The sequence below is a fragment of the Phoenix dactylifera genome, unplaced genomic scaffold (assembly GCF_009389715.1).
Source record: "Phoenix dactylifera cultivar Barhee BC4 unplaced genomic scaffold, palm_55x_up_171113_PBpolish2nd_filt_p 000267F, whole genome shotgun sequence".
NCBI lineage: Eukaryota > Viridiplantae > Streptophyta > Magnoliopsida > Arecales > Arecaceae > Phoenix > Phoenix dactylifera.
In genome coordinates, this window is record NW_024067755.1 from 496940 (window position 1) to 569028 (window position 72089).

The 72089-nt window shown below is 40.3% G+C and overlaps 1 protein-coding gene across 3 annotated transcripts; it reads right to left on the reverse strand.

Moving 5' to 3' along the window:
• Positions 1-30872: 30872 nt before the first annotated feature.
• On the reverse strand, positions 30873-57630 carry LOC103696583. Of its 3 annotated transcripts, none has more exons than XM_039117737.1 (5): positions 57385-57630; positions 56571-56639; positions 33281-33441; positions 32863-33204; positions 30873-32730 (listed from the first exon to the last, which is right to left on the reverse strand). In XM_039117737.1, exons 3-5 carry the CDS (start codon positions 33432-33434, stop codon positions 31271-31273), a joined length of 1956 nt encoding a protein of 651 aa, XP_038973665.1. In that variant the 5' UTR covers positions 33435-33441; positions 56571-56639; positions 57385-57630; the 3' UTR covers positions 30873-31270. The 3 variants fall into 3 exon arrangements, with proteins under 3 accessions (XP_038973665.1, XP_038973664.1, XP_008776476.1); XM_039117736.1 differs by having other exon boundaries at positions 56571-56642; XM_008778254.3 differs by lacking the exon at positions 56571-56639 and having other exon boundaries at positions 57385-57629.
• Positions 57631-72089: the final 14459 nt, after the last annotated feature.

A 72089-nucleotide genomic window follows, 5' to 3' on the forward strand; every position in this document is an offset into this window, starting at 1 on the left:
TCCTCTTTCTCTACCTGTTTCCAGGACGGTCCGAAGTGTGCTCTTATCATTTGGTATCAGAGCCCGGTTCCTGAAATCAGGTGTTATCTATCCTTTGTGTGTTTATCTTGTTTAATTCAAAAAAAAAAAGGTGTTCCGCTGTTGTTTATCTCTATATCCTTGGTGACATCTTCCTTTAATCGGTTTGTGTCATCGTCCTTGTTCCTTTCTGTTCTGCTATTTCAAAAAAAAAAAAAAAAAGAGAAGGAAGAAGAAGAAAAAAAGAAAGAAAGAAAAAAAATTCGGGGCAGATTTTGCTTCTAATTTCCTTGTGGGTTCTTTAACGCTTCCATTGAATTGTTCTCAATTCAAACCTTCCTTGAACCCTTTGTTGGTTCCAATTAAATTGTTCCTTGCGAGTTCTTGTTCCCTAAGGTTATCATCGACTCCTTATTGTTTCCTGTTGTGTAGAAACATCCAAAGGGTTCTTATTTAAGAGCTCATAAGGTGAAGCTAAGTGGTAAAAGGCAAGAGGGTGAGATCATCATCAAGAAAAAGCCATAAAAGAGTGTCCACCAGAGAGAGGAGTGTGTGAGGACCTATTCTGTTTATACTAATCTTTTGATTGCAGCATACAAAGATGAGTAGTGAAGGTAGTAAACAACCAGATGTTGATATGAAGTTATGGATGAAAGCCATTGCTGATCAACTTACTAAGCTTGGTGCACGAATGAATGATTTGGAATCACCAAGCAGACTCAAACCTTTGAGGGGGCGGATGTTTGAAGAAGAAGAAGAAGAGGAGTATTCGGATGGAAGAAGTAATGGAAGGAGGCAAAGAGATGAATCAAGAAAAGACAGTCATTTGGGAAGTATTAAGATGACAATCCCTGCATTCCAAGGTAAAAATGATCCTGAATTATATTTAGAGTGGGAGAGAAAGGTTGAACATGTGTTTGAATGTCATAATTATTCCGAGGAGAAGAGGGTTAAACTAGCCATTGTTGAGTTCCATGATTATGCTAGTATTTGGTGGGATCAAATGGTGACTAGTAGACGTAGAAATGGGGAGAGGCCTATTGGTACATGGGATGAGATGAAGGCTGTCATGAGAAAAAGGTTTGTACCCAGCCACTACTATAGAGATTTGCACAGGAAATTGCAAAGTCTAACTCAAGGCTCCATGAGTGTGGAAGATTACTATAAGGAGATGGAAAGAGCCATGATTAGAGCCAATGTTGAAGAAGACCGAGAGGCAACTATGGCTAGATTCATTGGAGGTTTAATGAAGGAGATAGCTGATGTGGTAGAATTGCAACATTATATAGAGATGGAGGATTTGCTGCACAAAGCTATTCTAGTGGAAAGGCAATTGAAAGCTAAGAGTACTTCCAAATTTACTACTAGTTCCTCATGGAAATCGAATTGGCAAAATAACAAATCTGTGTCAAAGCCAAAAGAAGATGCAAAGGCCAAAAATTCGATTGCTGCACCTAAAGGTAAAATGGAAACTAATTCATCCTCTAGATCTCGTGATATCAAATGTTTCAGGTGTCAAGGAGTTGGACATATTGCTTCTCAATGTCCAAATAAAAGAGCCATGATACTGCTGGATAATGGAGACATAGAGAGTGTGAGCTCAAGTGATGATGACATACCACCATTGGAGGATTGTAGTGATGTTGAAGTTGCTGAACCTGTTGTTGGAGATGTGCTTGTTACTAGGCGTGCTCTCAACATGCAACCTAAGGCAGGTGGTAATGAGGAGCAACGTGAGCATATATTTCATACAAGATGCCATATAAACGACAAGGTATGCAGCTTAATCATTGATAGTGGGAGTTGCACTAATGTTGCTAGCACCTTGTTGGTTGAAAAATTGAGTTTGCCCACATTAAAGCACCCTAATCCATATAGACTTCAGTGGCTGAATGATTGTGGAGACATAAGGGTGACTAAGCAAGTGATGATTTCAGTTTCCATCGGTAAATACAAGGATGAAGTTCTTTGTGATGTGGCACCTATGCATGCTGGACATCTACTTCTTGGGCGTCCGTGGCAATTTGATAGAAGGGTTATTCATGATGGGTACAAAAATAGATACACTCTTGTTATGAACAATCACACTATTGTTTTAACACCTCTCCAACCAACCGAGGCCTATGCTGATCAAATCAGAATTACAAGAGAGTGTAAGTTGAGAGAGGAGCAATTGAGCATTCAAGAAAAAGAGAGGAAAGATAAGAAAAATGAGAGTGAGCAGACGAAAGAAAAGAATAAATCAAAATCCAAAGAAGAGAAAAAAAAGAGAGTGAGTGCATTTGCAAGCAAAAGAGAGGTTGAGAGTGCCTTGTTAGCAAAAGAGCAGCTACTTGTGCTCATACACAAGGATGTTTATTTCACTAACGAACTCAATTCTTCTTTGCCTAGTATGGTTGCTTCTTTGTTACAGGAATTTGGTGATATTTTTCCAGAAGAAATTCCCCATGGATTACCTCCTACAAGAGGTATTGAGCATCAGATTGACTTAATTCCAGGTTCTTCAATCCCAAATAGACCAGCCTACAGAACAAGTCCAGAGGAAGCAAAGGAAATTCAAAGGCAAGTAGATGAGTTGCTGCAAAAAGGATTTGTGAGGGAGAGTCTTAGCCCGTGTTCTGCTCCTGTGATCTTGGTTCCGAAGAAAGATGGGACGTGGCGCATGTGTACGGACTGCCGAGCCATAAATAAAATCACTGTAAAGTATCGATATCCTATCCCTAGATTGGATGATATGCTTGATGAATTGCATGGTTCGTGTGTGTTTTCTAAAATAGATTTGAAGAGTGGATACTATCAAATTCGCATGAAAGAAGGTGATGAATGGAAAACAGCTTTTAAAACAAAATATGGTTTATATGAGTGGATGGTGATGCCATTTGGCTTATCTAATGCACCCAGCACCTTCTTGAGATTAATGAACCATGTTTTGCGTTCTTTCATTGGGAAATTTGTTGTAGTGTATTTTGATGATATTTTGATTTATAGCAAAACCTTAGATGAACATGTTAACCATTTGCATGTTGTTCTTAATGTTTTGAGAGAAAACAAATTATATGCTAATCTTAAAAAGTGTTCATTCTGCCATGAATCTGTTGTATTTTTGGGTTTTGTTGTAAGCTCGAAAGGAATAAGTGTGGATGAGGAGAAGGTAAGGGCAATTAGAGAATGGCCTACACCTAAGAATGCAAATGAGGTAAGAAGTTTTCATGGTTTAGCAAGTTTTTATAGAAGGTTTGTAAAGAACTTTAGTTCTATTGCTGCACATTTGAATGAACTTGTTAAAAAGAATGTTGTGTTTAAGTGGAATGAAGTGCATGAGGAAGCTTTTTAATTCATTAAAAGAAAAATTGACCAATGCACCTTTGCTTTGTTTGCCTAATTTTGATAAAGCTTTTGAAATTGAATGTGATGCATCTGGTGTTGGCATAGGGGCCGTACTAATGCAGGACTCTAAACCAATTACTTACTTTAGTGAAAAGCTTAATGGGGCATCATTGAATTATTCCACGTATGACAAAGAGTTGTACGCTTTGGTGAGAGCTTTGCAAACTTGGCAACACTACTTGTGGTCAAGGGAATTCATAATTCATTCTGACCATCAAAGCTTGAAGTTTCTAAGATCTCAAGGTAAGCTTCAAAAAAGAAATGCCAAGTGGTTGGAATTCATTGAGATGTTTCCTTATGTAATCAAGTACAAGAATGGTAAGGAAAACAAAGTGGCTGACGCATTGTCCAAAAGGTATGCATTGCTTACTTCTTTGCAAACTAAATTACTTGGTTTTGAGTTTATAAAGGACTTATATGCTAATGATTCTGACTTTGGCCAAGTATGGGATTCTTGTTCTAAACATGCTTTTGGGGACTATTATAGGCATGATGGTTTCTTGTTTAAGAAAAATAAGTTGTGTGTGCCTGTTTGTTCCTTGCGTGAAATGCTAGTTAGAGAAAGTCATGGTGGTGGATTGATGGGACATTTTGGGATAAAAAGGACCTTAGAAATATTGCATGAGCATTTTTATTGGTCTAACATGAAGCATGATGTGCAATCGGTCTGTGATAAGTGCATAGCATGTAAACAAGCTAAATCTAAAGTCATGCCCCATGGCTTCTATACACCTTTGCCTGTGTCTAATCAACCCTGGACTGATATTTCAATGGATTTCGTGTTAGGATTACCTCGATCTCAAGGTGGCAAAGATAGTATATTTGTCGTTGTTGATAGGTTTAGTAAAATGGCACATTTCATTGCATGCTCTAAAACCAATGATGCAACACATATTGCTGATCTGCTCTTTAAAGAGATAATGCGCTTGCATGGATTGCCTAGAACAATAGTAAGTGATAGGGATGTAAAGTTCCTAAGTCATTTTTGGAAAACTTTGTGGAATAAACTAGGAACAAAACTCTTATTTTCTACTATTGCACATCCTCAAACGGATGGACAAACTGAAGTAGTAAATAGAACACTTACTACCTTGTTGCGTGCTATCATTCAAAAGAATTTGAAAAATTGGGAGAAATGCTTGCCACATGTTGAGTTTGCTTATAATAGAACTGTTCATTCTACTACTTCTTATTCTCCTTTTGAAGTTGTGTATGGCTTTAATCCTTTGACTCCTTTAGACATCTTACCTTTGCCTACTAATGAGTGTACCAATTTGGATGGTAAGAAAAAGGCGGATACTATTAGGGAGTTGCATGCAAAAGTTCGAGCCAACATTGAGAGGAAGAATGAGCAATATGCAAAGCAAGCAAATAAGGGGCGTATTAAAGTTATTTTTGAACCAGGAGATTGGGTTTGGGTTCATATGAGGAAGGAGAGGTTTCCCACTCAAAGAAAATCTAAGCTGCAAACAAGAGGAGATGGACCCTTCCAAGTTCTAGAGAAGATCAATGACAATGCCTACAAGTTGGACTTGCCAAGTGAATATGGTAATGTAAGTGCTACCTTTAATGTGGCTGATCTATCTTTGTTTGATGTAGGTGATGAATCTTATTCGAGGACGAATCCTTTTGAAGAGGGAGGGAATGATAGAGACGCAACCAATGATCGAGACGCAACCAGCCCATCTAAAGATCCTTTGCATGGAATTGAAGGTCCTATGACTAGGGCCAAGACTAAGAGGATGAAACAAGCTTTGGAAAGCCTGATCATAAAAATCAAAGGAAAAGAAGACCAACGTGAGATAGAGGCTGCACCTAATTGGGTCACTTTCATACAATTGGGTGAAGATGCTTTGAGTCCAACCTGAAGACAACACTTTGGAAAGTCCAAATCACATGACAAGAAGCATTCATGGGAAGGCCAACTTTCCTATTGTATTTGGATTTTCGTGCATACTTTTGGGGTGATATTTCAGATGATGTTTTGTATTCCCCAAGTCACATTCAGACTTTCTTGTAGTTCCCAAAGTCACTATAATTACTTTGGGATCTTTTTCCTAAGTTCTCGTTACTTTTCTAGGAGTAGGTGTAACATGCATCTTTTCCAAGCCTTGGTAAATGCAGCCTTGGAAAATGCATGACAAGTAGTGCTATGTAATTTCCTAGGAGTTGCTTCTCTTTGAAGCCATTTCAGCCTTAAAATAGCACCTGATTGTACTTGAGAGGGGGAGAACGCATGAATGAAATTTGAGAGTTTCTCTTATGTGAGAGCTTCACCTTTGTTCTTGGATTAGAACTTGATAGTGTTGGTTCTACCGGCAGGTCGCGGTTAGGGTCACGCTTCTTTTGATAACTTTGGTTCTACCGGCAGGTCGCGGTTAGGGTCAAGTTCCTCTTTCTCTACCTGTTTCCAGGACGGTCCGAAGTGTGCTCTTATCACATATATTGTATTTATGATATATATTTATAATGCCATATTATGATTCAATATACAAAGTATGATCTCAAAGATCATGAAGTTACTAGATGACCGAATGGTGCTCACATGACAGAAGATGGAATTTGGATCACCTTCATGTAACCATGGAGCCTTGTATTTTTTTTTTTTTTGCTTCTTCAAAAAAAAAAGCAGTTCCAACTCTTTAGCTCCGTTGCTTGCGTGTTTTTCTTTAGGAAAGACTTGACCCGAGTTGTGCAAAATTTAGAAACTCTTGCTCATCCAAGCATTCCCGGACGAGACTCCAAGCACCCTCATAAAGAAAGGACTGGATTAGAAAAGGACAACAATTCAAAGCAATTCGTGGTCGGTGGCACATTAGGGAACAGCTCTAGCAAAGCAATTCGTCGTGGGTGGCCTAAGAAGTACAGGGAGCAGGTTCCAGACTCGTCAATTGTTACGCCAGGTGGATGATAGTCCCACCAGGTATATGACAGCCCAAAAATCCAAAAGCACATCTAAAGTGACAGGAAACCTATCAGAGAGTATCCACTGCAAACATATTTAACAACAGAGGTAAAACTAACTAAACCAGATCCCAGAGGAATAAGATGCCTCCGGTGCTGTCGGATTACCCCTGCACGCATTGCGACGATCGCAGCGAAAAGACACGCGCGGGGTTGTTCATCTCATGAACGTTTTAGGGAACGTAGATTTCAAAAATTTTATAGAGTTCTCTAACTTAGATTTATGAAATCTAAATGGAAGATTAAAATTAAAAGATTAGATTAATTTTAGATCTACTACAATTCCTAATTGTATAGAATTTATAAAGATCTAATCTTTACCTTTGAGCGGGTATAACTTCACCGTTGTCTGATGATCGTAGGATTTCTGGTTCTCTTGAAGCCGCACAAGCATCCGGCCTCTACAGGTATCCACACGAGGTACAGATCGTTCCAAGATCTCACCGAGGTGCTAGCTCCCTTGCAAAGATCACCTTTGATGGCTGAATTTCTCTCCTTTAATTAACTCCTTGATTACTTTGAGAGGAAGAAGAAGGAAAACGACGAACGTCGAAGAGGAGGAAGAAGAGGATGGCGGCGGCTCTTCTTCTTCTTCTTTTGCTCATGCCAAGGAGGGAGAAGGGAGAGAGGGTGGCGGCAGCAAGAGGCTTCAATGCTCTCTATGTCCCACGCTAGGCTCTTTAAATAGGCATCTCATGCCTATACAAATAAGGAATAATTTCAGAGATCAATCACTCCTTGATTCATCCCTCCAAAATTTGCAACACCCCTTACTTAATTCTATCACAACCCTTACTTAAAAGAGTTTGAAGAGAATCCAAGGAATGTGCTCATGCTATATGGCAATCTGCGTGAACGAGGAGGAGGAGCATCTGGCTCTCCATGTGGCATGGGATCAAACTAGGAAATGAGGGGCGAACGCCCCTCCTTTCTTCATACGTGTGAGAAGGAGGAGGGGCGGATGCCCCTCCTTCTTTCCTTCTTTGCTCCACACGGCATGCAGGAAGATTCCTTCCTAGTTTTCATGCATTGATTTTCTAATCTAATTAGGAATTGCATGGTCCCACTTGATCAATTGAATTCTAATCCAATTAGAACCCAATGTGTCCTCCAAATTGATTTATATGAATCCTAATCCAATTAGGACTTGAATTGAACTTCATGAATCAAGTTTCTTATCTAATAAAGAGTCTAATTAATTAGGCATTCCCATCCTTATCCAATAATGTTAAGCCTAATTTAATTATGTCCAATTAAATCAATTAAATTGCAATCCAATTGCAATTCTTTCTTCTTTTAACTCACTAACTCTTAGCGGGTTTATCCAATTGATAATCAATTTTAATTGCGATTCTAAATTGCTATCCAACCATCGGAATGATCAAAACCTCTAATGTGTGCGACTCCATAGGTTCTAGTCTAACTGGTAGTGAGATATATTATGATCTCTATCATAATATCATCGAAACTCTTTTTAATTGATTGAAACGATTTCAACTCTACTCTTAGGGTTCACTGATCACCAAGTGAATGCCTTCGAGTCTCACAATCCACTAGTGACACCTAGCAACATATAGTGACAACCCAGCAGAATGGAAGGGATGAACCTCTAGGTGCAATTAGCGTATGATACAGTACCTCTATCGTGGATCCCGACATGGCGAAGTGAGGATCCTAGTATTATTTTGATGCTTACAAAGCCATTGTGGCTATATGGAAGTGCTAATGCCATTAACTCAAATGCATATGTATATAAACACTCAAGGAAGAAAGAAATTATACATACTCGATACGCTCGATACCAACTCGATACATTCATAAAACACCATGAATACAAGATCAAAACAACTCTCAAGAGTAAATTTCGAGATAAGGGTTATAGTAGAGCAAGAGAGAAAACTTAGAAATTGATTATGACAAAGTTTCAAGTTAAGATTACCTTAAAGGGTAATTCTGTAATTTTTACTATCAAGAGAATAAAACCTTATTGTGTCTAGCATCCTATTTTGCTTGGAATATCATATTGTTGTTTCAATGTGCATAACTAACCTTCAAAGTGCAGAAAAACATGGTTAGAGTCGACCCCAATTAGTTTGGAGTCGACCCCGATACATTTGGCACGCCTTGGAACGAAGTGGCATGCCTTTGAAACACTTGGTACAGAGTAGAAGTCGACCCTAAAAGAGATGGAGTCGACCCTGGTACGTTTTGGAAACATTCTGGCACATCCTGGCACATATGGCAAAGATGAACAGTAACTCGGGTTGAGGCCAACCCCAGCTTCAGCCACTGCAAAAACAGCTTTCTGAAATTGACTGAGAGGGCTGACCCCAGAAAAGCTTGAGCCAACCCCAGCCTGATGAACAGTAACTTGAGCAGACCCCAGAAAAGCTTGAGCTGACCCCAGCCTGATGAACAGTAACTTGAGCCGACCTCAAATTTACTCGGGTCGACCCCAGCACGGCTGATAGCATAATGGCTAGTTCTGCAGAAGTACTTTTTGAGCTCCCAACGGCTATAAACGGTTTGTTTCTCCATTCCAACGGTCAGAAAGTTATCTTTGAAGGTTGAAGAAGTATTTAAGAGCCACTATTCATTAAAGGAAGGCATCTTGGTGAGGATCTAAGTGTGCATTCAAGAGAAAATAAAAATTTAAGAGAGTTCAATTTATTGCTTCAAGTTCAAACCCAAAAGAAGTGTATTGAGCAGAATTTAAGTGCCTTCAAGAGCTCAACCAATTCATTGAAAAGTGAAGCAATCTCAACGAAAAAAAGAAAAGCGCCTTCAAAGAGATAACAATTTTTTTCTTCTCGTTAGTGCATATTTGTTATATTTGCTCATTTAGGAGCTTTATACCTTTGATTTCTTATTTATTGTAAGGTTTGTTGGTGAGCCCGTAAAACCAACGGTGTAGGCTTTTGGTAAAGCCCGTAAAACCAACGTAGGTTGTTGGTGAGCCCGTAAAACCAATGTAGGTTGTTGGTGATCCCAAAAAATCAAATTATAGGATTTTTGGATTGTGAGCCCGGTAAAACAATCCAACTGTAATCCGAGGGGTTATAGTGAATTTCCAAGAGGACGCTTGGAGAGCAGATGTAGGTGCCTTGGGATGCACCGAACCACTATACATGCTTGTGTTTGTATTGTGTTCATTTTGTGCCTCTCGCTTACTCTCTTTATTATATTGTGTAGTTGCTCTAGCTTAATTTCTAAAAGTGATTTAATTGTGCTTAACTAGAGCTTAATCTCTCTTGCTTCCACCGCACCTATATAATTCATATAGGCCAAACTATATACTCACTTAAGAATTAATTTGAGGCCATAACATTTAGAAACCCAATCCTTTTGGGTTGTCACCTTGGGCAACACAAAGGTTATGGATAACTCGTCAAACCCCATCGTCTATCTTATGTCGGATTTATTTGACTCAAGTTCGAGATTGGAAAACTCTTTTTCCAGAACTGCCCTAGCCAAGATCTTTCGAATTTAGTCTCATAAATCACATAGGATCACTCCTAATCTATCAAGGTCGATAGATCCCATCTAGATGCAACCCTAATCCGACAATAAAACTATTGTAGCCAATCTGCACCATAAGGACTCTTAAGGCCCATGTTTATGTGCTCGTCAAACTACAGCAACCTCACCATGATTAGCTGAGGCATCGCAGGTCTAAGTACTAGTCATACAACTGCAGCATCAAATAAGTCACTGACGAGTGGATAGACATCTGTTCGTCCGATTTTTGTTTACCTAAAAATATGCTAAACAGATCGTTGCTAGAACCGACAAACAAAGTTTAATTTAATTTTACTTTTATCTTTCCTACTTGAAGAATAGTGGTTGTAAGAGGTCGATCCACAGGGAGGCGATTGGAGTTGCATAAAAATTAAAATGTTCACTCGGATTTGAAATCGATTTTTGAATGATAAAAGAAAAATATTACGTTGGGGATGTGGAATGATTCTCTAGTCTATTAGAGAATGTTTTCTACTTGAAATTAACGGAAAGACAGTTACTTAAATTCGAAAAGCATTTATATATTTAATGAAAAAAAAGCTTGGGCATAAATTAAAATGGATGAACAACAGTGCTAAGAAGATCAAAAGCCTAGAACATAAATTGCATAAAAGAAAATTTAATGTATTGCATCAAAGAAGAACTAAAAGATTGCATTTAAAAAAAAAGAAATTAACTTGAACCCAGAACAAGGATTGCATGAAAAAGAAATGATAGATTTGATAAAAATAAGTTGATTACAAAGGTAGAAATGAAGATTGGTAGCTTGATGCCGCCTTTCTTCTGTAAATAAAATAAAGGAAAGAAATAACAAAAATCAAAAAGAAAACTTCTCCCTTTCTCTCCTATGGTGGAACAACAACATAAAATTATTATTTTCTTTCTTTCTTCTTTCCAAGAACAGAGCATCCCCTGTTCTTGGCCCAACCAAGCTCCCTCCTCCTCGTTTCTTGGTCTCCACCGAGCACACCCCCCCTCCCCTCTCCTCCTTCTCTTTTATAGATCGCGGGGTGCTAAGATTAGGGGAGGAATGCGTGTCATCCGGGATGCTGGGAGGTGGATCCGGATGGAGACGCTGGGAACGTTGATTACGGACGTGGTGGATGATGGGAAATTGCTGGGACTCCGGAAGGAGAATCAATGGGCGCGTGATCCTTGGATGTGGGGCTGGAGTAGCTCCTTGATGGCGAGAAACGGGAAAGACGCCGCGGGTGCTGGGAGGAGCTGATCCGGAATGGAACGGACGTGGGATCCATTGATGAACGCGGGCGTGCAGGAGATTGCTCGCAGACGGGGGCTTGAATGCAGCGTGGGATCCGTTGCTCTCTCCTATTTTCGCACGGGATGGACGCGGTGCTACGGAGGATGGCTTGGATGATGCTGATATGGAAGAGGGATGTGGAATCACGGAAGAGCTTGGGGGATCTAATTGCTGGGATGGATCGCAGAGGAGGGGCTGGCCAGCTGCTGGATCGACGGGATGGAAGAAGAAGGCAGACGCGATCACAGGGGCTTCACGAGCGGCTGGGACGTTGATCACGGGCGCAAGCTTCGTGGACGGCTGCTGGGGTCATGTGCCAGTTTCTGCAATGGAATTGGATTTTGGAAGAAGGTCTGGGACTTTCTTTGCCCTCCTGAGAGGGGAGCTGGGAGACACCAAGTTCCGTCCAATTAGTCGTATAGATAAAAAAATAGTGTGATATGAAATTTGGCTTGTAGACGGACGGACTGAGTTTGTCACGAGTCATCTGTTCTGACTGGAGGTCAAGTGCAAGTCTTTCAAGTCATGGGTCACCCAGCACCTCATAGTTATGATATGGTCAAATTAGATTTGCCCAAAATTATTTCCCAAAAGCACAGAAAAATTGGACCCGAACCCGACTCGGACTCGAACCTGACTCGGACCCGACTCGATCTTCAACTGGGTCGGATCTGGGAAGGGATCCTTCTGAAGTCAAATTTGTACTCAATGTGCATTTTATCTCTAATTTATGATAATCTGTATCAAACCCAAATATAATATTAATCTAGTGAATTTATTATTATCGGTTAGCAATAACACTAATTTTAGTGATATGTAGGTCGCACTTTTGTGCTATCATCACACCCCCCAACTAGCTTATTGCTAGTCTCTAGCAATTAACAAGCAAACGATAAAATGAGGGCACAAAAAGATGTAGTCTAACTTATGACTTTTTCCTTCTTTTTTTTTCTCTTTTTTTTTATAAATTGAAGCTAAATACACAAACTAATATATGTACCCATTTTCGTAGGGAGTCACGATTGCACTTAGCACGTGCAACAAGCCTTTAAACCCCTAGGTTACCCTAGTGGACGAGTGTTGTCTCGTGAGGGTTTGCAGTGAAGTTACCCACAAACTTCATCAGTTAGGGATTTCCAATTTTTAACTCAAAATTTGAACAAGTATTATTGTATGAACTTAGAATTGCAAGGACAATAAAGACTTATTGCTATCATATTTAAGCAGACTCTAACTCAAGTTTCATCACACCCCATCTATCTGCTAACAAGTCAAGAATGTAGTGAGGTACAAGATAATATTATATAAATGAGTGGCTTTCACTTACTTCCAACATGATCACTCCAATTTTCAAGACTTTCTAGAGTTAAATGGTAATGAACACCCCAATTTTTTTTAATTATTATTATTTTTTTATTATCAGACTGAATGCTGAGAAGAATGACTTGTGCAATATCTAGCCTTATTAAGCTTTCTAGCTGACCCATGTAGCGAGTGTTAGGCCAATGACTCCCGATCCAGATGGCTCAGGGCACTAGGTGTAGAGACACCCTAACAGGCTTAATAACTCAAGTTAACTAGGCTTCAAGGCCAAATTAGTCATTCAGAGTTTAATCTCAATCATCCTCACCTTTTTATGCGAACACTCGCTGCTTGCCAGGCAAGAGGCCCAGTTACTCAGTGAGAAGACTTAAAATAAACTCATTATTTTTATTTTATTTTATCTTTTTTTTTATTAGGGTGTTCATCACACATATAACTTTAAATTATCCTGAAGATTAAAAGTATTCATATTAGTTGCAAGTATACATACCCCGCTATTCATGTGCTTACGTGTTGGTGCTAAATCATCTTGTAACATGTTAGCAGAAGATAGGTAGGATGAAAACTCAAACTAGAACTGCTATCATATTCCTTAACTCAAAGCTATTGTCAAAGTAATTCCTAGTTTGTACAGCCAAAAAGATTAGAGTTTGAGTTAAAAATTTGAACTCCTTTTTTTTTAAATTTTAATCTTATTTTTTTGACATAAAAAATCAAAAATATTCTCAATTATTCCTTAACTCAAAGCTATTGTCAAAGCAATTTCTAGTTTGTACAGCCAAAAAGATTAGAGTTTGAGTTAAAAATTTGAAATCTCCTTTTTTTAATTTTTTTTTTAAATTGCATAAAAAAATCAAAAATATTCTCACCCCCATACCTAACTCTAACATTGTCCTCAATGTTAAAGAAGATTTAAAGTAGTAATAAGACAGAGGAGAAGTTACCTTATATAGGTGGGTAAAGTGACAATTGGGGCCAAAAACCCCCAAACCTGCATATTAGTAAATTTTTTTTAAAAAAAATAATTATTTTTTATTTTTTTATATAATATTTATATGTTGGGTTGCCTTCCAATTATGTCTTCAGCCAGACAAAATGTGGATTCATTTTTTTTCAACCATTATCTAAGAAATGGTTTTGGAAGAGTCCGAGGAAGAACAGTTAGCTGATGACGATCTATGTTCATGAGGGGAACAGAATTAGGGAGCGCATGCTCGACCCCTTCATCGGAATAGGCAAGGTAAGCCTCTAAAGGGTCCTTACTATAAGTTTGTAAGAAAGTCTCCTGAACTAGACTTTCAATCATATCAACTTTATTGATTTCTTCATCGCTTGATAGTTGTTTACTTATGTTGAAGACATTAAGCTCGACTTTCATGTTGCCAAAAGATAACTTCAGCATGCCATTTCGACAATTTATCACAGCATTTGCTGTGGCTAAGAAAGGCCTCCCTAAAATTATAGGTGTGTGACTGTCTGGATGTATTGCAGGTTCAGTCTCAAGGATAACAAAGTCCACAGGATTGTAAAACTCATTTACCTTCACTATTACATCCTCTACAATCCCCTTGGGATACTTCACTGTCCTATCTGCTAAGGAAAGGATAATATTTGTGGGCTTTAATTCTTCCAAACCTAACTTTTAGTACACATTGTAGGGAAGTAGGTTTACACTGGCTTCTAAATCTAATGGGGCTCTCTGGATGATCGTCTCTCCTATTTTTATTTCAATGGTGGGGCAACCAGGGTCTTTGAATTTTGGGACAATCTGTTGTTGAATGAGAGATGAAGCTTGTGCAGCCATAACAGCTTGCCTAGGAATACTGGTTTTTCTTTTGACCGTGGTGAGGTCTTTCAAGAATTTTGTATAGGAAGGAATTTATCTTATGGCATCGAGAAAAGGTATATTTATTTGAACAGTTTTAAAGACTTCCATTATTTCATCAAAGTTAGATTGTTTCTTGGAGTCCTGAAGTCTACTGGGAAAGAAAACCTTAGGTTTGTATGTTTCTATGGGTTCTTCCTTTTTGTCTGATTTATCCTGTTCTTGACCCCTCTTCTGAATAGGGTTCTTATCAGATTCATTTTTATTTTCTTTTTCATGTTCAGGAAGTTGGACTTTATTGTCCACTTGTTTGCCAGACCTTAAAGTGGTAATTGCCTGGACTTCATAGGTCGGATTTCTATTAGAATCGATTTGATACTGACCTCTCTGACCTTGATTTTGTTGTCTACTAGGGTTAGGCACTGGTTGACTAGGTAGTTCACCTTTCTTTCTATCCCCTAGAGAGTTTGCTATTTGGCTTAGACTAACCTCAAGTTTTGCAATCGCTTGCGCATAGAATTGGTTAGTCTGGGCTTGGGCTGTATTGGTCTGTTGTTGTTGCTTGATAAAATCTTGTTGTTGTTTCATCATATTAGCCATCATGGTTTCTAATGGTGAAGGTTGCTGTGGGATAGGGGCATTATAAGGAGGTACAGATGGAACCAAAGGTTGGTTCATTTGTGATGGACCTATCCTGGGGTAGTTGTTCTGAAAACTTGGTGGACCACCTTGATGCTGAATAGGTTCGTTCTGCTTGTATGAAAAATTTGGGTGGAACCTATTATCAGGGTGGTAAACTAGGCTGAACGAGTTGGGAGTGGGCTTCTTAAAGGCACTATATGAATTTAGAGCATTTGTTTGCTCGGCCTTTATGGTGGACAGATTAGGGCAGCACTCCACTAGATGCTCCGGACTGTTACACAAGACACACAAACTATATGACTCGTGATCCACTTTCATGACGGGATTTGACTCTTTGTATGAACTCGAACTAGTGGAAATAGTGAAAGCATCAAACTTTTTACTTAAGTTGTTCATTCCAGTCACCAGATTGGACATGACATTTTTGAGTTCTGGATCTGTTTTCATTTCATAATTATCTGATTTTCTAGATCCGAACTCATCTCTATTTACTTCCTCACTATAGCTACTCCAATTTTGGGCATTTTCAGCTAAGTCAACAAGAAATTTATAGGCTTGATCTGGGGTTTGGTTCATGAACCTACCCTTGTGCATGGACTCAATCATGTTTCTATGTGCCGGAGTTAGTCCTTTATAGAAGAAGTGGACCAGATCAGCCTTATCAAGCCCATGGTGCGGGCACTTGATCAAAAGATCATGGAATCTTTTCCAAAGTTGGGAAAATTCCTCCTCAGATTTTCCTCTAAAAGTTCTGATGGCATCCTTAATTTTTTTAGTTTTTATCATGGGATAGAACTTAGCCATGAACTTCCTACATAGTTGTTCCCATGATGTGATGGAATTTGAAGCAAGGGAATACAGCCATGCAGCAGCACGATCCTCTAAAGTCATGCGAAACAACCTTAATTTAATACCCTCTTCATCTAAGTTTTGATTTCTAAATGTTTGACAGATTATCAAAAATTTGTTTAGATGAATGTAGGGTTGTTCACTCTCAAACCCATGAAACTTGGGTAACATATTTATTATTGCAGCCCGAACTCGAATTGGGCTGCATTATTAATTGGTAATACTATGCAAGTAGGGGGACTAGCAGATGCGGGTGCAAACAACTTATTCAAAGTTTTGATATGTTCACCCATTGTAGAGATTGACGGTTGGTTTATAGTTCGCAGGTTGTGATGAAAAGTTCTGTCAATCTCAGGATCAAATGGGGTTAACTTATCCCTTAATGACCTTCTACCATGCATACATTATCAACAATTCATTAGATTTGACTCCTAAAATAAACGAAATCCTAAGAGAAGAGAAAGGCTAAACATAGATGACCACAACCAACACCACACAATAATTTGACCCTATTAGTCTTAGAATTAAGTGAGGTTTAGTAGCTTCTTAAATCTAGTTGCATAGAGATTTATCAGGTTAAAAAAATTCCTGAAATTCTCTCCTAGATTAGACAGCTCCTAATCTCCCTTTCAGATTAAGCTTGAGCTTACCAGTTAAGCGATCCAGTAACCAGTGACCAGGAAAGTCCCGGGATGTGTGGTGGTGCCAGAATGGATACACCGATACCACAATACCCGTAACAGTCTCACTGTTGTAAAACTTTTCTAGACATCACCAATTACTAAATTCTCACTGGAGTGGCTTTCAGCCGCTTCTTTCCAAGAGCCTAATTGAGCTCGAAAACCCTAAGGCCAACGTCTAACTGATTTTAATTTAATTTGGCTTAGGATATGTATGCAAGGTGGTGATTTTTGGGCTAAGGACAGGTAATGACTTCCCGACCTTATCTTTTTAATGGGTTTTGCCCTTAAATTCTTTTATGCAAATGCTTAATACTAAATGCAGCAAATAATCAATAATTTTTTAAAGTTTATGCAATGTCATTAGGTTGTACTGATTAAATGAGCAAACAAATTTTTTTTTTATTTTTTTAAATTTTTTTTTTATTTTTTTATTTTTTTATTTTTTTTAGCAATAACTTGAATGTAAACTAAACACAATCCTTATGCGTCAGTCAATCTCCGGATGCCCGTTGAATAAGCTCTAGAGATTACTCCGTGAGGAGTCACATTAGAGGTATGATAACCTCGGGGGATTGCACCCTATCAATTACTAGCAAAAATAATAATTTTTTAAATTTTTTTAATTTAATTTTTTTTCTTTTTAAACTTCAAATTTCGAATCTCAGAATTCAAATTTTGAATTTAAATATTTTTTGAATTTTTGAATTTTGGAATTTTTTTTAATTTTAATTTATTTTTTTTTGAATTTCAAATTTCAGAATTTAATAACTACGAAATTATTAACTAGAAATTATCAAAATAAGAAAAATTAATTAAAAAAAACTTACTACCGAAGTGCGTTCACTTCGGGCATCCAAAATCCGATTTGATCTTCGTGATCGTTCTTGCTTCTCGATTTGCCTCTCCGGCAACGGCGCCAAAATTCTGTTCGTTTGATTTCTGTTTACCTAAAAATATGCTAAACAAATCGTTGTTAGAACCGACAAACAAAGTTTAATTTAATTTTACTCTTACCTTTCCTACTTGAAGAATAGTGGTTGTAAGAGGTCGATCCACAGGGAGGCGATTGGAGTTGCATAAAAATTAAAACGTTCACTCGGATTTGAAATCGATTTTTGAATGATAAAAGAAAACATTACGTTGGGGATGTGGAATGATTCTCTAGTCTATTAGAGAATATTTTCTACTTGAAATTAACGGAAAGACAGTTACTTAAATTCGAAAAGCATTTATATATTTAATGAAAAAAAAAGCTTGGGCATAAATTAAAATGGATGAACAACAGCGCTAAGAAGATCAAAAGCCTAGAACATAAATTGCATAAAAGAAAATTTAATGTATTGCATCAAAGAAAAAAGAAATTAACTTGAACCCAGAACAAGGATTGCATGAAAAAGAAATGATAGATTTGATAAAAATAAGTTGATTACAAAGGTAGAAATGAAGATTGGTAGCTTGATGCTGCCTTTCTTCTGCAAATAAAATAAAGAAAAGAAATAACAAAAATCAAAAAGAAAACTTCTTCCTTTCTCTCCCACGGTGGAACAACAACATAAAATAATTTTTTTTCTTTCTTCTTTCCAAGAACAGAGCATCCCCTGTTCTTGGCCCAACCGAGCTCCCTCCTCCTCGTTTCTTGGTCTCCACCGAGCACACCCCCCTCCCCTCTCCTCCTTCTCTTTATAGATCGCGGGGTGCTGAGATTAGGGGAGGAATGCGTGTCATCCGGAATGCTGGGAGGTGGATCCGAATGGAGACGCTGGGAACGTTGATTACGGACGCGGTGGATGATGGGAAATTGCTGGGACTCCGGGAGGAGAATCAATGGGCGCGTGATCCTTGGATGTGGGGCTGGAGTAGCTCCTTGATGGCGAGAAACAGGAAAGACGACGCGGGTGCTGGGAGGAGCTGATCCGAAATGGAACGGACGTGGGATCCGTTGATGAACGCGGGCATGCAGGAGATTGCTCGCAGACGGGGGCTTGAATGCAGCGTGGGATCCGTTGCTCTCTCCTGTTTTCGCACGGGATGGACGCGGTGCTGCGGAGGATGGCTTGGATGATGCTGATCTGGAAGAGGGATACAGAATCACGGAAGAGCTTGGGGGATCCGATTGCTGGGATGGATCGCAGAGGAGGGGCTGGCCGGCTGCTGGATTGACGGGATGGAAGAAGAAGGCAGACGCAATCACAAGGGCTTCACGAGCAGCTGGGACGTTGATCACGGACGCAAGCTTCGTGGACGGTTGCTAGGGTCATGTGCCAGTTTCTGCAATGGAATTGGATTTTGGAAGAAGGTCTGGGACTTTCTTTGCCCTTCTAGGAGGGGAGCTGGGAGACACCAAGTTCCGTCCAATTAGTCATATAGATAAAAAAATAGTGTGATATGAAATTTGGCTTATAGACTGACGGACTGAGTTCGTCACGAGTCATCTGTTCTGACTGGAGGTCAAGTGCAAGTCTTTCAAGTCATGGGTCACCCAGCACCTCATAGTTATGATATGGTCAAATTCGTTTTGCCCAAAATTCTTTCCCAAAAGCACAGAAAAATTGGACCCGAACCCGACTCGAACCCGAACCTGACTCGGACCTGACTCGATCTTCAACTGGGTCGGATCTGGGAAGGGATCCTTCTGAATTCAAATTTGTACTCAATGTGCATTTTATCTCTAATTTATAATAATCTGTGTCAAACCCAAATATAATATTAATCTAGTGAATTTATTATTATCGGTTAGCAATAATACTAATTTTAGTGATATGTAGGTCGCACTTTTGTGCTCTCTTCAACATCCAAGTGACTTCTTATTTTGGTCACGCTCAGTACCCTTGTTCTCTAACAAGCACTTGCACAATCATCCCAGTATCCCCACACTATGGACTTAAGACTCGTCCATCAAGAAAGTGATCTGTGCACTAATCTCATTGGATCGATCATCGTCCTTCGTGATGATCCATCGATTAGGAGCTATTCAGAAATTAACTATTAATTACACATGCCTTAAATTCTCAACTCTTGAGAATATGTGTTATTATTTTATTAATCCCTAGGACGGTTCATGGACACATAATAACATGAAGAAGAAAATGCCTAATTTTATTAATTAATAAAAGATCAAATACAAATTTCATGCCTCCAGAATAATTACAATGCATCTACCAAATTGGCTTCTAGGGCATACTCCTAACAATCTTCCACTTGCACTAAAGCCAATTAGACATATATCTAAGCTCCATCTTCTCAAGATGTGCTTCTGGTCTTTTGCTGACTCAGCTGCTTAGTGAATGGGTCCGCCACGTTATCTGTGGAGTCTACTCTCTACACATACTTCTTTTCGAGGTAATCGCATATTAGGTAATATCGTCGCTCTATATGTTTGGACTTCTGGTGAGACCTTGACTCCTTAGCCAGCGCTATGGCCCCATTGTTGTCGCAGTAGAGTGTGATGGCATCCGATGACATCACGCCTAATTCTTCAATAAACTTTTTGTACCAGAACGCTTCCTTTGCAGCTTTAGAGGCGGCAATGTACTCAGCTTCCATGGTAGAATCTGCAATGATTGGTTGTTTGGAACTCTTCAAATTTACCGAACCACCATTGCACAAGAACACATATCCTGATGTAGACTTTCTATCATCAATGTCAGTCATAAAGTCTGAATCTATGTATCCTTCTACCTTTAATTCTGATCCTCCTCCAAACACCAAGAACATATCCTTAGTTCTTCTCAAGTACTTAAGAATATTCTTTACAGCTGTCCAGTGCTATTCGCCTGGATTTGACTGATATCTACTTGTGACACTCACAGCATGTGCTCCCTATAGCCGAAACATAAAGGATCTTGCTCATGCGTTGAATCTCTTCAGATATGTTGGGGCACATCTTCTTGGAGAGATGAATCCCATGCATAAGGGGTAGCAATCCCATTTTAGAGTTCTCCATGCTGAACCTCTTCAGAACTTCCTCTATGTACATTTTTGGATTTTAGCATGGCTATAGGTAAAAAGGTCTTCTGATAGTCAATGCCTTCGTGCTGACTATACCCTTTCACCACTAGCCCTGTCTTATAGGTCTCCACCTTTTCATCCGATCCTATCTTTCTTTTGTAGATCCATTTACATCCAATAGGTACAATACCTTCTAGTGGATCCACTAAGGTCCAGACTTGGTTGGAATATATGGAGTCTATCTCTGACTTCATGGCTTCCAGCCATTTCTCGGAATCGATATCTGATATCGCCTCATTGTAGGTATTGGGATCCTGTACATATTTCTTATCTCCCATGAGGAACATTTCCTCGGTATCCTCTATAAGCATACCTAAGTATCTATCAGGAGGATGGGAGACCCTACTAGATCTACGAGGTGGAGGAGGTACTACGTGTACTGGCTTTGTATGAATAGGTTCTATAGGATCCATGACTCGTTGCTTTTTAGAGACTCTCTCTTCTAGCTCAATTTTCCTCCCACTGTATCTATCAATGATAAACTGTTTTTCCAAGAAGATGGCATGTCGGCTCACAAATATATTGTGATCCTCTGAGACATAAAAATTGTATCCTAATGACTCTTTAGGATATTCTATAAAACGAGCACTTATGGTCCTAGCCTCTAACTTGTCCGCCTGTAGTCGCTTGACGTGGGCCGGACATCCCCAATCTTGAGATGACCAAGACTCGGCTTCTTACCATGTCATATCTCATATGGTGTGGTAGGAACATATTTAAAAGGTTCTATTCAATAAATAAATCATGGATAGTAAGGCATCTCCCCAAAGAAACATAGGTAGATCAGTGAAGCTCATCATGGATCGGACCATATCCAATAGAGTCTGATTCCTCCTCTCTAACACCCCGTTGAGTTGAGGTGTATCCGGAGGCGTCTATTGTGAGACTATGCCATTTTCCTTGAGATAGTTCCGGAATTCTCCACTAAAGTATTCTCCTCCTCGATCTGATCGAAGAGCCTTAAGGGGTTTTCCAGTTTATTTTTCTACTTCATTTCTGAACTCCTTGAACTTTTCAAAAGATTCAGATTTGTGTCTCATAAGATATACATACCTATATCGTGAATAATCATCAGTAAAGGTAATGAAGTACGAATAACGGCCCCTGGCTAGCACATCAAATGGGCCACACACATCAGTGTGTACCAGGGTAAGTATTTCAGTGGTCCTCTCCTTATGTCCTACAAAAGGTAGTCTAGCCATTTTTCTTGAAGACAGGACTCGCAAACTGGATATGACTCGGAAGTCAATAAGCCGAGAAGCCCATCTTTCTCTATTTTGTTCATTCTATCTTCTCCAATATAGTCAAGTCTGAGGTGCCACAATACTTCTGATTTATCTCATCTCTTGATCTTTTGGATCCTATTGCACTCACTACTTGCTCAGACACATTCACAGACACATCAACATGTAAGTGATAGAGTGTCAATCATGAAACCACGTGCAACTAATTTATTTTGAAATAAATAGAACAGTAGTCTTTGTCAAAAGTAAAATATGACCATCCTATGCTAAACATAAAACAGAAATCAAATTCCTGCTAGCAGCAGGAACATAATAACAGTCTTTAAGCAACAAACTAAAACCAGACGATAGTCGCAGAGGATAGGTGCCCACAGCCACAGCAGTAACTCTTGCCCCGTTGCCAACCCGAAGGGTTACTGCACCTTCCGCCAGCCTCCTACTTTTCTTTAGACCCTGCATAGTAGTGCACAAGTGAGTACTAGAACCGGAATCTATAACCCAACTAGAAGTAGAAGAAACCATAAGGTTAGTTTCAATTACGAGCAAGCCTAACATACCTTCTAAAGGTGTGTCTGCCTTTTTGTTCTTCCGGCTTTCGAGGTATGAAGGGCAGTTCCTTTTCCAGTGGCCGTCGACATTGCAGTGGAAACATTTTCTTTTGTCATTAGCCTTTTTCTTTTGAACTTCCTTCTTTGGCTTCTTGTTTTTCTTCTGCTTCTTCGCAGGCTTCTTTTTCTTCTAAGTAGACTTTCTCTTGGAACCAGAAGTTAACTCAACAGTAAGAACAGTGCCCCTTGAACCTTTCAAGGCCCCCTCAGTAGTTACCAACATATTTATTAGTTCTGTCTTAGTGCATTCAATCTTGTTCATATGGTAGTTTACTATAACTGCCCAAATAAATCAGGAAGGGATTGCAGGATCAGATCTTGTTTGCAATTCCTTGTGCATAATCATACCGAGCTTCTCAAGCTCCTCTAGGTCCTTGATCATAGTCAGACCGTGATCATGGACAGACTGCCCCTCGTGCATCTTTGCCTTGAAGAGCCTCTTGGACACTTCAAAGCGTGCTGTGCAGCTCTGCTCACCATACAACTCTTGCAGGTGTGTCAGTATCTTCCTAACAGTCTTCATATTCTCATGCTGGCATTGGAGTTCATTAGTCATGGATGCCATGATATAGGCACTTGATCCTAATGTCATCGTCCGTTCATTTTTCATGCGTCTCACGCTGATCAATCGGTCAGACGTGATAGTAATACTGGAGATATCATTCTCAAGTACATAGCCTAGTTTCTCGTAACTCAGAACGATTTTGAGGTTTCTAAGCCAGTCTTTGTAATTGGTTCCAGTCAGTCGATTGGTTTCAAGGATATGGATCAAAGGGTTCGAAGCTGACATCGTGATCTGTAGAGAGTAAAGATTCTAGTTAGACTTTATACTTGATCTTAATTTGTTCTAGGAACTTTTAAAACAAATGTGCTTGCACTATTTTTTTCGAATTCCTTCATACCCCTCTAATGGAGAAACGAAACCCCTAGTGACTAGAATTTCTAGTCGGTAACTACGGTCTCACCGATTTATATGCTGTCTCACCTAATAGTTATTGATGACATATAAATGGATGAGTGTACAACTCTTGTACAATTCTTCTCAAGCAAATTGCAGTGGTACTTGGTCCTCTAAGTCATGAAGACCTCACCTAACAGTTATTGGCCCCATTTCTTAGTTAAGTCAGACCCACCGTATGACCGCAGAAATAAAGTCGTTATTGGGTCCTCACGTAATAGTTATTGGTGCCCAACCCCACCTTACCCCGCAACATCTAATGTCTAATAGAGAGGTCCAGTTTTTCGATGCCAACTTGCCCACTGTGTCCAACCGAGATAAATCAATACCGGAAAGACCTTAGCAGCTCTACTACGGTGGAAGACCTATGGACTTAATATTGCGTAATCATATCTTAGTGTTTGCAACCTTGAGCTCTTTATAAGAGATAATTAAGCAATTAGCCAGGTAAGCAGGTGGGAGGCTCTCCTTTACTCGGAGAGTAAGGTCCTAATTAAGTAACCACCTTTTAGGCTTGCCTAGACACCAATTAGATCAATTAATCTAATATGACTAGCTTATTTTGGTTCACTCTCGACTGATTGAGGAGGTTTTAATTTAGGTCTCTATCGATCGACTATTCACATCTCATACAAATATATATCTACCCGCATAGACATAAGCATAAAATCTAGGCATAATATCAACAAATAAATATAAACTGGTGATGATCATGGATCCAAGATGGGTCATTTTACAAGCACATGCACATCAATTGGCTAGATTGTCTTCAACTCTTGACTCAATCTTGATCCCTTAGGTCCAATTGTGATCAACTTCTTGATCCATTTTCAATCAACCTTTGATCTCGATCCGCGCATGTTGAGCTTGTTGATGTACGTATCGATCAACCATCGACGTGCAACACACATCACATATTACATCCCATATTGCTTTAAATTTAAATAAAAAAAGAATAAATTACAATCCTTTTTCACGAGACATGCAGGTCTCTAATACATGAATTTAAGATGCACGCAGGCATCTGAAAATTAAAATTACATTCCATCATATAGCATTACAGAACATCGCAGAACATTTCAGCACATTCAAAAAGGTTCATCCATGATCATCACCATACGCATCTCATAGATAAATATTATTTTCAGATCTATAATTTAACTGATTATTTCATCTCATAACTTGCTGATTATGCAAGATATGATTCTAAACATTTGTAATCAGATTATCAAAGCAATAAAATCATTAATCTAAGCATCCAAAAATCAGCATGCAGAAAAATCAGCAAGCTGAAAATTCTGCATGCAGAAAATTTCGGCAAGCATATTCCTTTAAATTTTAGATCTAAAATGCGTTTAATGATTATCTTAATCTTAATCTACATAACCATAGCTCTGATACTACTGTTAGGATCTCATGCATGTCGCAGAAAATTTCAGAAAATTCAATGTGCAGCGGAAAAGCATGGCGCGAGATCACGTTCATCGCATGAACGTATTTTTAAAACATCGTTTGTAGATAGTTAGGATTAAATTCCTTTAAATCATTTTATATTATTAGAAAGATCAGATCTTCACCTTGTGTGGGTAGATGGTCTCCGTAAATCTGATATTCGTGGATTTGATGGAAGGTTCGCTTGAAGCCGCACACGTATCCGGCCTCTATGGGTATCCACACGAAGTAAAGCACCGATCGAAGCTTTTGGATCTTCCGGGATGCTAACTCCCTTGCAGAGATGGCTATTGATGGATGAAGTCCTCTCTTTTGAATCAACTCTTAATTGCCTTGAGAGGAGGAAGAAGAAAGAGGGATCTAGGAAGAAGAATGCAAGGCCCTTCGCAGCCTTTTCTTTTCCATGCGCTAGAACCAAGGAGAAGGTCCAAGAGGAGATGCACGCCTTCTCTTTTTCCTTCTTGCTCCATGGCGGATGAAAGGAGGAAGAGAGGAGCTCTTGTTCAGGCTGAAAGAAGGAAAAATACCATAAAAATTCGTAGCCCCTTGAAGCCCCCTTTTTATGACGTGTAGATAGAGATGAGCTCCTAAATTTAAGAGCTCATCTTTATCCCCTTTTTAATTCAAATGAGGAGGGGCGTAGCCCTCCTTTTTCCCTCACGCATCTAGCCAAGGGCCCCTCCCTCTTCTCCCATATAGTTAGCCCTACTTAATCAAATTAAGTGGGGATTGGGTTAGGACTAGTTCTAGATCCAATCCTATTCAAATAGGATTATGTGCACCATTTTAATTCCTCCAAATCCTAAATTCAATAGAATTTAATTGAACCATGACTCAATTGAACCCTTCAATCCTAATCCAATTAAGGAGTCTTTTAATTAATTAGATTAAAATTAATTATGACTTAAGAAAATCTTAATCTAATTAGGACTTATTAAATTTCAGCCCTAAGGCAATTAGGACATTAGAATCCTACTCCAAGTAGGACTCTAATTTAATTTGAAATCCTAATCCAATTAGGACTCCAAGGATCTTACTCTAAGTAGGACTCATGATCAAGTCCAATTAATTAAATCCAATTAATTAAATTAAATTGCAATCCGATTGCAATTATTCCTTCTTCAACTCACTAACTCATAGCGGGTTAACCAATTATCAATCAAATTGATTATTTGTGATTCCTAATCACAATTCAACCATCGGATCGGTCAACACCTCTAATGTGTGTGACCCCATAGGTTCTATTCTATTTGGTAGTGAGATATATTGTGATCTCTATCACAATATCATTGAAAAGGGTTGGAATAATTCCAACTCAACTCACTAAGGATCATCGACCATCAAGATGATCCCCGTGAGTCTCACCATCCACCAGTGACACCTAGCAGCATGTAGTGGCTACCCAGCAGAATGGAATGATGAACCTCTAGGTGCAGTTATCATATGATACAGTCCTTGTATCGTGGATCCCTACAGACCGGTGGTGATGGATAACTCGTCAAATCCCGTCGTCTGTCATATGTCTAAATTTATTCGACTTGAGTTCGTGAGTGAAAAACTCTTTCTCCACTATATATATTGCCCTGGCCAAGGTCTTACGAACTCAGTCTTATAAATTACATAGGATCTCTTCTCATCTATCAAGGTCGATAGATTCCATGTAGGTGCATACCCTACTCCTAGAGTGAACTACTGCAGTCAATCTACACTACAAGAACCCATATGACTAGATACCATATATATATGTAGTCAAACTACAATAACCTCACTGTGAGTAGCCGAAACACCGCAGGTCAAAGGACCAGTCACACTATTGCAACATCAAACAAGTCACTGACGAGTGGATAGACATCCAAGTGACTTCTTGTCTTGATCACGCTCAGTACCCTTGTTCTCTAACAAGCACCTGCACTATCACCTCAGTGTCCCTACACTGTGGACTCGTATCTCGTCATCCATAAGAAAAGCGATCTGTGTACTGATCTTATCGGATCGATCACCGTCCTCGTGATGATCCATTGATCAGGAGCATTTAGAAATTAATCACCAATGATACATGGCTCAAATTCTCAACTCTTAAGAATATGTATCATCATCTTATTAATTCCTTGGACGATTCATAGACACATAAACAATATGAATGAAAAAGATGCCCATTTATTATTCAATAATAATAAAGTCAAGTACAAAATTATGTTCCAGAATTAATAATGTGTCAGCTAGATTGGCTTCTAGGGCATACATCTAACAGGTAAGCAGGTCGGAGGCTCCCCTTACTTAGAGAGTAAGGTCCTAATTAAGTAACCACTTTTAATGTTTTTCTAGACACCAACTAGATCAATTAATCAAATATGGCTAGCTCAATGTATCGTTCACTATCGACTGATTAAGGAGATTTTAGGTCTCAAAGGTTTTACATCTAATGTAACAATCTATCCCAAACCAAATGTTATATAATTACTTCTTATACAAATGTTATATTGGTTCAAGTTTACATCCTATGTAAATATGAAATTCTTTCATATATTATGTGATTACATCTTATGTAAATGACATAATTGTTTCAGTTTACATCTTACGTAAATGTCCTATTGTTTAAGTATTTTATTTACATCTCATGCAATAAATTTTATTTAACTAATACATACATCTTATGCATACATTTTAAACACATCCTCAAACAGGGGTCGACTCATGTATACTTGGAGTCGACTCGAGTTAACCTTGAGTCGACTCGAGTTAACCTTGAGTCGACTCGAGTTGACATGGAGTCGACTCAGGTGGACTTCAGTTAACCCGAGAGCTCCTGAGTCTCTTGGAGACAACTCGAGTATACTTGGGGTCGACTCGATAGAATTGGAGTCGACTCGAGTATGCTTGGAGTCAACTCGAAAAGGATTGGAGTCGACTCGAGCATGCTTGGGGTCGACTCGAAAAGGATTGGAGTCGACTCGAGCATGCTTGGGGTCGACCCGACTAGTCTTGGAGTCGACTCGAGTGTGTTTCGGTCGACTCGGCTAGTCTTGGAGTCGACTCGAGTATGTTGGGGGTCAACTCGAATAGGATTGAAGTCGACTCGATCATGCTTGGGGTTGACTCTTCCCACGTGAATTCTGAATTTTGATTCTATTAAATGCATCTCATGCATCTAATTTCCGATCTGAAAAATTTAGATATGCTATCAACTGAAATTGTGATCATGCAAGATATGTTTTAATTATTTGTAATCATATTGTTTTAATTAAAACAACATGCAAGATCAAGATTTTATAACAAATATCTGCATGCTAAAATTTCAGCAAGCATATAAAATTTCAGATCTAAATTAAATCCTAATCATGCCTATTAATCTTAATCTAAATTCCTTAAACGCGGCTCTGAATGCGTTGCGACGATCGCAGCGAAAAGACACACGCGGGGTTGTTCATCTTATGAACGTTTTAGGAAACATAGATTTCAAAAATTTTCTAGAGTACTCTAACTCAGATTTATGAAATATAAAGAAAAGATTAAAATTAAAAGACTAGATTAATTTTAGATCTACTACAATTCCTAATTGTATAGAATTTATAAACATCTAATCTTTACCTTTGAGTGGGTAGAACTCACCGTTGTCTGATGATCGTAGGATTTCTGGTTCTCTTAAAGCCGCACAAGCGTCCGGCCTCTACAGGTATCCACATGATGTACAGATCGCTCCAAGATCTCACCGGGGTGCTAGATCCCTTGCAGAGATCACCTTTGATGTCTGAATTCCTCTCCTTTAATCAACTCCTTGATTACTTTGAGAGGAAGAAGAAGGAAGACGACGACCGCCGAAGAGGAGGAAGAAGAGGATGGCGGCGGCTCTTCTTCTTCTTCTTTTGCTCATGCCAAGGAGGGAGAAGGGAGAGAGGGTAGCAGCAGGAGGCTTCAATGCTCTCTATGTCCCACGCCAGGCCTTTTAAATAGGAGGCATCTCATACCTCTACAAACAAGGAATAATTTCAGAGATCAATCATTCCTTGATTCATCCCTCCAAAATCTGCAACACCCCTTACTTAATTCTATCACAACCCTTACTTAAAAGAGTTTGAACAGAATCCAAGGGATGTGCTCATGCTATGTGGCAATCTGCATGAACGAGGAGGAAGAGCATCCGGCCCTCCATGTGGCATGGGATCAAACTAGGAAAGGAGGGGCGTCCGCCCCTCCTTTCTTCATGCGTGTGAGAAGGAGGAGGGGCAGACGCCCCTCCTTTCCTTCTTTGCTCCACACGGCATGAAGGAAGATTTCTTCCTAGTTTTCATACATTGATTTCCTAATTTAATTAGGAATTGCATGGTCCTACTTTATCAATTGAATTCTAATCCAATTAGAACCCAATGTGTCCTCCAAATTGATTTATATGAATCCTAATCCAATTAGGACTTGAATTGGACTTCATGAATCAAGTTTCTTATGTAATAAGAAGTCTTAATTAATTAGGCCTTCCCATCGTTATCCAATAAGGTTAAGTCTAATTTAATTATGTCCAATTAAATCAACTAAATTGCAATCCAATTGCAATTTCTTCTTCTTTTAACTCACTAACCCTTTTATCCAATTGACAATTAATTTTAATTGCGGTTCTAAATCACTATTCAACCGTCGGAACGATCAAAACCTCTAATGTGTGTGACCCTTTGCTCTCAACCGTCGGAATGATCAATTAATTTAACTCACTAACCCTTCTTGCTTTGATCACACTCAGTACCCTTGTTCTCTAACAAGCACTTGCACAATCACCCCAGTGTCCCCATACTATGGACTTAAGACTCGTCAATCAAAGAAAGTGATCTGTGCACTAATCTCATTGGATCGATCACCGTCCTTCATGATGATCCATCGATCAGAAACTATTCAGGAATTAACTATTAATTACACATGCCTTAAATTCTCAACTTTTGAGAATATGTGTTATTATTTTATTAATCCCTAGGACGATTCATAGATACATAATAACATAAATGAAGAAAATGCCTGATTTTATTAATTAATAAAAGATCAAATACAAATTTCATGTCTTCAGAATAATTACAATGCATCTGCCAAATTGGCTTCTAAGGCATACTCTTAACAGGTGCTTTGCTTACAGCCACCAAAGAAGGCTTCCTTTAAGTAACTATTTAAAAAAAATAAAAATAAAATATTAAAAAAACTAAAGAGAGCGAAGAGGGGCTCCTCTTCGGTCCCTGCTTACAAATAGCATAAAATTCGCCACTACTTTCAAAATACTTCTGGAGTCAAATATGTGGCCATTAAAGTACCATAAAGAAGGGAACTATTAGATAGAATCCATTGCAAAAATTTCTAGTAACAAAGGTAAAACTAAGTAAATTTGATTCCGGAGGGATAAGGTGCCTCACAGTCCTTTTGCTTACAGCCAACAGAAATGGCTTCCTTTAGCTACATCCCACCTCCAAAATAAATAAATAAATAAAAGAAAAGGAAAAAAAAAAGAAAAAAGAACTAACATTTAAAAAGAGACAGCAAAGGGGCCTTCTCTTTTGCCTTCAAAATAGCATAAAATTTGTCACATATTTGTTACCCTATACAACTTCTGTAGGCAAACCTGCAGCCACTAAAGTACCACAACGGGCTCATTGATGAGAGCCGTTGTACATAACCTATTGCAAAAATGTCTGGTAACAGGCGCAAGCCTGATTAAACCAGATTCCAGAGGGATAAGGTACGTTCAGTCCTTTGCTTACAGCCATCAGAAAAGGATTCGTTTATGTGCCCAAGAGGAACGAACATCTAGAGCAACAGCAAGGGAGTCTCCTCTTTTTGTCCTCCACAATACCGATAGCATAAAATTCGCCACTACAACTCTTCCCAAATACAAATTCTGGAGGCAAACCAATGGTTGCTAGAGTACCACAAAGAACTCATTGAGAGTACCACAAAGAACTCATTGATGAGAACTATTAGATACAATCTATTGCAAACATGTCTAGTAATAAAACTAAATCAGATTCCAGAGAGAAGATACCTCCAGTCCTTTCCTTACAGCCATCAGAGAAGGCTTCCTTCATGTACCCAAGGAGGAGGCTGCCTTTTTATCAAGGACAAAGTATGAACATTTGCAACAGTAACAGTGACCCAATTAGTAATAACAAATTGCTGCAATAGAGCTTCATTAGACAGATAAATGTAAAATTAACCACTAAATTTTGTTTAGTTTTAAACAACATATTACCCCTTTCACAGAAAACGTGATCATGATGGAAAGATGATGGCTGCCCTACAAATAAAAAGATATTACAACTCACAGATGATGCAAACCATGAGAGCAATCTTTTAGGCCCCTCATGGAAGCACAACCAACCTCATATTTCAACACCAACTTTACAAGGCAGACCTGCCATTCTTCCTCAATGTACAACGGAAAATTGGAAAGACTGAACCAACCTGCATATATAACTACTTCAACTTTAGAGACTGTAAGGCAACAAGCCGAGCCATATGTGGGTGAGAGCAGGCCAGCACAGTATGCTCACAAGATGTGTCAAGGCTGGCTAACACCATGATTGTTGTTTGCATCGTTCTCCCAAGCTCCATTCCCAAACACTTCTTCAATCACATTACAGGTTGACAAAAAATCATCTTTCCCTGCACCACGGTTGTAAATGATATCCCATGTTTTTGGGTCACAATGACCATCAAAGAACTCATGATCTGTCATATCGCTTGTACCATCATTCCTGTACTCCTCAAGCAGGTTATCATGGTCCTCAATCAGACTATGCTGCATGTCGAGATTGTCTGCTGCACCACCACAAGAGTCAGCCCCATTCTGCTGCCCCTCAAAGGACATGCATGAATCATCCCGAACATCTTGCTCCACACCATTCTGCAAATTCTTGTCAATAAGCTGCACTGTAGGACAAAAGTTTGATTTATTACTGACACATCTTTCAGAAACACCACAGAGTCCTTCCTCATTCTTATCAGCAATGGGATAGTCCTCACACTCATCTTCATCATCAACATCTTCATTGATGTCTGTTGCTTCAGGGCCATCTTTACCACAAGCAGGATCACCTTGATTTGCAAGAGATTCCACTACAGAATCTTCTTCATCTTCCTCTGTTGTTGCAAACTCACCATCATCACTTTCTTGCCATTCATCATTGTCACTGTCCACATTCAATGGGTCTGACCTGTTCTGTTCAGCCCTCTTCCGAAGCATGAATACATTGAAGTAATAACTAACTAGCTCTTTACTGTTTCGAGAGGGTAACACCTGAGGTAGATGGTTCCAAAAGTTCTTACCTAATGATGCAGGATTAATAAGGACAACGTCTTGGAACAACTGTTCCTCCTCTTCAGTCCATTTCTTAGCCACATCCTCTCCCATGTCATCGAAACCTAACTCTTCAAACCTGTCCTGCCCCAACATTCTCCTAAGCTTTTCTCTTGCTTCTATAACATGCTGTCTCACACATTGGATGGAACCCTCATCCAGGCAGCTACAATCTGTCTTACAGTGCACAGCTCTAATTTCCGAAGCCAAAGAGTCAGAACAGGGCATTGGCATGACACAAGTTCCAACCCATTTATCACTATCATCTTCATCAATCATATGAGGAACAGCTGATGATGAACATGTCCTAGAGGTCAAAGGTGATGAAACACAATCATCTGAATCTTTAAAAGAATTCCTAAAATCTCGTGATCTCCACTCTGGAATATCAGCTTGATGATTTGGTCCAACAGCAACAGGCTTTCGAGGAGGGTAGTCAAAAAGAGGTGAATAGAGCTCTTCTACTTGATGGAACCCTTGTGCTGTTTGGTATTCTTCAAAATAACTAGGAAGAAAATGGACACTAACACCTGAGTCCAAATTTGTTACTTCTTCACTTCTACTACATATGATCCATGGCATGAGGCTGCTGGTTGCCTCTTTAGCAGAATCCTCAGGAACAGCAGCAACCTCTTCATTCTCTAAGTCCCTGTCAGAATCAACTGAAAGTAAAGGTGTCGGTCATAAACCTCTCCTCACTCCATTTACCATCTTAAACATGTCTGGATAAATTTCCTCAAAAGAGTATGATCATATAAGTGTTACATATGAAAATCGAAAATAACTATAAATACCTGAAGTAGGTAGTTTCTCACAGGTATTAAAAGGAATTTCTGGAAAAGAATCCAATTGTTTGTTTTGGTCTACTTGTTTCGGGCGCTTGCTTCCATCTCGGTAAGCTTCATCATCACACACAGGCCGTTTGCTATGGCCTGACATGACAACTTCACTGGTGCTACCTGACACCCCCAACATAATGGAGGTATCTCCCAGAGCAGGTGCAAAGTTATCATTTGTAGCATCAGCGCTCCTGTTCTCATATTCCTTGTTCGTAACAACAGAGATCGCAGTACTGGAATCACCTCCTACCCTCAATTCACCTCGAGTTTTGCTGAAGACATTCTCCCTTCCTCCATCTTTATATCAGAATAATGTTAGAAACTAAGCTAATCATTCCCTCAATCTTGCAAGGAAAAGTTTAGTTTAATTTACCTGAAGTTAGTGATTTCTGCGGAATACCTCTAAATGAAGAAATTTCCTCAAAAGAAGCAACTTGTCCATCATAATCAAATTGTCTCAGGTCTTCGTAAGCCAGCTGGTTAGGGTCAATGTCAGCAAAAGGATGTTTGTTATGCTTAAACACCATGTTTGACCTGCAAGATTAACAAATTTATGAAGTTTACATGGTTCAAGACAAAGAATTGCAGAAATTTAGATACCCATCTTCACTACAGAATAGAGAAGACAAATCTCCCAAAGGGACTCAACTCAAGCAATACATTTCTTCATTTCCAAAAAGGAAAATATGGAGACTTGTTTGACATCATATGGACTTCACATAAGTTAAACTATTTCAATTGATGAATACTAAAATAGAAATGGGGCATGGACAAATCCTGAGGGGCATGACCTGAAATTTCTTAAGATTTCCATATTTGAATTGATTGCGAAATATAGGTTTTCCACTTTTGTTTTTGTTTCTGAAGGGCAGGAGGATATTTTTACGTTAAGAAATATGTACAAGATCATTATCTAAATAAATTCTGGTATTAATGCTCACTTTTCCAAAGATATACTTCCATCTTGTCGCTCTATGAATGCTTAAGAGGAACAGGAAAAAAGAGAAAAGAAACTTAAAACCCAATTAATTGAGCTCAATCAAATACCTTTTCCTCCTTTTTTGGCACATAGTCCCCTTTCCTATTTCATTTTCAGGATTCTTCTTACCCATGTTTCAGCTACAAGATTTAAAGATGATTTTTTTCCCTTTCTTTCTAAAAGTATGGATCCTACACTAATTATATTTCGTTGAGCATCAAGAAGAAGATGTTTAAAGTAGTTATATTTTTAATTTTGATTTATATTGCAAATGAATGCAATAATAATTCCTTGGTGCCGTTATACAGAGACCAACGTTGATTGGGACGATCTGATTTATGCATACGATTTTACCATATTCATGTTTATATAGATTCCTCTTTTTAATATATAAACATTTAACTTTTATTTAAGATGCTTATTTTTTGTTTTATCAAATGACTTTAAGAAAGATAATACTCTTTTCTTTAGAAAAATTGGTCCAGTATAATACTTGTTCCTGGTCGTCTATGGTCTCCAACATGTATAATGATTTGTTCATTTTGGTAGTTGACATGACAAAGCAACATTTCATGGCAAATTATGTGTTTAGCGTATCATTGTGGAATAATTGCCAATGCTTCACCCACTAGCTTCTCTTGTATATATGTCCTAATTAATCATTCAAAATTCATAGAATAATTATCCAGGGTAATAAATTTCATTTATTTAGAACACCTCATATGTATCCTATTAATACTTTTGTAGTGCCAAATCTAATTGGGGTGAAGTCCGTAACTGATTAGTGCAATGAAAAGCAATGCATATGAAGCAAAAATCATGTCTCCTGTCCAACCTAATGTAATCCTGGCTCCAAACCAGCAAATCAACAATGTTAAACCAATGGGCCAAGGGCATTCACTAAAGTTATTGCCCCATAATTCTATTCCCATAGTCATCAGACAACAATTAACTAGCTTTTTTAGCTATCAATTGTCATTCCATAAGGTCCACAATGGGTTCCACAGAATTTCCTAATACATCTCCATCTCAAGCAGTAGACTGCCTGTGTATTGCACTCTTGTTTTGTCACTGGGTTGTTAAGAATCACGAGTGACGCCTGACTAGCAGAATTGAAACGTTTAATTTTTGGAAGTAGAGATGCAAGTGTTTCATACACAAAATGCAAGGTGTCATAGAAAACTTAATCACAAATCAAATCTTGACATGCCATTTATGATTTGCTCTACACAAATGCCTTGAGAACAAGAAGAAGAAGAAGAGGAAGAAGAAGAAGAAGAAGAAGAAGGGTTCACATTAGCAGAACAAGAAAAAGTGGGTTAAAAACAGCTGGCTGCAGCTGGAGACAGGAGAAGCTTGTTGCACAACCCTAGAGCTGCCATGAGTTCCTCTTTTCCCCCCTATCCCTAACTGGTGAAGTCACTTAATAAATCTCTCAACACTTTCTTTTTAATTGTGAAGCTTTGATCAGCTTTGATGAATGGCTTTGATCTATTACTGCAGAAGTTCAATAGATTAATCAAGGTGTGTCTTGCCTTGTCCCTCAACAAGGAACACACCTTTGCACCTATCTGTGCGCCTCTCTAAACAGGCTCACCTCAACACAAGCAAAGCACTTGGGGTGGGCTTTGCCTGCATTTTGCACCTAGGCACGTCTTTCGAAACACTGCCTTAACAAAAGGTTTATAATTTCATGAACAAAAAGGTTCTAACACCATTCATTTTCAACTCTTAACTTGTAATGTAGGAGAACACGATGTAGGCTAGCAAGGAAATAACTGCAATCTTGAAAGTCATTTGACGAACTAACCAATAGGCAAATAAAGAATTCTTAAACACGATCATTTAGGTTGGCATTAAGCGAGAACCTCAATCAATCAACTTCTAATAATGGGAGCAAACCAACCTAATCTCACTAATAAAAGACCATTAACTTGCAACAGTTCTAACTTCATAAATCTTGTTCAACAGTCAATGAGTATTTGAAAGAAAAAAACAAATCATCAATCACAGCAAGCTTCACCAAATCATTTTCCCAATTCATCTAGATATTTCTATATCTTCTTTTCTTTTTTCAAGACCTTTAAATGCGATTTTAGAATTTCTTCATGTCATCATTTATATTCCAGATTTCATGAACATGAAAAACTTTTTAATAGTTCTCCCATCACGATATTCCCTATAAATACCACTGTTGCATTCCTCCATTCCCTCTTCAAATAAAGTTTAGAAAAGTAATAATAAGGTAAAGCAAAAGGAATGAAAACAGAGAGAAAACCATGTGATTACTACAATAAAAAGACACTTCGAATCTCATGAATGTTCTAGAAATACTGTCAATTTTGTTTCAAGGAGTTCTTCACATGACAAACAATAAGTTTTCTTTTTTTCTTACATATTTATTATCTCTACCCCCCTAAACCAACTACCTCATCTATCTCATGAATCCAATCAAACCTAATCAAGGAAATCATGCTGACTAATAAATTTCATTCCTAAGAAAGATTAACTTCATTGGTCCAATTCAGATTCCATCTCTCAGATATATCTTCCTTTTACATCCTAGCCACTGGAAATCCAATTTATTTGTTTCCTAAAAAAAAGGAGCTATAAATGGTTCACATTTAGAATGCGCATCTCATGTGCAGCTCCCATATGTGTCCAAGCAAAACATGCCATATCTATGATATTTTTTTCCCTTAACACTTTTTTAACAATTTTAACATTCAACTAGACTCTAAGTGTGTTCTTAGTTCAAGGTGATGGGGTAACAAGGCCCACCAACTCACCTTACCATGCCAAATGGCCTTTTGAGAACTTGGGCATTAGGACTATAAGAGGGACAAAACAGGAAATAAAGAAAAATCAGTATGCATTCAACGCTTCTCCTCTCTTTTAACTCGACCGTTTGAAAAGCTGAATAATTCTAGACCACTAGAAAGGCAAAAGAAGTTTATTCTACTATTACTGTCATTCCCCCCATGTTGTACTACTTAAATAAAGGACTTTTTGATTGTCTGTATGTTTCACTAGAACAGATTTCCACAAAGCATGATTCTTTGTAAAATAGGGAGAGACCTGTTTTTCATAAAATTTATTTTCAGGTTTTATGACTTGTCAATTTTGACAAAACAGGTTTTATGGAAAGCAACCAAAGAATCATTTTTTTTTGTAAGATTCATTCATTTTGAGTATTTTTTCTAATAAAACTTGCTGACCAAACAGTCCTTAAGCTACCTTCTGCATGTAAGAAAACAACTTAAAGATTTATTTTTCCATTTCATCCAACTCTATGTCTATTATTTTTTTAAATGTTGTGCCACCATTAGTTCAGTCTGGAAAAAAATGGTATATCTCCTTCCTTTTTGTATGTGTACTCCCTCTTAGCTGTCCCTTTCTAAAGAAAGAGAAAGGTAGATCAACCAAAAGTGCAAGCATATATAATAATTCACATAATGAGAAATAACTAACCAATTTTGAAATACATCAATGGATCATATTTGTACTTTTATTTTAATTTTACATTTTACTTCTGCTCACATTTTATTGTTTTACTTTCATTTTCAGCATGGACATTTTGAATTTTCTCTTTTAATCTTCTATTTTATGTTATTTTATAATATTGCCAATGCCAGACCCAAGTCTAGATGAGAAGGATGGATACTTTATTTTGACAACTAGTTGCAAAAATATGTCAAACTATGCAACCATTCAAAACTTGATATGTATCAATATTAGGGCAATAGTTATTAAAACCGGGCCAGAGACCGACCCAGCCAAGGGGCCAGATCGTTGGGTCACTGTTCCAACCATCAGGTCATGTGGTGGAACCGGGTTTACAATAAAACAAATTAAAAATTCAAAATATAGAATAATTAGATATAATGTACACAAATATATAATCATTGATATTTTTTAAATTTAAATACCACTCTTTTTATCATATGTATCTACATTCTAAACTACCCTATAATTGCAGCATAACCAAAATCATGATTTTTTTTAAAAAATATTAAAAAAATATTTACAATGTAAAATATTCAAAATCCTTTAATTATTTTAGATAATGAAATTTTGGAAATAACCTAAAGAATAAAATGGGGCATATTTGTTTTCTTCATTTTTTACTGAAGAGAAAGAACTAAATGTTGAAAAGACCTGGATGCAAGCAATGTCGGACTTCATTTTCTACAAGAAATGCAAATAATGTGGTTTCTACGTATTTTATAGAATTCGTGCATTTACACCGAATATTGAGATCTCTTTAGTCGAAGCACAATCAAAATCATAAATTTTTTAAAAAAATATTAAAAATTATGTACAAAAATGTAAAAAATAAAAGTATTCGATATCTTTTAATTATTTAAATAATAAAATTTGAAAATAGCCTAAAAATAAAATGAAGCAAAGTTATTTACTTTATTTTCTTCTAAAGAGAAAAAGAAAAGGCTTAGATGCAAGTAATGTCTCACTTTATTTCCCTACAAGAAAATATTAAATGCAAGTAATGTGGCTTCTATCTATTTTAAAGAATATGTGCATCTACATGAAGTACCAAGATCAATTACATTATATCGTGATACTAAATTTCTCTCACTTTTAGCACCCTTTAGAGAAGACATAAGTTAGAATCTTCAAATTCATATTATCCACAAAATGATGGTTAAACTAAAGTTGCTAATTGAAGCTTGGAAAATTTATTATGGAATTTAGTTGGAGAAAAGTCCAAAAATGGGATCTTATATTACCATAATGTCATAGACGTGGCTATAGACTCGTCGCAAGAGGTGGCGGCATGGGCATGGCACAATGCAATGGAGGATCTTGTGTGCGCCAAAAGGTGCAATGCTCCTCAACACTTTGGAACTACTCGGGTCACCATTGGGTGGATGCCTTGCTGGGGTATTAAGGGGAGCAATGTTCAGACGTGGTGCAACATGACCATGGCATGATATCAAGAGACTCGAGAAGCTTGATATTTGGCATGGTGATCTATCACCAAGACGTGCTCTTCATGGATTTAAGGAGAAGCATAGTGCTTTAGACACGGTCCCGACTCCCCAAGACCCGTAGAACATAGGCCCACATGGCAAAATCGTGGGGCAAGGCAGTGCCACGCCCGAATGGTCCTGCATGGAGGCATTCAGGGCAATGTTGGTCAAACAAGCTGGCCACATTGCACGGAGGAGATTTCCATGAGGTCTATCGTCCAGGTATTGTCCAAGCTACCCTATGCATTCCTGATCTCTGTGATGGAGCACAAAAGTGACAAGGGACTAGCCAAGCAAGGGTTTGACATACCCTACCAAGCAAGTCTCATGAGCATTGCAAGACGATGTCTCATGCAGATGCACGTGTTCACTTAGCTGTGGAGCATAAGTATGGCTGAAGGAATATTGATCAGAATATTATGCCTTATAGCTGGGCCAACAAGCAAGGACAACCAAGAGGGTCGTGTAAAGGAGAGGACAATGTGGTGCAAGAATTGTTCCGGTCAAATAAATTTACTTGATGGGCAAACTTTGATGCCAGTGTCATGGCAATGCGCTATGATGTGCGAGTCGGACATGGACCAAGAATGTTGGGTACAGCCATGGATCTTGAGCATTGTGTCAGAGCACAATAATGTGCAAACAAGCCATGAACATTGTCGAGCAATATGGCCATGGATGGAAAGGCATGATAAGGATGAAAGATCAGGATCATGGTACAAGAGCAATGTGGGGAAGCTTGGGTAGTGGAACCCAAGAGGGCTCAAACATGCACGATCAAACGTAGCTTTGAGAGGTTACGGGGCATGTAAGCTTAGTGGTCCTGCTAGGTGACACTAGACGATAGTTTGCCTTTAGCCTCATACATAGCTATAGTGTTGCATGGCCGTGTAACATGGATTTGGTCTATGTAACTTGGAAAGGCGTTGCATGGTCATGTAACGTGGCCTTTGCCGACTTCACTTTAAAAAAAATCCAAAAATAAAGGCCAAAGCCACTTCTTTTTTTGAAACAAGGACTCCACCCCTATTCCAATGCATCTCCTCCCTCCCTCAGCCTATCTCTCTATCCACCGCCCTCACCCTCTCTCCTTTCCTCTCTCCGCTTCTCCCTCTCCCCCTCCCTCCACCTCTCTCTCTCTGCTGCCCTCTCGCTCTCTGCCTTCCTCTCTTTTCCTCTCTTCCCTTCTCCCTCTCTCCCGCCCTCACCGGTTTCTCGTATTAGGTGGCAAAACTGAGCCGGTCTACCCCCAGTACGACTCAATATGCCCCAAACTAGGTGGTTCAGGATGGTACCACCAACCTTGGTGGCTGGTGGATTAGTGGTATGGTAGATATGTCGTGGCACAGAAGCACACTACTGGGAATCATGATATCTTGGGTTAGCAATACTTGGCTTGTGGGACAAAGCCATGAAACTGGCACAGAGGTGCCAAGTTGCGAAGCACTCCTAGAAAGAGTCTATACTCCGACACAGATGCGCAAAAGCATTGTGGTCAACCCAAGGGGTCAAGTTTACTTACAGGCACTCAAGGGTATCACATCTGTTCAGTTTGATAGTGTCCTGGCAAGGGCATAAAGGTGCATGATTGGTTGTGTGGCTAGATTGTTATATGTTTATATGCATGTCCACCAGGACCCAAAAGCGTTGGCCTTGGTGTGTGGCATGCTAGGGTGCCACACGATTATTTAGCACCCTGTGACAAGAAGCAGAATTTGTTTTTAACTACTCTGGGAATCAAACTACTCAAACGAATCCAATTGTGGTGGTTCCAAGAGCGCCTATGGAAAATTCTAATGCTAGCACTTACAAGATGATTGATGAGCAATTTGCATGATAAGGGTCCAACGTTGAAAGTTCAAGTGCCAAATACAAGGCTGAGAAATATAAGCATAGAAGATTTCAAATATTTGAAGTTGGTGCTTTGATGATGATACATCTCAGGAAAGAGAGATTTCTGATAGGAACATGCAACAAGCTTGAACAAAAAAAAAAAGATCAGACCTTTCAAAGTTTGAAGAAAATTAATGATAATGCATATGTTATTGATCCAGTAGGTATGGATATCTCAATTGCAGATATGTACAAGTATTATGAAAAGGAGATGTAGCAGATTTGTACAAGTACCATGAAAAGGAGACGCAACCCGAACAAAGTGAAGAATCGATGCAATAGAGTCCAGGAAAACCAAGGACTTCAACTCCATTGTTAGAAGGACAGGTGTCAAATCCAATTTGAGCCAGGATAGGAGTAGTGTTTAGTAGCATAGTCAATTTGGCTTCAATAAGTATGCATGAAAGAGTGGTACAGGATAAAAAAAGTACATGGTGGATATGGTTTTAGTGACAGGAATTTAACGAGATTCAATTATTGAGTTTACAGTGGCTTATGATCAAGCAACTTCAAATACATATATTAAGAGAAAAGATGAATATTTTGTAACCTTTAAGAGTGGACAAAATTATCCCAAACACATTACATTCATACAGAAATAAGAGATCAACAAGCAAATTTTTAAGGTGCTATCAAAGAAAAGCTTCGCCACACATCCTAAAATAATAGTATCAGACATACATACTAAGTGTAAAAGGAAAAAGATAAAACTAATAAATGCCTATACCTAATGATAACACAGTGGAATTTAAAAGGGGAAAACATTACATCTTTAGAGCGAATCTATTAAAGGAGAAAAGCTGAAACTTAAGAACTGAACTAAATATGCGCATAAGCTGGACGATTATATTAAAAGACTCTGCAAAAATGTTTCTAGAGAGTCGGAAGACAAAAGATATGCACATAAAGGAACTTAGTAGTGGAATAATGAGACACAAAAGGCAGTTAAGGTAAGGATTTGCTTTAGCAAATGGCAAAAACAAAGGATGCCTTTTGGTAACAACAGCTAGTGGAACAGAGGAGAGAGAAGCTCTGGGGAAACTCCTAACGGCTAGTTTCCTGCCGAAGAACTGTTCAGCGGTGTCAACGCTGGTCTAGGCGAAGGGGTACTCCGGCGTCGCGGGAGGCCGGCTGTCCATCCGGGTGGCAGGACAAGCGACGGGATCCAAGCAAACAGCTCGGCGTCCCCCAGGGCCACCCCCCCACTCACCATCTTCTTCCTTGCAGGGCGCCCGATGGATCGGAAGGGGAAGCAACCAGCGGGGACGACAACGGAGGGAGCGGCGAGAGGCAACGGTAAGGGTTCCAGCGCCTGGACGAGGCCGGGGCTGTGGGTGACTCAATGGCCCACGGCCGCGGAGGTGGAGCAGCTGAGCCGCTGCTTCCCGGAAGTGTTGGTTCTTCCGGAGGAGCCGATTGAGGTGGCTCGGCTCGAGTGGGAAGGGCGGGCGGCGGTGGTCCGTAGCTTCGGCCGCCGTGTCCCAGCCGAGTGGGTGGCGAAGGATGTCGCCGCTCGATCTAAGCTGAAGGAGGTGGTAGCCGTCCCGCTCGTGGACGGCTACCTGGCCCTGAGGTTCCGGTCGACGGAGGACCGAGACCGAGCACTGAGCGAAGGCCCGTGGGTGGTGGCCGGGCAACTCCTCGCCATGACCCCATGGGTTCCCGATTTCGAACCCGGGGAGGAGGCCGTGCAAACGGCAATGGTGTGGCTCTGCCTGCCTCGTCTGCCGCCGGAATACTGGTCGACGTCGACCATCCTCCACATCGCCGCTCGAGCGGGCCGGCCGGTCGCTGTGGACGGCGTCACAGAGCAACAGCAGGCGATGGGGTTCGCCCGGGTGAAGGTGGTGGTCGACACCATCAAACCCCTGTTACCGGGCGTGTTGATCCAGGGGAAGACGAAGGTGAGATGGCAGCCCTTCGTCTTCGAAAATGCCCCGGCTTTGTGCTCCCGGTGCGGGCGGATGGGTCACCAGGCAGCGGCTTGCCGCTTTCCGACGACCACTAGCGCCGAGAGGGGTTCGGCTTCGGCTTCGGCAGAGGTGGACCCGAGGGGCGGGCCTGCTCAACAGTCTCCGGGCGTCGGGGAGGAGGTACAGGGACCGATCTACGGTCCCTGAATGGTGGCGACACGGCGGAGACTCCCGCGAGAGAATCGGCCGCCGCGGCCGGGGGAGATGACCGAGCCGCACTCGGGGCCTGGGTCGTCTTCGACTCGGCCGCCGTCTCCGGCGGCTCGCCCAACTACGCCGGTGTCCCCGGCGGACACCGACGGCTGGCAGAAGCCAGCGAAGGTGGCACGCCGCCGGTCACCGCTGGCCGTTGGGGGGGACGAGCACCCGGAGCCCCCCTTCGGCCCCCTTCAGGTGAACTCGGCCGATGATCTCCTGGCCGAGTCAGGGGACCCGGAGCCGAGTCGGCGACTCGGCAAGGCCCCAGTGCGGGCCGATCCGAAGCCTAGCCGGGCGGCCGCGGCCCGAGCCCAAATCCAGAAGCGGCCCAGGCCGCCGGCGGGCCTTGGCCCACTTGGGGATCCCGGCCAGGGGGCCCAGCTGGCCCACATGCTTGTGGGCCGAGGGAACTTGAATGGGCCGGCCCAGCGCACCCGGGCCCACAAGGCCGGGCGCTGAGGTCGCGGGCCAGTGGGCGGCCCAGGGCGCGCCCCGCGACGTTGGCACGGCTCACGCCGTCGACGCGCCCCGCGCCGTTGCCGCGCCACGCGCCATCGGCGCGCCGAGACCTGGGGACGCGCCGGGCGCTGAGATCGCGCCCGACGCTGTGGTCACGCGGGCCCAGCGAAGCTTGGGCCCGTGCGAGGATGCGCGCGGCCGACGGGCCGCGCGGACTGCTGAGGAACCGCAGGCTCTGGGCCTTCAGGCCCAGCCCGCGATTGTCTCCTTGGGCCAAGTTCCAGCAGGCCCAATCAGCTTCGGGCCGGGGGAGTCGTGCTGAACTTGCGTTGCAGGGCCAGAGCGAGGAACCAGCTGGGCCATTTCGGTACAGCCCTCCTTATCGGGGAGCTGATTTGGAGCTAGTACCCCCCGTGCACGATGGCCATGCCCTTCTCTCTTTGGGCGAGATGAGTGAGGTACAGCCATGGGACGTGCAGGTGGGCACTGACCTTGGTGGAGTTTTCCGGTTTGGCCCGCGGGTGAGTAGGGGGAGGCTACCTCCAGCAGGAGTGGGGCCAGGGACCACCTCGTGCCGCTTCCGGAGGGGAGTCAGGCTGCACCGCTGATGCCAGGAGGGGGCACGGACCACACGACTGCTGTGCAGCGTATCAGGGCAGCAGCCATGCAGGTCGTATCTGATGAGCAGCGGGAGGGCCCAGGTAGCGCGCTTGAGGCTGGCCCCGCATCCCAGGGGGAGGATGGGTCTGAGGCCGACTACGTGGACTGTGATCCGTGAGGGTCCTAGCCTGGAATTGTAGGGGGGCGGCCAAGCCGTCCTTCATATCTTCCTTCAAACGGTTAGTGCAAGTTCCTTGTCCGGAGATCTGCTTCCTTAGTGAGACCCGACTATCTGGTGAGGAGCTTGTACATTTGAGACAGCGCCTGGGGAGAGACTGGGAGACATACACAGTCGATTCCCGGAGGCTGTCGGGAGGTATCCTGCTCCTGTGGAGGCGAGGGGTGGCGACCTTTGATGTCTTCCACAATTACCCCCAACAGGTAGTTATGGTTGTATCGACACCTGATGCTGCTCCGTGGGTTTTGTGTGGGGTGTATGCGAGCACGGATTACAGGATCAGGATAGTCCTCTGGCAGGAGATCACCAGTCTCATCGCCCAGGGTGTCCCGACAGTTGTAGTTGGTGACTTCAATTGCATCTTGAGTTTGGTTGACAAGAGGGGAGGGGTAGCCTTCATGGATAGAGTGGACAGGAGGAAGTTTCGCGATTTTGTGTCGCGTACTGGCCTGGTGGACTTAGGGTTCTCTGGACCTCAGTTTACGTAGTGCAATAATCAGCTCGGCAGTGCTAGGGTTTGGGAGCGTCTAGATAGGGCCTTTGCGTCCCCGGACTGGATCCTCCATTTTTCTACCTGCAGGGTTAGTCACTTACCTCGGATCGCCTCGGACCACTGCCCCCTGCTGATTTCCACATCATCGGGACCTAGTCATCACAGCCCCTTCCGCTTTGAGAAGGTTTGGCTATCGTACCCCCAGTCCTGGGATATTGTCCATGATGCATGGCGCATCCCGGTGCGTGGAGATGCTATGCACCGGGTGTCGCACAAACTAGAGTTGGCCAAGAGGCGTCTCCGGCGATGGAACCGCGAGGTTGCGGGCGATATCTTCCGGAGAGTAGAGGGGGTAGAGACTGCGATCACTGAGTTGCAGAGGAAAGAAGATCTAGAAGGTGCGCTCTCGGTGGATGACATGGGTGACCTTCGGGGGCTTCTAGCGACTCACCACTCACTACTACGGCAGCACGAGATCTTCTGGCGACAGAAATCTTGAGTTCAGTGGGTATGTGAGGGTGACCGCAACACTAGTTTCTTCCACCGGACTACGATTATCCGGAGGCAGCGGAGCACGATCCATTCGCTGCGAGACGGGTCTGGACATCGGGTGGAAGGTGAGCCTTCCATTCGACAGATCCTGCTGGATTTCTTCCGCGCCAGATGGACGAAGGATGAGGATTCCGGCGACAGAGACCACCCTCCGAGGGTGGATGCGAGAATCAAGGATGATGAGAACGCAGCCTTAGTCCGACCGGTGTCGACACAGGAGGTACGTGAGGCAGTCTGGGCTTTGGCTCCAGACAAGGCCCCGGGACCGGACGAGTTCCCCCCGTTCTTTGTCCGACAGTACTGAGGTATCATTCGGACAGCGGTGGTAGAGGCTATTCAGTGCTTCTTCTCTCAGGCGGTGATGCCGGAGGATTGGAAGGCTACCTTCATCATACTCATTCCGAAGCGTCAGGAGGCGGCGGAGCCCTGTCACTTCAGACCCATCAGTTTGTGCACAACCTTGTATAAGGTTGTGGCCAGAATAATGGTCCATAGGATGAAGCCCCTTCTGCCTGGCATCAGTCAGAAGCAGGGGTAGGGCTGTCAACGGGCCGAGCTGCTCGGGCTCGGCTCGGGCCCGGCTCGGTAAAAGCCCGGCTCGAGCTCGGCTCGTTAGTCAAACGAGCCCGAGCCCGAGCCCAAAATGAGGCCCGTTTAAATCTGAGCCCCAGCCCGAGCTCGAGCCCGAGCAGCTCGCGAGCCCAAAAGAGGGCTCCAAAATTGAATTGGATTGGTTTGAGTTCGGACTTAGCCCGTTAACCCAAACCCAATCCGTTAATCACTTAATCCTTCCCTCCCACAGTCCCACGGTCCCACCTCCTCTTTCTTTCTTTTTTTTTCTCTTCTCCTTTCGGACCTTTCTTCTGGGTTTCTCCAGAAGCGTCCGGGTGTCCGGTGTCCCTCCCCTCCCCTCTTCCGGATGTCCCTCCCCTCCTCCCCTCCGGGTGTCCCTCCCCTCCCCTCTCGCCTTCCTCCTCCGCCGCCGATGCCTCGCTGCCTCCCTCCGCCGCCGATGCCGAGCTCGGTTCCGGAGGTTTCGATCGGAGACTGGATAGGGTTGTCCCTCCCCCTCTTTCTTCTCCGTTTCTCCCTCTCTCTTTTCCCCTCTTTGCCGACTCCTCCACCGGCGACGGCGGCGAGACTGCGACAGAGGAGGGGAGTCCCTCGCACGGGATGGTCGGGCCGCGGCCGGCGACGCCCGCGGCCGAGCCCGCGGCGCCCGTGGCGTCCTCGGCCGTGCCTGCGGCAGAAGCCCGTGCCGGCGGTGCTCGCGGCCGAAGCCGGCGGCTGCCGCACGCGACGAGGTGAGTCATTCTTCTCTTTTTTTTATTATTTCTTTCTTTCTATCCTTCTTTCTTCTCTTCTTCTTCTTTTCTTTCTTTCCTTCCTTCATTCTTCTCCGACGAACCGTCGGAACCGAGCTCGGCTGGCGGCTGCTCGTTCTTCTCTCCGACGGTCGACGGAGACAGGAACGAGGATGAGGATGGGGCGGGCTCGGGCTCGGGCTCGGGCAAACGAGCTTCACGAGCCCAAGCCCGAGCCTAAGCTGTGCCGCCCGAGCCCGAGCCCGAGCCCAATACTGGGCTCGGTACCGAGCCCGAGCCCGAGCCCGAGCCGGAGAGTTGGTGAAACGAGCCGAGCCGAGCCTGCGGAGGCTCGGGCTCGGCTCGGCTCGTTAACAGCCCTAAGCAGGGGGCATTTATAGCTGGCAGAAATATTTTCCATAATGTTCTGCTGGCCCAGGAGATGATGTGGAATCTTCAGCGAGCATCGAAGCGATGTAGCTTAATGACTATTAAGCTGGATATGGAGAGAGCTTACGACAGGATCAGATGGAGATTTCTTCAGCAAGCACTGGAGGCATACGGGTTCCACAGGCGATGGATCGGTTGGGTCCTGGGGTATGTCAGGGGGCCAAAGTTTTCTATCTTGGTCAACGGCACACCTTCACCTTTCTTCGAATCCACCATGGGGCTGCATCAAGGATGCCCTCTATCACCTTATTTGTTTATTCTTTGTGCTGACATTTTGTCTCGTGATTTGCAGAGGGTGTGCCCGCAGGGAGCTGGAGGCCTATGTCCCTGCCCTAGGGGCTAGTCCTCTTTCTCACTTACTTTTCGCTGACGATTGTCTTCTTTTGGCCAAGGCGCAGGTTTCTGATGCATGGGTCCTTCATAGGGTGGTAGTGGATTACTGCATGGCGTCAGATCAGAGAGTTAACTTCCAAAAGTCAGCTGTTCACTTCAGCCCGAGCACGGAAAGCAGGGTCAGACAGGAGATTCAAGGAATTCTGCAGATACCTGAGCAGGAGGAGACATTGACCTACCTGGAAATTCCCATCACAGGCCGCAGACTACGGGTGGCAGAGTGCTCCAGCCTGGTGCAGCGGGTAGAGAACAGGTTGGAGGAATGGAGAACGGCTTCCCTGTCTATGATGGGGAGACTGACCTTGATCAGATCGGTGTTGGGGTCCATACCAGTATACCTCATGGCCAACACCGTGGTTCCGAAGACGACCTTGCTGAGGGTCGAGCGACTGCTGCGATGCTTCCTCTGGGAGTCACACGGCGGAGGCCGCGGGGTGCATTTGGTGGCCTGGGAGCATGTCTGCCGACCTATCAGTGAGAGCGATCTCGGGGTGCAATCCCTACTGGAGCGGCGCGAGGTTTTCACTGCTCGGCATGCAGCTCGGTTCCTGCTAGAGCCACACGGGCTATGGAGTCAGGTGATAACGACCAGATATAGCCGCGAGGGCTCAGAGGTGGCATGGAGTGGGCGGCGAGTCTCTTTCATGTGGCGTGAGATTGGGAGGTACTTGCCGACAGTGTCGGCAAACACCAGGTGGCTGATTGGCGATGGGCGGAGTATTAATGTGACTGCGGACCCATGGGTGGATACCGCCCCACTAAGATGCTGGCCGACCATGATCGATGCTAAGGCAGTGGAGGGGTTGCGGGTCTTCGATCTTCTTGCCCCGGAAGAGTCAGCATGGGATGACGCCAAGCTACGACAGTTGTTTGGAGGATACCTAGCTGAGAGGATCCGGTCCCTTCCGGTGCCAGGTTGTGGGGGGCCTGATGTCAGGATTTGGGGGACCTCTTGCCGGTCCAGTGTCAGACTGGGAGACCTCGCCGGTGTTATCCAGCAGGAGCATGAGCCGAGGCAGGACTGCACTTGGATCTGGAGGTCAGAACTTCACCCGAGGGCGGCACTCTTCCTATGGAAGGTGGAGTGGGACAGCCTTCCGACGAAAGCAGTGCTGAGCAGACGAGGCTGGGGGATCCCAGCGAAGTGCGGGACATGCAGTGTTGAGGAGTCGATCGACCACATGCTCTTCCAGTGTACGTGGGCAAGGTCGGCATGGCTGTGGGCAGGGTTCCCGCAGGGGGTCTGGTGTGGGAGGCTTCAGTTTTTACAGATAATGCAGCAATGGTTGGCCCGCCCTCGGACATGTCAGGAAGCTATTTGAGCGACCTGCACAGCACATCAGATCTGGCTGGCAAGGAACGCCCGCACCTTCGGTGAGCACAAGATGTCACCGAGGTTTGTAGCGGAGTTCGCGCGAGTACAGGCATTGGAGATCAGACCTTCTTCAGATGGACCTCTAATAGCTCGGAACACCTGAAGCACTGGCTCTTATCGAAATTAACCTTTTGGCCTGTGGCCCAGATTCCTGATTCCGCTGGTTGTGAGACAATATGCTGGGTAATAAGCCCAAGCAAGAGCAAACAGAATCTTCAGCTCGCTCGCCATTTTTGAGTTCGGAGGGCTAAATCAAAAATGTTGAATTGTCACTTCTTATTTAATCATTCCCCTAGTCGTTAAGGTTCCCTCTCTGCTCCGGCAGCTCCTCAGATGGTGTTCTTCACCTGAGAACCCCCACCTCCGAGTTTTCTCAAGGTCAACTTCGACGGATTGGTTCTGGATAGAGGCGCGCGAGGTGGTGCGGGTTTTGTGATACGGGATCCGCACTCCAGAGTGGTGGCAGCAGGTAGCTGTCAGTTGTTCGGCACGTCGGTTTCCAGGGCAGAGCTACGAGCTGCCTGGGCGGGTCTTCGATATGCGAGGCAGGTATTGCAGGCTGGCTCGATTGTCTTGGAGGGCGACTCGGCCACAGTTATCAGTTGAATCTAGGAGGGGCTGAAGGGTGAGGGCACAGACCACCCCTTGGTTCAGGATATAGGGATGATGTGTGGGGTTGGGGTGGCCGTCCAGGCCAAACATGTATTCGGAGAAGCTAATGGGGCAGCCGATTGGGTGGCTGCCTTCGCGGCTCATCATTCAGGGTACACCCTCTGGGTGGGAGAGGGGGAGCTGCCACTGGTTCTCCGTGAGTTAATGTTTTTTTTACTTTATTGGGTATATTTGTACACGTATTGTATGAAAACCCGTTTTCAGCCAAAAAAAAGCAAAAACAAAGATTTTGAAAGATATAAAATACTAAGAAGGATGTTGACATGATTATAAATAGTGCTAAATATGTAGCATATAATAATAGGTTAGGTTTTAAGAGATGTGCGAATGAAATTTATAGAATATCCAATATAGAGGAAAGGAATTATAAAGATTTCGATGAAGATATATGCATTAAGAATAAGGACAATAGTATATTGGTGAAAAATGAGAAAAGAAAGATGAAGATGTCATATTCAAAACTTGTTAGGCGAGGATTCTACCAAAGAAATGTTTATTATAGAGAAAATTAAAGAGACGTCAGGGTTAAATTTGTACAAAACATAGAGCTAAGGTCACGGCTTTGAAAAGGATACATAAAGGATAAGTCATTTGTGCCAGGTAAAGTACCTATTGAGCTTTGGAAAGTTATAGGATATCAGAACCTAGTTTACTAATTTAATGAGATTTAACAACTAAGGCAATGCCCATTGATCAAAAAAACATTTTTGCACCCATGTATAAGTATAAAGGTGATGTACAAAATTGCTCTAGTTATTGAGGAGTTAAACTTATAAGGGACTCTACGGAGTTATTTAAAAAAAAAAAGATAGAAACTTGAACAAAGATTGAGGAAAATGAAATAATCTCAAAGAACCAATTTGGATTTGTACTTTAAAAGATCAACATAGAGTATCTTCTTGAAGATTCTACATATTGTCAAGCAAGCCATCCTAATTTGTTTGGTGAATGGGATGCCTCATGCTCCAACACCTAGGATGGTGGGCGCCCCGTCCTATTCAGGTTCATTTTCTGACTCATCCAATCCTGACACTCGGGACGATAGGATGCCCGCCATCCCAACCAGTATTTAAAATCTTAATAATCTTACTTATGCAATTAATTTAAAAATAGAGAAAATGAGACTTGGAGAAAACTTATCTAAACTGGCAAGTGTTCAAGTATTCCAAAGTATCTAACACGGCAATCTTAAAAAACTGGAATATATGGAAAATATTAGTATTTTTTTAGTAGAAGACTAATAGTTTTTTCTTGTTGAATGATTAATGCCTATCTAGCAGCAAAAAAAAGGCCAATTGCTTGGACACTCGACCATGCACTAATCTGAATCACTGTCACACTCAGAACCAGATAGGTTCCTGACCCATGTGAATTGGATAAGGTCCCAACCAAGGTTCGCCGTATCGACCGCCGACGTACCGGTGCAGTCCGGTACCGGTACGGTATCGGTACCGAACCAAGCCAAACCGGTATCGTACCGAAAGTGCCACAGCGTGCGGCACTTAGCGCGTGGCTTTAGCCACGCGCTGTCTTCCATGAAGAACACCCTGTACCGGTGCGAACCGAGCCGGTTCGCACCGGTATAGGCCATGAACCAATCCGTTCTAATCCAGATTGGGTCGGTACTGATTTCAATAGCCGTACCGTACCGATGCCTACGGTACGGGCTGAACCGACCGGTACCGGTCGGTTCAGTAGACCATGATTCAAACCAAAGAGCAGGAAGACTATTGGTAGAGTCAAACAAACAGTTATTCAGATCTCCCATTCTACCATCAACTTATTTTTAATTTTAAGTCTTTTCTGTTAAAAATCAGAGTCATCACCGGTCCTTGCTCTGCCCAAAACTTTAGCCTCCAAACTCCCTTCCACCCTAAGCGCTCAACACCTCAAGAACATTTGCATTCTTTCCTTCACAGCAAAACACCCATGACATGTCGAACACACATATCTGGATAGTGAGCCTCATTTATCTAAAAATGCAATAAGTTTCAGTTCTCTCTATAATCCCATCCAATTCATTGCTTGAAATTATATGAACTTTATAATGGTCTCATCAATGCTTTGTTGATACAAGTTAACATCTCCTTCAGAGTAGGTCTGCTGTACCGACCATACCGACGTACCGATGGGCACCAGTACGGTACCGGTACCCTACCGAACCGATACTATACCAGTTCGGCTGGTTCAGGCAAAAGCCAAAAAAATTTGAGGTCGGTACGAGCCGATCGGTACGGGCCGGTACCGGGCCGGTACGGAGCCGGTACGGGGCCGGTACCGATTGCGAATAGTCGGAACCGAAAAATATAGCTGTATCGTACCAGTTCCATCCGGTACCGATACGTACCGGCCCGTACCGACCCATATCGATCGGTACGGCAGACCATAGTCCCAACTATTAGTTAACATCACTTAAAAAACCCCTTGCTACCTCATGTTAGCTCTTGGGAACCCTTCGAGTTGATGCGAGGATTCAACACCTCTTACTCATCCCCCTTCATCACAAGCTAAGAAGATACATGGTGGAAAAAACCAGAGAAAGGAGAGAGAAAGGCTTGCTACTTGGAGTGTGCATGATGAAAGCCCCTTGAGGAAGATATGAAGATCCATTCTTCCCTCCTCTTTCCTTTAGGGCTATCCTTTTTCCCTTTTTTGCTTTCATGGTTTAATCAAGCTAAGAAGGATAAGAGGTAGAACCCTCTCTCTCATTCCTTGAGGTTTCGATGATTTGCGCCAGCATAGGGCTTCACACGAGATGGAGGTGTGTCATGGTGTCCCATCATATCTAGAGTGTCATGTCATGAATCTGTATGGATATGGAAAAATCTCAACTCAAATAAGCCTTAATCCCACATACTAGTGGGGTCTGCTACCTGAATCCTTTTTCTTTATTTTGCTTAGTTTAAGGCCACTCTTTCTAAAAGATGTCGAGATATCAAGTCCTTCTTTACTACATCCCATGTAATTTTTGCCTACCTATACCCCTCTTTCCTTCTACACGTATCAAATCATTCCTTCTACATGTGGGGGCATGGCAGAAAACCCAAAAATTGCCATATCCAAGAAATATAATTTTTAGGGCTTTGAGAAGGAAGGGTAACCATCAACAGTACATATTATCATTAAGGATATACATATGTATATGCTAGAGAATTAAAAAGCATTAAGAGCTGCTATGATTTTACTACGACATTTCTAGTTACAATAGGCTTGCACCAAGGATCCTAGGTCCATATCTTTTGGCATTAGTTATAGGTGAACTTATTACTAATATTCAAAAAGATGTATCATGCTATAAATTCTTTGAAGGCATTATAGTGATGAAAATAAAAGTGAATTAAGTGCTAAGATGGATTTATGGGGGAAAAAAAGCTTCAAAAGACAAGTTGTTACAAGATCAACAAAACAAAGAAAATATATAGAATGTTGTCTTTATGAAAATAGAAATAGATATGAGATTATAACTAAGATTAATCAATAAGAGATACTGCAAAATGATAGCTTCTCTTATTTGGGATCTATTATAAAAATAATATAATGACAAATAAAGATATATGTTATAAAACTAAAACTGATTGGATGGTGTAAAGAAGTGCTTCTAGGGTATGTTGTGATCTATGCAGAAATAGACAATTTAAAGGAAAGTTTTGTAGAACGACTGGGTCTATAACATTATATGGCTTAAAATGTTGGCAATAAAAAAGATTTAATAAAACAAATTTAGCAAAAATGTGAACATGAAGATGGATATGTGGTAAAACTAAAAAGGGTGGATTGAGAGATGACTTTATTTGTAGATTCAAAGGAGTTCCACAAAATAAGGGCAACGTGATGGAAAATTGATTCAGATAGTATTGGTGGCATGCTCAACAAAATTCAAAGATATCATTATGGATGGACACAGGGAGAAAAGAGGAATTTCCATTATGCTGAAGTATGTAAGAAAGGGGAAAACCTAATATATCACAAAAGGACATTGTGAGAAAAGAAATGGAAAATCTAGAAACAACACTAGAGGTGGTTCTAAACAAGAATGATTGGTGAGAATCCATAAAGAAGACCCCAAAATAGTCGGGTTAAGACCTAATGGTTATGGTTATGGCTATTTTGAACTTTTCTTCTGATCTACTTGATACTTTTTTTATTTACTTTTTAGTACAGTTTTTTATTTTCTGGTGTTGCCTTATATCTCCTTTTAGTATCTCATTACTCGACCATTTAGAGGCTATTATATACATCCAAGATCTGTTTTCCTCTATCCGCTTACATCCCTCATGCCTTCTCCCATCTTCCTTCTATAACAAAATCACTCAATCCATTTCAGCACTCTTCTGTGTATATTCATGTAACAATGCCAATAAATGTGGGCTGCACTCTTTACTTTTAAAATATTCAAATCTGGATAATTAACCATTTTAAGCTTTTTAAAAAAAAATAATTATATTGCTTAATACGACTTACATTAAATATGATAAACTCATGATTGCATATTTCATATAACGCCTCTAATATCCTAACTAATGAATCCACCATTTACTTCAACTATACATCTTAAGGGTCTATTTAGATGATTGAGCTGAAAATCTTATTAGATTCGTGGATTGGGCCAATACAACCAGCAAAATTATAGGATTACAGGCTGAGCTAGGCCTATATTCATAAGTATCCACAAGTAGCTTAGCCTGTAATCTTATAATTTTGCTGGTTGTATTGGCCTAATCTACAAATCCAATAGGATATTTAGCCCATTCCTATTTATTTGGGCACAAAAATTCATTTGGAAATACAAAATTATACATTTCACAATTTTTTATACCTAATACATTAATATAATTCATTTTGCATGATGATTTTTAATATAACGATATTAAAAAATACATATTGGTTATACAAAAATAGTTATGATCATTAATTTTAATTGCAATCAAGCCATCCAAAACGATTGTTTGAATGGTTTTACTAAAAAGTAAGGTCCAAGAAGATAACATAACCTATATCTATTAATAAATGAAACAATGCATTAACCAATGAAAAACAAACGTACCACAAGCAAACCGAAAATTTCTGTTTTAGCATTGTTTTAAAAGATTTTAGGCGGAAGCAGGGTGCCCAAGGGATTACTTAGTGCTTAGGCACTAAGCGGATGCTGGGAGTTGGAGGCGGTCCGTTGAATTAAAAATATATAAAAATTAATAAATATGAGGAGATCTATTGGAAATTCAGAAGATAGTACTAGCCTACTAAATGTTGTGGTATATCAATGACCAAATCTGAAAGTAGGACCAAATCAAAAGCATTCTTTTGAACATTATAATGAGCTAAACTTAAAAAAAGGGACAATATTGAAGAATGGCATTTTTCTTTTGTTTCCTTGTTGGAGCAGCAAAGGTTAAAATCCTTGGCGAACCACCACCAGTAGCTGTGGCGGCAGCACCACTAACAGCAATGGATATGACAGCACCAGCAGAAGCAATAGTGGCGGCAGTAGCACCGCCAGCAATAGCAGCAACTATTGTTTACAACTCCAGCTACAGTCATTCCTATTGAGAACAACCTTCCACGGTCTACAATGGTGAGCTAGAATAGCAACACCATGTGTAGGGTTCCCACCTCCATCCAACCCACCGTCACTATTATTGTGAGCAACCCGAAATAAAAGAAAAAAGAAGATGAGTAGGTAAAGAAGGAAAGGAGGATAGGAAAACATCAGCTTAGCTGATTACTAATTGCCAAGCATCAAATCCATCTTTGGTGAAGTCCAAACCGCTAGTCCATTTTTTTCTCATCATCTTAAGCTTTAGGCCTTAGGATTTGCCTCAATAAAAGCTATGTTCAAAAGGTATTAGGTTGGCATATGTATTAAGCTAATTGGTCGGATAGCAGGTTAACAACAAAGAATTGACCCAAGCTAATCCAACCCAAACCCAAGCACTTGACTTAATCTCGTTCATCAAGCATAGATGTGCACCTAAGCACCTGCCAAGTGACAGGCTGTTTATTTGTCATGCCCAGGGCCAGCTGGGAATATGAGGACCCAATCCACCTTAGGTGACCGCATAGGCGAGCGTCTGGACCACTTTTTAAAACAATAAGTTTCATTAAATTTCCTAATGGGTTAATACAGGGAACAAGTTTAGGCTACCACTAGTGGCAACTAGAACACCAGAATAAACAAAGATTGGGGGAAAGCGGTTTCAAGGTTGCTGCCCCCCATGTGTCGCACTATTCACTGTGTGAGTTAAAGAACAATACACAAGGGGGCATTGATCCTACAACTGCCCCTCTTATCTCCCTATGTTCTTAGGTTGCAGTCACCATATACAATGACAGAAAACCTTTCCTTAATACAAACCAATACCGTCCCATTATATTTTCTAAAAATTCATCTCTCATTTCCTCCAAAGTTTACCATATACAACATCAGAAAAGTCAATTCCATTCAATCATCTAGTATGCAAGATTACAAACATATGTACCATCTAAACATACCAAGAAAACGTTTCATATAGCCTGTCCTTCTCAAGCACTAAAATGTCAAGCAACTAGAATGCATTAGGAAGCATTCCAAAGGAGAAAAGCAAACCACTATGAATCAATTAGCACCTCCATCACAATAAGGTGGTGACCTTTTTTGGAAAATGGGAAGGGGTAGCCAATCCCCACAAAATTTATAAAAATAATAAATTTAAATTAGTGTAGGTAGGACACAAACCAAGGTCACTAGTATCCAACACCCAATGACTTTACAAACTAAACCAATTGGACCCACCAACTAATTGCTGGCAAATACTTCTAATTGTAAGTGTCATGTATCACAAAAGCAAAAGAGGCATGGATCAGCAAACGATACTTTATCTCCAAATTGTAGCAAAAGAAACACTACAAGCAAGGGAAATACTCCAGCATCGAATTTGTCTAGGGTAGGCACTCCGATGTAACTCCATCCTATAACGAAGCTGATACATCATCGACCACCAACTTAACAACACATAATTTCCAAATAATGGACATCAACATAAACCATACAAAATAGAATCCTAATCTTAGGATGGTCTATGATGCCAAAATAGAGCAATTTATCAATTCCAAATACCTTTAACAATGCTTATGCAGATTGATCAAATTGCAATACCCATCTACAAGGCATTATTTCGCTATTTTCCTGCTGATTTCCAAAAGAGTCTATATCAATACTATTTATACCGTAATGCATATAATGATTAAAAGTAAATATCTAAACACTTTAACCATTTATCAATTAGAGAGTACGAATGGTGTTTGTGTAATCCGGAGCAAAATAAGACAGCCAGATTAACAGTGACAAGAAAAAAGAATTTCCAAATGCCGGTTGAAGGTGGAAAAAATACAAAACATCGAAAATAAAAGAAAGAACCATTCTTTGCCCACCTTTTTTCTTATTGCTGCTAAATTCTCCAATCCAGTTCCAGATTCCTTTCCAATTCCACCACCGGATTTTGAAATCCAGCTGCCTTCGGTCTGACCCCCTCATCCTCTCTCAATCATTATCAAATTTTTCCCTTTATATTCGTTGCCCCAGATCAATTTTAGGATTGGGTTTCGAAATGTTTGCCTCCATATCTCATTCTAACCTAGTTCTGGATCTCTAAATCTAATTGTCCCGAAATATCGATTAATACACGTACGTGCATCGTTCCCCTCCATCTATTTATCCCGACCCCTCTTTCCATAGGATTTTGAGCACGTAACAGATAGATCCAAGAACAAACAACGCGAAATCCTCATCCAAGTGGAAGATCGAAGGCTTAAATCCAACCAGATAGTAAAATTCAGGCATGAATCTAACAAAAGCAAGAAACTTAGATGGATCCAGGCACAGGACCATGGAAATCCACTGATAAGATTAGGGTTAGGGTTAAAGAACTTACCAGAGATGATCGGGACGCCGGAGTCGATGATCCGAAGGGTCAAAGTAGAGATCGAAGCACCGGAGCCTAAATGTTGCAAGCTTGGGGACGGGGAAGGGGGAGGGGGAGGGGGAGGGGGTAAACGGAGGTTGCTTGGATGAGACCGATCACCGGGGGTCGGCGTGAGGAGACTCGTGGGGTTACGACCGTCGAGGCACGAGGCTAGGGCTGCGAAGGAACCGAACCCACTGGCTAATGATTGGAGAGCTGCGGCTCGTGTAAGCTAAATAAACAAGCGAAGCTCCGATTGCACCCTGACTCATCGTGGAAGGTGGCGGTGGCTCCGGCTGGGTCAGATCCATGTCCAATGGAGGCCGGGGTAGATTGGCCAATTTGTCAAATTTAACAAATGGTATGGAAACACAAAACCCAGCGGAAAATTTATCAACCGGGTAATGCAATCCGATAAGTATAGCTAGTGCACACGATGATGATCTTTTGAGGATAATAATCTACCCAATAATAGAGTCGCATGGTAGATTGAAGAAAAAACAAAAATAACTTTCACAAAATATTAGAAAATAAAATTAGAAATTTTATAGTTACACGATTCTAAAAACTTTTCAACCGCCGCATACTTATGGAAAACTCTTCCCATAAGCATGCAAAGCATCTCATCATGATATCATCACTAGACAACGAAAATAATTTAAATAACATTTAAATTCTAATTAAATGATAAAATTACAAGTCTTACAAAATTAATAATATTCCAAAATCTTGCATCAATTCTAAAATAAAATCTAGTCTAAATAAAGATGTCAAAATCTTGTCTCTAATCGCTCTCCCACGATAAATTTCCAAGTTGAGCTAATTCTTCGGATCTATAAAAATAGTAAAAAGTTGTATAATGAGCTAGAAAGCCTGATAAGTAATGAATACCCTAACTAGACAATTCATATAATAACATAAAATATAAATATAAATTACGATGAATCAGTATAAAGACACATTCAATTTCGTTTCAAAACACAAATTCATTAAAAATCCATATCTTTCAAATATTCATATATGTAATAATAAATCCGATTCGAAACAAATCATATTCAACTCAACAGCCTTTAATTATGGCTACACTTATACTCGGTAGCTAAGGCAGAAACAGAACCACATTTATATCCTATAAAGTGGGCTAAAATACTATACTTATATCCCGTAGAGTGGGCCAAAATACTATATTTATACCTTGCAGATTAGGCCAGATACCACAATTATATCCTGTGGTGGGGCCAAAAACAAAAATAATCAGAGTGCCAATACATAACTCTCAATTGTCGAGGTTCAAAAAATAGTCAAGCTGAGAGTTCAAATCTGATACATATCAAAGTTTTTTTTTATAAAATAATAGATATATCATAATCCAATCAAAATATGCATATACGATATAAGAACAGTAAATAATTTAATACTAGTCCAAAAAATATTACTTCAATTTATATATCTATTTTTCATTCAAATTACCATCTCGTAAAATTCAAAAATTATATATAAATCCATTAATAATATTATATAAATGAAAGATCTAGAAAAGACAGATCATTACTTATCTTGCACGAACAACAAGCAGATAATCCAACTAATCCCGATATCCTTCTTCATAACCTAATATCCAAAATTTTATTAAAATTTAATCATAATTAATTTAAAAATAAAAATTCTAAGTTCCGATACCCTCATAGGGTAGACTAAGGAAAAGGAATCGACATCCAGTCAGTTTATCAAGATGATTTCATCGAATCATGCTCGGAGTAGGGCACAGATGTTCAGTAGAGATCGAGGGTGAATAAATCTTACAGTATTTGGCAAGGATCAAGGTGGAGGCTAGCACGCTGCCTAACGACCCTTGATCAAGATCCTTTACCTAGGTCGATCCATAAATCACTAAGAGTCATACTTACAGGCTTCAATCAACTCTAGAGAGAGAAAGTCTAGATAGAGAGAGAATAAGAGAGAGAAATGGGGAAGAGAGAGAAAAGAGAGCAGAAGATAAGAGAGAGAAGCTGAACTCTCTCTTTCTTATTTATTTTATTTCTTTTCTTTCTTTTCCCTCTTCTTCTCTGGCAAAATAGGAGAACTTCTCTCCCCCAATAGCTTCGAAACCACAGCCAAAGGCTGTGGTGGTGTATGTCGGCCAGAGGACCGATGGTTGAGCCACCATGAACAATGGCCGTCGGCAATAGATGGCCTGCAGAGGAAGAATCAACCGAAAACGACCAAAACAAACTTCGGTCCAAATACAAGAAAGATAGCTTCTCGATGGCCAAAACCTTAGCCATGGTCAGCAACCATCACAGGAGGTCAAGGGAAGGCGTCAATGACAAGCGTCGGTTGCTAAAATGGCTAAAAAAAGAAAGAAGAAGAAGCAGTATCCGAAAATAGAGAAAATAGGGTATCACCCTTTCTTATCAAAATTCGGCGATCACCGGCCAGAATTGAGCTTTCCAAAGCCCATAGAAGAGAGAGAAAAGAGCTAACTAGACATTGTCAGTCTCTTACCTATCTTCCGACGACGGTTGGTCATGGCAACGGTGTTGAGATGGTTGATGATCGCAAAGGAAATTAAAAAGAAATTTGGTGACAGGTTCGATCGGAGATCTAGGCTCTCTAGTGTGGCGGAAGAGGAATGAGGGGGGGATCTCTAAATAGAGCTCGGTTGTGACCGAAATCCGACCCGGAGTCGGATTCCATCCAACCAACTTGGGGAGGAAGAAGACTCCCATCGGGAGTCCTCTTCTTCCCAAGCACGTGCAAAGCACATGTCGATTTTCTTTCCTTTTTTGTTGAGCCAAGTCCTTTGGGCCAATTACTCTGGGCCAGTCAAATGGACCGGGCCCATATATTGGGTATCACATTCTCTCCTAATAAAAAAATTTTGTCCCCAAAATTTTTGTACCTATAGTTCAAAGAGTAAAGGATATTAACAACTCTACTACGGTGGAAGACCTCTAGACTTAATATTAGGTAATCTAGTCTTAGTGATTCCAACTTTGAGCTTTTCAATCAATTGGACATATAAGCAGGTGGGAGGCTCTCCTTACTCAGAGAGTAAGGTCCTAATTAAATAACCACCTTTAATGCTTTTCTAGCACCAATTAGATTAATTAATCAAATATGGCTAGCTCAATGTATCGTTCACTCTCGACTGATTGAGAAGATTTTAGGTCTCGATTAAGGTTTACATCTTATGTAAATATCATAATTGTTTAGGCTCTGTTCACATCTTATGCAAATATGAAACTCCTTTCATATGTTATATATTTACTGTTGGAAATTGTGTCCTGAAAGACAATCGTCAGCCTGTTGATGATTAAATTGTATATGAATTAATGAAATTAATAAAAGTTATTTGGCAATGTTTCATTACATATTTTGCATCTTCGTGAACACAAGTAATGTAATGAAGTCCTTAGGACTCTATTAAACAATAAAGGAGGATTTATCTACGAGTTCTTAAACTAGTTCGCGACCAAATGATATGCTATCACTAGAACAATAGCATTATCAAGAATAGGTCGTTGTGTGCCATATACGTTGATTGTCCTCTTAACCAAGGAGTATAGAGACATTGATATGTCACATAGGTGAAGTGTAGGAATACACTTCACTGAACATAACCAGTTTTAGAACGCTCTGCTGTCAAGAGATGTTTCAAGTGGATATGGGTATGAGTATTCCTCAGACTGAGATCACCACGATGACTTGTAAGCAACTCACTATACTTTGGTACCGGACTATCTGAGTTTCTAATTCAGTAACGGAAGGTTACTAGGTGCAATCAAGTACTTGCGAAGTCAGTGTGTGAGTCAAGATGGAATTAACCCCTTCTGGTGATAGGAGATAATGCCCTTGTGTTCAATTTAGCAAAACCTTGGCCAGGATAATCCTTATGAGAAGTCACAAGATTTGTAAAATTGAAACATATTTTGGATGCACTGATTAAAGAGTTGATATAACTCTAAAGTCATCCTAGGCATTTGGAGTCATCGAGATTAATTATACGGTAACCATAGTCCAAGAGTTCCAGAATATTGCTTTGCAAATTATTCGGCCTATCCGGACGTCGGGTACCATTACTAGATTGTCACTTCGATTAGTACAGAATCTACTGGCTTAGGTTCAAACCCATGGGGTCACACACATAGAAGTTTCTAGGTTGATCAAATGGCTGATCGACGATTAAGAATCGTCCAAGGGTACATCGGTCAATTTGATTGACAAATTACCCTAAGCAAAAGTTACAGTAAAATAATTATTAAATTATTGAAGAATTAATTAGCAATTAGATTACTAATGAACTCAATTGATTGAATGATTGAGCTTAGGTTAAGCCAAATTGAATAAAATTTAATTTAGGCTACATCAAGGTTTGATCTAATTAGATTGGATTCGATCCGAGTTGATTAGGCTCGACCTAATTAATCGAACTTGATCCAATTGGATTGGGCTTGACCCGAACCTATTAAAAGTTTTTATTTAATAAGGATTCTAAGTTCAAAAATTTAGAAATTGATAAGAAGAAGAATCCCTAAATTTTAGGACCCTAGCTTTCTTTCTTAAAGAAGAAAGACACCTCATTTCTATCCCTAAAATTAGTGGTGCCTATCCTCTTTATTTTTGGCCAATTTTTGGTGTGAGAAAGAGAAGGTATGGGGCTATTTTTCAGAAAAATATGGCACCTCAAATCTTCCTAAAGAGATTGGAATCAAATCCCTAATTGGTAGGGACTGCATGGTGCATGAAGCAGGGTGGCGTGCGACTGAAGTTTGGGTGCATGAACCCTCTGATTTTTAGGGATTCATGGCACAAAATTAAAAGAGGATTTGTTCAACTCTTAGCTGTCGGACTAAAATTTTTTAGGAATTTTATTAACCAAATTTGTTGGCTAAAATAGGTGTGAGGTGTGGGAGGTCTTTTGAGGATTTTATTAACCAAATTTTTTAGGAGGTCTTTTGGCTAACCCTCTGATTTTTAGGGATTCATGGCACAAAATTAAAAGAGGATTTGTTCAACTCTTAGCTGTCGGACTAAAATTTTTTAGGAATTTTATTAACCAAATTTGTTGGCTAAAATAGGTGTGAGGTGTGGGAGGTCTTTTGGCTATAAAAAGACCCCTATACCTAGGGTTTGAGATATATGGTCTTTAGAAAGGGTTCTAAATTCTGAAAAAAATCTGAGAGCCAGCCGCCCTCTCTCCTCCTTCTTCTCCTTTGTTGCCCAGAGGTGCAGCCCAAGAGGAGGGGTGAATTGGATCTTTTAAAATTAAAAGTGTGAAGAATGTGAGTTACTGTTATCTTTCGATAACTTATAGATTTAGCAGCGAAAATAAGGTTGCACAAATAAAGCAGTGAATACAACGAGGAAAGCAATCAGAAATATACAGTGGAAGAAGAGAGATAAACCACACACACAAACACCAAAGTTTATAATGGTTCGATGTACTCCCAGCACTATATCCACTCTTCAAGCCTAGTTTGAAATTTCACTATAACCCAGCAGATTACAGCTTAATTATTTTCCGGGCTTACAATCAAAAACCTAGTTGGTTTTTCCAGGCAACCAACCGAAAACTTATCACCATTTGTTTTCCGAGCTCACAAACAACTCAGTTGGTATTCATACAAACTAACCAAAAATTTTATACTGTTTGTTTTTCCGGGCTCACAATCAACCCAGTTGGTTTTCAGACAAACCAATCAAAAACTTTTTTCCTTGCTGAATACTTCCGATTCAGCAACTTCCAATCAAGGCTTGGAAGAGCCTTTCCAAGTTTCAAATGAATGAAACTGTTACAGCAACAGTTAATCCAAATAAATGAATGTTGTAACCAGAAAACTCAAAGCTTCAGAGTATATAGAATGAATCAATAAAAATAAAAACTAAAGCCGATGAAGAAGTTGGCTGTGGAAGAATGTCCCAATGCTTGAGCAGCAGCTCTTCTCGATTCAATGAGAAGCTTCGACTGATTTTCTCACGGGAGTAAGTTTCAAATGAGTGCTGGTGAGGATGATGAACTATTTAGCTTTTTCTTCCCTTTTTCTTAGTGGCAACTTTTCTTTCTTAATAGAATCTTTTTTCCTTTTCTTGTTCTTTTCTTTCTAAGGTTTTCTAGAATTTATAGACGAGTTCTTCATAGGGATCTGAATTTTTTTTTCCCGTTTTGATGGAAATCTTTTCTGTTATATAAGAAGACAAAAGTTGTTGCAAGCTTCCCGTTGTGGTCCCAGCAGTACAGGGGTCGACTCATGTTTATCCTGGGTCGGCACTTCAAGATATTGAGACGGCTCTTGCTGTGATAACTTCAAAGGATCGACTCTTTAACCTTAAAGGTCGACTCATCTTCTTCAGGAGTTGCCTCTTTAAATACAAGGGTCGACTCATGCAGTAATTTTTCTGACTGACGCTGAAACTGAACTGGGGTCAACTCTTCAAACGCAAGGATCGACTCTTCAATTTTGGGGGTCGATTCATTTGGAACAAGAATCGACTCTTCAAACTTTGTCTCAGGCAGTGAAAGCTCTCTGTTTAATTTGAACTACACAAGGGTCGACTCATGTTTTACGGGGGTTGACTCATTAACTGTGCTTCTTGAAGAAAACATGCCAGAGTTAACTCAAACTTGTCCTTTTTGCTTAGGGGTTGACTCAAGTTTTTCAAACAGAAAATTTTAGACTTTATCTTTGATCTTCATGGATTAGATTAAGATAATTTTTCTTTTAGAACATATCCAATGAAGTGTTTGTGAAGAACTAATGATTTTGCAGTGCTTCATTTCTTCTGATTTTTCTTAACTTATAAAACTTCACAATTAAGCCAACATCATTAGTACACAACATCATTTCAAGTATTTTGTAATCATCAAAATTCATCCTTTAGGGTTGACAATCTTTTCCTTTTTGATGATGACAAAACCATTGAATTTAAAAAAATTTTGCAATAAATTTCACAGTAATTATAAGATTTTTGTAATGAAGTTCAGAGCAAATATGACATTCAGAGATATATGGATAATTTCAATAAGTTAAGGAGAAAATTCTTCCTCTATCAGTTACAAACATTTAAATTATGCAGAGTTCTTTTTCTTCTTCTTTTCTTAAGCTTGTTAATAGTGCAGTACCACAGTACCAATCCCATTCCATATCTGTATAATTTAAATCTCTCCTATATATTATCTTGAGTGTAGAGATTGGTATTCTGAATTCTTTTCACATTTCTTATTTCTTATTTCTCAGATTGAAATTCTTTTCACATTTCTCTCCCTTTTTGTCATCAACAAAAGGAAGAAAAAGAAAGATAATTTCAATTTTTCTCTTTTTGTGAGCTTAAATAGTGAGGATTAATTAACAGTTGTGTTAAGGAGAGAGGGTATCAGACTCAATATATGTATCAGAGCTGCATACAATCCAAGAAAATATATTTTTTCAAGAAAGGTAAGTATTCATTGTAATTGATAAATGAAGTACACTTGATAAATAGAAAAAGATACAGTTGGTATCAATTGGTATCAGTCAAAGTGTGCCAAATAGACATGAAACATAGCTCAGTACAAAGTTATGTTTTGAAAATATGGGATTCATTCTAAGTTCAGGTTAGGTTCAGTCTAGGTTCAAGGTTTTGAGGATGAAGGTCCAGATTGATCTTCCTTTGACTCTTTCATCAGCTTCTCAATTTTGCTGTTTAGTGCAGAGATAGAGCCAGTAAGCTGAGTGTGTTCTTCCTTCAGTTCTTGAATAGAGCCTTGAACAGAATTTTCTTGTTCTTTCAAGTATTTTTCAATTTCAGTAATTCTCCTCTACTGATTAGCTGCTAGTTGCCTCAATCCTTGCAGTTTAGATTTTACTTCTTTTACCAAGTCAGTGAGATCAATAACCGAATTCCAGCAGACTCCAGAGTTGAACAGTGCTTTTATGATGTTAGCTCCAATAAATTTCAACTTTCACTTCTCAAGTCTGAGTGGAGGATCTGATGGTCTTTGGATTGGAGGAGGTTGATTGATTGGAGGCTCATTTGGAGGTACTTGAGTAGGAATTATTTTGCCTTTAAGTGGTGTTGGAGTGTCTTGACCACTTTCATCCTGAATTTCTTTTCCTTTATGAATCCATTTGCCCTCAGTTTTGATAAATCCTATTCTTTTCAGTGATTTGTCATTGTAGACATCTGAAAATAGAAGCTCTTTCTTTGTCTCTCCTACTAAATTTATGTTGAAGTAAATGAAGACTAATGTCAGAACCATACCATAGAGAAGTGAAGCTTCCTTTCTCTATCCTTGACCTTTCATGTATCTGAGTATTAAATAGGGTAGATTCAGTGGAAGTCCTTGTATAACATGATGCATTACTAGTATATCCCTTTCTGAGACATGATCAAATTTTTCTGTCTTTGGAAAGAACATCTTGTTGATCATGTGATGCAGCAGACGCATCTCAGTATTCAGTTGATTGGCACTGATTTCAATCCAATCTTCTGTGATTTTCCTATTGAGAATAGTGCTTATTCCTTCATTCCTATTCTCTAGATGATCTCCATTCTCTCCATCATTTGGAATCTGAAGAGCATCTCTGAGAATCTCTTCTGTAATCAAGATAGGGATATCTTTAACCTTGGATGAGATCTGTCCTTGTCTAAATCTGGCATTGTTGTAGAACTCTCATACTAAGTCTGGGTAGGTCGGCACATTCAGTGAGCATAGATATTCCCAACCCATCTTCTTTAGATTCTGCCCTAATGGGAAGTTTTCTTTCTCTAAAAACTCAAAATTTACTCTTCTTCTGGTGGAGACATTCCTTATGGAGAGGGGACCTTGTTTTGAAACCGAGGACGAAGGTGATAGAGGGGCCGTAACAGGTTGAGGTGGCGGCGTTTCTTGCCTTTATGGATTCATTTCTTTCTCTGCCCTAGCCTTCGTTCTCCTCTCTATTTGTGAAGTGGTATTCTTCCTCTTTGGTCCGGATGTAAGTTGCTTTTTTCTCACCATTGGAAGATCAATCGGGACCTCAAAAAGATTTTCTAGGGTTTTGGAGGTTTTTGTTTGAAAGAGAGTTTGAATATTGAAAATGCTCTAAGGGGTATGAAACATTTCAGGTTCAACATTTCAGAGAGAGAGAGTCCTTAGAATCCGTTTCAAATAGTTCTACTTTAGGCGACTCATTCAACTTATGAGTCGTCTCCTGTAGATTAGGAGTCGACTCTTTTAACTTAAGAGTCGTCTCCTGTAGGTTAGGGGTCGACTCTTTTAACTTAAGAGTTATCCTTTACTACATGAGTCGACTCCTCATTTACATGAGTCGTCTCCTCAGACAGTTCAAGAGACAATTTTTTTTTAAATATGACTTAAAAATCAATTGTAAACCATATATTAAATCAACTAAAATTCAACCAATAATAGTCAATCAAAATATGCAATTTATCATCCATAATCAGTCATCAAAAAGGATCACAAATGCATAATTCACCTCTAAATTTACAAAAGACTTCTTCATTAAGAGGTTTAATGAAAATATTTGCAATTTGTTTATCAGTATTTATAAATTTCATTTTTATATCTTCATGTTGAGCATGATCTCTTATGAAATAATGTCTGATTTCTATATGTCTAGATCTTGAGTGTTGTATGAGATTTTTGGTCAGATTTATGGCACTAGTGTTGTCACACCTTATAGAAATTTTATTTTGTTTTATGCCATAATCCTCGAGTTGTTGCTTAATCCATAGGATTTGGGCACAGCAACTTCCTGTAGCAATATATTCAGCCTCAGCTATAGATAGTGCTACGGAATTTTGCTTCTTGCTAAACTAAGAGATTAAGTTTGTTCCAAGAAATTGACAAGTTCTACTTGTACTTTTTCTATCTAATCTACAACCAGCAAAATCAGCATCTGAATATCCAATTAAGTCAATTGTAGATGTCTTAGAATACTATAAACCTAAATGTTGTGTTCCTTTTAAGTATCTTAATATCCTTTTAACAGCAATTAAATATGATTCTTTAGGATTTACTTGATATCTTGCATACATACAAACATTATGCATTAGATCAGATCTACTTGCTGTAAGATAAAGTAAAGATCCAATCATTCCTCTATACAGCTTTGAATTAAAGGATTTACCATGCTCATCTTTTTCTAATTTATAAGAGAGGCTCATAGGAGTACTTAATGATTTTGAATCTTCCATACCAAACTTCTTTAAGATTTTCTTTGTATATTTGCTTTGGCAGATGAAGATTCTATCTCTTGTTTGCTTGATTTAGAGTCCTAGAAAAAAGTTGAGTTCACCCATCAAACTCATCTCGAACTCACTTTGCATGAGCTTAGCAAATTCTTCACATAAACTTTCATTAGTAGCACCAAATATAATATCATCAACATATATTTGAACAATCAGAATATCAGCATTTTTCTTTTTAATAAATAGAGTTTTATCAATATTTTCTCTTGAAAAATTACCCTTTATTAAAAAGTTGCTTAATCTATCATACCAAGCTCTAGGAGCTTGCTTCAAGCCATAAAGTGCTTTGTTCAATTTAAAAATATGATCTAGAAGTTTATAATTTTCAAATCCGGATGGCTGTTCTACATAAACTTCTTCAGTTATAAAATTATTTAGAAATACATTTTTGACATCCATCTGAAATAATTTAAAGTCCATAAAGCATGCAAATGCAAGTAATAGCCTAATAGCTTTAAGTCTAGCTACAGGTGCAAAAGTTTCATCAAAATCTATTCCTTCTTCTTGATTATGTCCTTTAGCAACTAATCTAGCCTTATTTCTAATTACAATTCCATCTTCATTTAATTTATTTCTGAAAATCCATTTTGTCCCAATTGTAGAAATATTTTCAGGCCTTCTAACTAAATTTCAAACATTGTTTCTTTCAAATTGATTTAGTTCTTCTTGCATTGCCATTAACCAATTGTTATCTTTTTCAGCTTCTTCAAAAAATTCTGGTCCTATTTGAGAAACAAATACAAGATGATTACAAACATCTCTAATAGAAGATCTAATCCTAATGCCTTGTGAAGGATCACCAATTATTAAGTCTCTAGGATGACTTTGTGCATACCTCCATTCTTTTGGTAGACTAGTTTTATCTTTAGGCATTTGATTTCTTCTCCTTGATTTTCATCATGTTCTGAATTTTCAGATGCAGAAACATCCTTTAAGGTTAACTCTTTGATTTGTTTGTTGAGTTCTTCTACATCATCATCGAGATCTACATTCTTTCTTGAAGAAGGATCATTAGATTCATCAAAGATAACATGTATTGACTCTTCTACGACTAGAGTTCTCTTGTTGAATATTCTATATGCTTTACTTGATGAAGAATATCCAAAAAAAATAGCTTCATCTGATTTGGAATCAAACTTTCCCAAGTTGTCCTTACCATTATTTAGAACAAAACAATTGCAACCAAAAACATGAAAGTGGTTTCTTATTTTTCAAAAGTTCATAAGAAGTTTTCTTTAGAATAGACCTAATAGTAACTCTGTTAAGAACATGACAGGCTATGTTTATAGCTTCAGCCCAAAAATACTTAGGTAAGTTACTTTCACATAACATTGTCCTAGCCATTTCAGTAAGAGTTCTATTCTTTCTCTCTACAACTTCATTTTGTTGTGGTGTTCTTGGTGCAGAAAAATTATGATCAATACTATTTTCAGTACAGAAATTTTTAAAGTCGTGATTTTCAAATTCAGTTCCATGATCACTTCTAATCTTGATGGTTTGCAGTCCATATTCATTTGAAATCTTTTTATACAGTTTAGTAAAAGCTGAAAATGCTTCATTTTTGTGTGCCCAAAATAAAACCTATGTGTATCTAGAAAAATCATCCACAATAACAAAGCCATAAAGTTTTTCACTTAGACTTGCAGTTCTAGTTGGTCCAAGTAAGTCCATATGCAGAAGCTCTAAGGGTCTATTTATAGAGACAACATTTTTAGATTTGAAAGAAGCTCTGGTCTGTTTTTTTAGTTGGCATGCAAAGCAGATTTTATCTTTTTCAAATGATAATTAAGAATTAAGTGATTTAGAATTGTGAATTGAAATCTAATTAACATTGCATAAATCTTGAGGGTATTTGGGTTAGCTCAAATCAAGTTTTAACGAACTGGGTTAGACTTAGGGTTAAAATCAAAGATGGACTAATTGGAGTAATTGATCATGTTGCCTAAGGTGACAAGCCAAGAGGGGGGGGGGGGTGAATTGGTTTTTCTTGATTTTCGATTCTTTAATTATGTTAATTGATGAGTGAGTGATTTAGTTAATAGAGATTAAATGCAAGTAGTGAAGTTAGAACAATACATAATACAAACAACAAGAAGTATAGTGGTTCGGTGCTCTCCTATGCACCTACGTCCACTCCCCAGGCGACCCCTTGGGAATTCACTATAATCCCGCGGATTACAGTTGGATTGTTTTCCGGGCTCACAATCCAAAAACCTTTACACTTTGGTTTTTCGGGATCACCAAGAACCTATGTTGGTTTTACGGGCTCACCAACGAACCTTCACAATTGGTTTTACGGGTTTACCAACAACCTACGTTGGTTTTACGGGCTTACCAACAACCTACGTTGATTTTTCGGGCTTACCAATAACCTACACCATTGGTTTTACGGACTCACCAACAAACCTTTACCGTTGGTTTTACGGGCTCACCAACAAACCTTTACAAGGTGATTAAAAAGAAAGAAGAATGTTGAAACTCCTAGATGAGCAAATATAACATTTATAAGCTACAAAGAAGAGTTTAGAATATAGTTATCGCTTTAATAAGGCTCTTCTCTTCTTTGTCAAGATTGCTTCACTCTTCAAGGGTTGGTGGAGCTCTTAATGTCTCTTGGAATCTGCTCAACCACTTCCTTTTGGCTCTTTGAATGAAGCAATTGAATGAAGCTTGCCTTGCTAGGGTTTTCTCTTGAATGCACTTAATGTCTTTTCAAAAGCTTGCTTCCTCTGATGAATACTCCCTCTTAAATACTTCTCCAACCTCCAAATAGTCCTTCCTGACCGTTGGATTGAAGAAACTAGCCGTTTATAGCCGTTGGGAGTCCAAAAAGCACTTCTGCACAACTAGCCGTTATGCTTCTGCCTGTGCTTGGGTCGACCCAAACTTTCCTGGGGTCGACCCAAACCACTGTTCATCAGACTTGGGTCAGCTCAAGCTTTTCTTGGGTCGGCCCTCTCAGAAAATACAGAACCTTGTATTTCAGCCTTCCTTCACTTGGGTCGACTCAACTCTTTTCGGGTCGACTCAAGGTTGGGTCGACTCAAGGTTGGGTCGACTCAAGGTGGGGTCGACTCAAATTCCATTGGGGTCGACCCTCTCAGGGATTCCAGAGACTTGTTTTCTTGAGGCTTGAAGATGGGGTCGACTCCACTTTCACTTGGGTCGACCCAAGTACTGTTCATCCATGCCATAAGTGCTAGAATGTGCCAGAATATTTCTAAAATGTGCCAGGGTCGACTCCATCTCTTCTAGGGTCGACTCCTACTATGTGCCAAGTGTTCCAAAGGCGTGCCAAATGTATCGGGGTCGACTCCAAACTAATTGGGGTCGACTCTAACCATGTTTTTCTGCACTTTGAAGTTTAGTTATGCATATTGAAACAACAATATGATATTTCAAGCAAATTACGATACAAGACACAATAGAGTTTCATACCCTTAATAGTGAAAATTACCGAATTGCCCTTTTAGGTATTTTTAACGTGAAACTTCGCCAAAATGGATTCTTAAGCTTTCTACCATTCTTTATTACAAATTTTATCTCGTTTATCAATTCTTGAGAGTGGTTTGAACCATATAGTCTTAATGTATCATGAGTGTATCAAGGGTGTGCCATTTATCAATGATGTATCGAGTTAATTTACATTTCTAATTTGATATGGCCTCAATGGTTGTGTTAATCATCAAAATAACATTATCATCCTCAATCTCCCCCTTTTTGATGATTACAAAATATTGAGTGTAAGCAAATTGGCATTCATATGAAAAGTTAGATTTAACATTCATAAAGTACTTTTGGTTCAAGAGTTTCAAAGTAGTCTTATTTAGAGTTTGTATAAATGAACCAAGAACTCCCCCTATCCTATCCAAATGGATGCCAAATGAGTTTTAGCTTTGCTCCCCCTTACTCTTGTATTTCATTAAGACAAAATTTTCAAAAGTTTGTGTCAAAGCAAGAGTTTCAAGTCATGTATCGAGGCAAGAAAAATCTCTATGATTATGTGCCAGATTCAGATTTTTTTTTTGTCAAATGTCTTCCCCTTAAGTGTATAATACATGTCTCCCCCGTAAATATATAATATATACCTTTTATATTTTCTCCTCTATACTGTTTCTGTTTATAGAATTATCTTTCTTATACAATTTGCTTCTAGTTTCTCTCTTATACTATCTCCCCCTTTTTGTCATCATCAAAAAGAATGAATAGCAATGGATAGTATTGTAATGACACAAAGATCATGAGTAAAGAAAAAATGTATTTCATCATTGATGAAAGCACAAAAGTACGAGCTACACACAGCTTGAATTAATATTATTTCCAACAAATAATGATAAAAGAGCTGCATTAATTTCATATTTTTTTATTTGGCACAAATCAGAGATAAAATGCACATTTGGTATAATTGGGTTCAGAAAGATGCATAGCCCCAAATCATACGC

Excerpts from the sequence above, each read along its gene's own strand:
- LOC103696583 (XM_039117737.1), bottom strand. The coding sequence starts at position 33,434 with ATGGTGTTTAAGCATAACAAACATCCTTTTGCTGACATTGACCCTAAC. Across the intron at positions 33,205-33,280 it reads GCAGAAATCACTAACTTCAG|ATGGAGGAAGGGAGAATGTC; the intron begins GTAAATTAAACT and ends TCTGATATAAAG. Across the intron at positions 32,731-32,862 it reads TGAGAAACTACCTACTTCAG|TTGATTCTGACAGGGACTTA; the intron begins GTATTTATAGTT and ends CTTTACTTTCAG.